This window comes from Salminus brasiliensis, chromosome 22 (genome assembly GCF_030463535.1).
Source record: "Salminus brasiliensis chromosome 22, fSalBra1.hap2, whole genome shotgun sequence".
Taxonomy (NCBI): Eukaryota; Metazoa; Chordata; class Actinopteri; order Characiformes; family Bryconidae; genus Salminus; species Salminus brasiliensis.
In genome coordinates, this window is record NC_132899.1 from 11,827,983 (window position 1) to 11,888,019 (window position 60,037).

A 60,037-nucleotide genomic window follows, 5' to 3' on the forward strand; every position below is an offset into this window, starting at 1 on the left:
AAAGCTCTAATAATTACAATAAAATTGCTGACGAACCAGAAGAGCCATGCTGAGGTGCAAAGCTGCATGTTAATGGGCAGGGCTGTAATTGGAGCCTGCTATACATGAGGAGCTTATCCTTGCCGTCCCAAAGACCGGGCCCAGCCACGGCCTCTCGGGGGGCTGCGAGGTGTCATGTTCTGATCCGCTCGCACAGGCATTCCTGCTCTTTTCACTTGACTTGACAGTGTTTTGTAGTGAATCGCATAATTAACACGAGGATCTCCAGAATTCAGTGACTAAACATAATTACTTCTCCCCTCTTCTCCTCCCTTAATTCCTTCCTGTGGCCAGGGCTTTCGGCCTGGCTGCACAAACACAAAGAGCCGTCATGTCAGGACAGCGCCGGCTGGTGGGCCAGCGGTATAGAGGGAGGGGACATTCGGCTCCACTGGACACGGCCTGCTGAGACTCAGAAACGTCTACCGACACAGAGAGGACGTCTCGGACAACACATACTCTCACACAGTAAGAAGGGAGGGAGGGAAAGAGAGAGCGGGGAAGAGATGGAAGCAATGTGGTTAGGAGATAACATGAAGAGAAAGAGGGAGAGGTATATGGGGAGTACGGGAGATTGGAGCAATGGGGGCGAGAGACAGCAATTCGGGTGAACGAAAGGAGAGAGAAAAGAGACGGAGAATGAGAAAGGCAGACAAAGAAATACGGGGAGGAACAGGGGGTAGAAATGGTAGAGAGAGAGAAAAAAATATATAGATATGAAAAAGGTACGGACAGAGATGGGAGAGAGAGAGAGATCCAGATGAAGAGAGGAAAGAGATGGGCTGAGACACACGAGTCGACAACTAGAGCTACAGAGAGCAAAAGACCAAGCTTGAGTGACCGAGTAAGAGATTGAGACAGAGAAAGAATGAGACACTCAGAGACATGGAACTGGTAGCTAACGTGGAATGAGAGAGGCCCAAGAGAGGGAAAAGGTACAGACAGAAGAGAGAAATTAGAGATGGGCTGAGAGACATAGGAGATAAAAGAGAGCACCTAAACACTGATTTTCCCGATATGTGGACACCTGCCCTGAGCAGTCTTCCCTCAGTGGTTTTGGAATGACTGCGGCAGACGAGGCCCAACTACAGACACGTCAAACCGAGACTCATTCACAGTTAACCTTTAGTTCACACAAGAAGCAGGAAGTAGAGTCCTGTAGGTCTGCAGACAACAGGAACAATAGCAGACAACAGGACACAGCTCCAGCCTACAGACAGGGCCACCCAAACCTGTTACGAAGCAAGACTGAAATTTTAAACAATGACGTTTCAGAATGCGTGGAACAACAGTGTCTCTCAACAGGTAGGAGAAAATCCTGGCGGAGGGGAGAAAAGGTAGGGAGGAAAGCACGCAATTCAGTCAATGTGTTTAATTAGAGCTGAATTACCTGACACTGGCTCCCCTGCTCTGTCCTCTCATTTCCTCTGTAATCCTGCCACTCGGGCTGGGCTTAAGCTCCGGCCCCCAGGACGCATGGCTGCGCCACCCCGTGTGCATTCTTTCAGCAGCTCATTTAATTCTGCAGTGTAACCAAGGTTTTGGAAAGGGGGGTAATCCCTACCCCCCTGGCTCACTCTACCTGCCATTCAAGCCAGCACTGCCCACTCCACATGCAGAACAAGGCAGATATTTGCTTAGCGCACTGAAAGCAGTGCATGCTTCTTGAAAAGAGCTGTAAAATGTCAAAGTTACACACAATCTATGAACCGAAGAGCTTACTGGCTTGTCAGGTTTTCCTGGCATAAGGAAATCTTCCTCATGAGGGTTTTCACTGTTGCCAAAGAAGCCAATCAGTTCTCAACAGTTTGCTGCCCAAGATTATCTCATTTGCTTTAAGTAAACAATTAGTTTCACCAAACATCTGCAGCACAGTGGTGATCTGTTTGCTTGTCTATTAAAGGCTTGTTAAAGTGAGAACCTGTGGGCAGAATACACAAACTGACACAGGGGTTCGATTACTCAATTCAAGCTCCTTTGCAAACCAGCAGCTCAGACAACACCGACCGACCCAGCAGGCCAAGGAACAAGAACCAGGCCAACAACCAAGAGGGGAAAATTTATACTTCAGCCATAATTACCAAGGCAATCAATATCCAAGCTGTAGAAACCAGAAGATCAAAAGGCATCTGTATCAAAAATGAAAGATTCTGGAGTATTACCTCACTTGGTGGCATCTAAAACCTCAGAGATCACCACACATTTTCTTCCCAATCTACCCTTAATTTACTCTCCTACTTCTCAAACCATTGTCCACTGACCACTCAATCTGCTCGGCTTAACCTTCCAATCCGCAAACCTGAGGATGTTTGCAATCTAGTCAAGTCGCCCCATACTGCTTCAGCCTGAAGAGTGTGGATTACTTTAATCCACACGTTTGGCATCCTGATCCAGGGAAAACAAGACACAACTGCCCAGAGAGGAGAGTTTAGGGGGTCGAGGGCAGGAGTTGGGGGATGGGAGGGGGGGGGGGGGGTGGGTCTTGGCCGAACCATTAAGGGGATTTGGTCTTTAGTCGGGCAGAGGCTCTGTAATGAGGAGCAGAAGTAAAAGGCCCTGCTCCAGCTTTAGGAGAGGATGTGTCGGCTCACTGAGGTGCTAGATTAGTAGAAGGGGTGAGGGGTGATGACCCTTTAGACACCACACAAATCAGGTGAGCATGGCTTTTCAGCCCAACGCAACATACCCCGTTAGCCCAGCTCTTCACATCGGGCATCTTCCACCAGATCGCACTCACACATCTCCAGCCGTGTGCAGGAGGCGAGTGCATTGTCGGAAATCCTCTTAATGAACCACAGTGTCTTTCTTTTCAGACACAACTCTCCAAATAGCGTGACTCCAACTATCGTGACTATTGCTAAATCTCAACAAAAGCAATACCCACACATCCCAGGAACTGTTAACGAGGGATGTGGATACACCAAATACATGCTGATTTGTGCACCATAAGGCCATTCAATTTGGGTACAATGGTAAAAAGAAAATACCAGAACTGATCCACAGCGCCTGATTAAGACACAGATTAACACAAGCAATTTTCTAAGATCATGCACTATATGGACACAAGTATTGGGACACCTGCTGCTAGCTATATATATTATTATTATTCATTTTTTTAATCTGCTTATGTTGAAGCAACTGTATTTACCACCAGAGAAAGCTTTCTACTAGATGTGGAGCATTGCTGTGAGAATTTGATTGCATTCAGCGACAAAAGTGTTGGTGAGGTCAGACGGTGATGTTAGATGATAACCCTAACCCCACCTCCTCCCAAAAGTATTGGATGAAGCACAATCATTCCAGAGAACACAGTGCCACAGCTCAGTGCTGGGGAGTCATACCACTCTAGCCCACATCTGGCATTAGGCATGGTGCCAGTAGGTTTGTGTTTATCTGATCCAGAGTCCTTCATATGTTCTTCGCCATAGAACTACCACCTTATTTTTTGTAAAGAAAAAAATGTGATTGTCAACTAAAATATCCTCAGTTGTGCCCTCATCATTCTACCATGTGAAAATATTCAGATATTCTGGTTTAATCAATATACTTTTGTAACAAGATTCATTGCCTCATCTGTCCAAACCTGGAGAGGCCATTTTTAAAATCCAAACCTGATGTAGTCGCCGTGGAACTTAATATTTAGTAGATTTAAAGAGCGAGGAGTCTAGTGATACGGTGATGTGTCTTAGTGCCTCAGTTTATATTGGCCTGCAGACACCCTTGCTATATAAATGGGGTGCTGAAGCGCACTTTGAGAACCATATCCCTAAAGAACCTTTCAGTGGATGATTTGTTAGAAAAACAAATTCATAAATGAGGTGTGTGAATGTAATGACTCTAAACAGTTCAAAAGGAAGAACCCTTAAACTGGTAATACTGTAAAAGTTGTATATCTCATGTAAGGTTCTCTACAATCAGAAATCTTTTTAAAATAGGAAAAAAACTTTAGTAAAGGAAAAAAACCTTACATTTGTAACATCTAACTCAAACTAGTCACTGAAGTTATGAAGACATCAAAAACCTAGACAACATAGTATCTGCAAGAGGACAATAAAACAACACCCTCAGACAGCACAGTGGTATTAGAGATTCACACCTATAGTAATTACATCTCAAATTGCTCAGTGCAGTAACCATGCCCTCTTGTGTCTCAACCCTGGCACAACAGTCTGCGTCCTTCAGTAAGTACAGACCCTACAACAGCAAAAATCTGAAGTTAGTTGCACTTTTTAGTGGTTCTGACCAAGATGTCCATTTTGGAAAGAAGGGAATGATTTCTACAAATAAGGAAGTAGTGGTATTAACATCAACCTTTAGCAATCCTTTATTGATAACAGATCAGGTTCACTGTATGCTAATGAAACATCACAACATCATACTGGGGGCTATCATTACATGGATTAGATTGAGAAGGTCAGAGAGAAAGAGAGAAAAGAGCGAGAGAGAGAGAGAGAGAGAGAGAGAGAGAGAGAGAGAGAGAGAGAGAGAGAGAGAAAGAGAGAAAAAGAGATTCATCTAAAACAGATTGGGCCAACAGTCTTCCTCTCAGCTCCCATCACAACCCCCTCCCTCTCACATAGCACATCTCATAAAGCCAAATCTTTTGAATAAATAAAATCTGTCACAAGAATCATTCTATTCATCAATAATTGTAGATGTACAAAAACGTAGGTGCTTGCCCTTTGGCACCCACAGCACAAAATATATAATCTTTAACATTTCAATTGCAAATCATTTAGTAAATTTAACTCCTATCCATAATAAAATTAAGCTTTCCAGCATATGGCTACAAGTGTGTGTGTACCAGTGGGGAAAAAAACAACTGCAAAAATATATATACATACATAAACAATCATCTAATTCAATTCAATTAACAGGCATTTTAAAGCTACACACCAGATCAGGTGAGGTCAATGAATAATCAAGCGCAAGGAGGGGAAAGGGGGAAAAAAACAAACAAACAAAAAAGCGCAATAAAAGTTTCTGTAGAGACAGAATGCATAAAATGAGTGTTTGATTCATGAATATAAGCAGAAAAATATAAAGAAACTTGCATGAGGGTGTGAGCAACACTCGTGTTATTCAGCGCATGTGTATATACAAACATATATGTATGAGTGAGTGTATGCGTAAACAAGGGTTACATTCATTCGTAGCTATCCTGCCCTGCAAGCAAACCCACTGTAATGGATCTTTCATTGATTCTTACAGGCACAGTTAAAAATCTGAAATCAACACTACTGTAAATACAATCACCCCCCCCCCCAAAAAAAACACCCCAAAAACTATCACCCAACGTTTCAAGTACCTATCAAAGGGAGAAATAATTGCACTCCCCTCGCTCATGTTTTTGCTGACTGAACATACATATACACTATTTTACTAATATATATATATAGGCAAAGATTGGGACACCCCCGGTTTGAATTTCCGGTGCAGGGAATAGTTGTTTGAGTAGGAGGTGAGCTGATCCCCTAAACGCATAAAGCTAAAGACGGACACATTCGTCAACATTTTAAACAAAATTAGTGTTTTTTTTTTTGTTTTGTTTTTTTGGTACATGCAAAAGTTTGGGCAACACAAGAGAGGTTTAAGCTTTCACCAAGTTTCATGCGACGGTGCAAATTTCAATGCTCTCGAAATACTCCTCTACCCTTCAAACCTCGTCCGAACAATCAGCCACCATGGGCTTCTCTAAGCAGCTGCCCAGCAATCTGAACATTCACTGCAAGAGACCATTATATCTTTTAAAGGGGCATCTAAACAAGCCTGGTGCACTCTGGAAACCGGTCCTGTGGACTGATGAAGTTAAAGCAGAACTTTTGGCTGCAATGAGCAAAAAAACTAAACAAAACAAAACAAAAAACCTATGGATTTCATGAAATATCAGCAAACTCTGGAAGCAACCTGGAAGCAATTATACCATTATAAAAAAAAAAAAAAATACAAAAATGCCTTTTACAGCAGGATGGTTGATAACAAACCTGTAAAGGATGAAAGAAACCCTGCATAAAATATTAAAGAAATGTGTCCTCTTTTTAATTAATGGCTTTTAGAAATCAAGTCATCTTAAACTCACTCACTCATCTGTGAACACTATTCACAGATTTGCAGTAACAAATTGTAACTAGAGTTGCCCAAACTTTTACATACCGCTGTACGTGTGCATACGCACAAAAATTATATATATAGATGCAGTTTCGTCTTAGAAATAATCAACCTTAACAATCTCAAATATTTTATTTATTTAAAGTCATGTTTTCTGTAATCAAATGTGACTGAAAATACCACCAATTACACCATATGATCATACAAAAAACACAAAAATAATATTAAATGAAAATCTTAAAAGTTCTTTTAAAAAATTAAGTTAAAATTTTAATGTTTTCATTTTTATACTTTTGTTAAAGGAAAAAGGCAGAAGGCAATTTGATGGAGAGCAACCACAGTGAGGAGCGCTAGTAGGTATGAGGGAGGAGAAAGAGAAAAGGATAAGGGATAAAAGTAGCAAAACAAAAGGACTCTAATTTTAAAGGATTTTAAAGTAGGAGAGGTTCATAATTCAGTTCTTCAGAATCCTCAATTGGTCTATATCTATGTTCTACTCCACAAAAGATTATGCCTGAGCCAATCAATTATTTAACGATGGTTGCACACAAATTTCCAAGCTGGAATGGTGGAAAAATGTAAACTTGGCTGAGAGTCCTGATAGACATAATCTGGAACCTCTGCATTGTAGTGAATGCCTTACGAAGTGGAGGTCAGCACACAAGGCCATCAGCCCCAAAACCCAAAAGCTCACCATTATTAACACTGCCTTCAGTAGTTGTCTTTCATCTCAAGCGGCAAGGTGAGCATGTCCTATTTGACTCCTGTTCTAATGAGTGCTATACTCGTTGTTTTTTTTTGTTATTTTTTGTTATTTCTTCGTTTGTTTTACTGCAAGCACCAAAAAGTAGCATAACACAGTAAGCATAACCCCAAACTGAACATAAAATGATACATAAGAACTTACAAGCAGCAGGACCAAGAACATGAGAGAATCTGTAAAGAATGGAAATGCAGGGGTTTTAAGTAGAGTTGGGGTGTTCATTGGCAGGCGGAGCAGAACGTGGTGAACACCGATAAGCAGCGTTTATCGGCCTTGTCTCTCAGAAGCTGAACATGCTTTGGGCTGGGGACGAGAGCTATGTCTGAGATACAGGTGAGGAAGCACAGGGTACACTCCTTATGCAAGAGCTCCCTGCCAGAATAGAGGTCCTAACATCTCCCCTGTCCCTTTCGAAGCACACACTGGCGCTGCCATATGTCCACCTGTAAAGTCCAGAGTCCTCTCCTACAGCTCAGCAACACGCCACAAATCCTCAAAGTCTCATCACTCTCGCTGGGCAGGGGAAATAAATCTTCAGTTTCGTCGTCACTCAGTTAGTGGGCAGGGGAAATGATTGGGGGTGGGGGGATGAAAATTAATTCTCTCTACACCATACAATGCAGCAGTTCTAAAAATCATTACTGCAGATTCCTTATCTTCGAAAGAAGTGTGTGTTGCTTTGTGTTTACTTTCCAGACACTTTAACATTTCCTATGAATTTCTTGGAATCAAAACCAAAAAAGTGTTAGTAAGGATTTTCTTCTGTGTGAACTGCGGACATTCTCAGGTGGAGACTGGGGCCGTGGGTGGCTCTGGTTACCAGGGGTCGTCCAGGTCGCCTCCATTCTGCGACAGGGAGAAAACAAGAGAGGGATAGAAATGAGCAATCTAGGGGGGAAAAATAAAAAATAAAACAAACAAAAAATGGTGGTGAACGATAATAACCAAAAAATTAAAAATAACCAAGGAGACAGCCACATGAGTATGCCCACTCATTCCTTAAAATAATAATAATAAAAAAAGCTAATGACTAATATCTTTAATATGGAAATTAAGCAAATTAACTAATTGGTATAATATGTCAAAAATAGTGATGATTCTGGGGACAACAGCAGTAAATAATTCGGGAAGGCAGTTCTATTACAACTTGAGGTGCATCACACACAAGCAATGAGATTTCTTTAGGAAACCTCATTGTGAACTTGCACATAAGTATAAAATAAAAATGAATAAACAAACGAAAACTGGAGTAGCACACAAACCGGAGTCACAGAAAAATGCTGAGCCTGCTATAATGTCAGAAAAAGAAACAGGGTTAACACTGCAGTCGTACCTTGTAACCAATAAAAGCACAGCCTGTTATATTGCAGCAACGCACACAACAGTTTGTTTTCAAAAGACACCAACTCTGCAATTTGAGACCAAAAAGCCCAACATCGTCCAAAAACGCACCTTACCTATACTCACCTAAGGACATTATACATCGATATTAAATAGAAATTCACGGATTCAAAATGACATCTTCGAATGTGTCCTTTACAGCATCAGATGTTACGACATACAACCTCCCAAATAAGTTGCTGATATGCCTACCATTCTGGTGAAAACATTTGGTGCCAAAATGGCACTTCATTACTAAGGAGGGTGCATGCAGCAAGATGCATCAAAACCAACAACCCTATAAATATAAAAAGTCCAAAAGCTTTTACCAGGTTTAAAAAAAATAAAAAGTTTTGATTGATAAGGGACTCAAATCCAAGGATGCAGTAATTTTACAAGTAACGGCATACACAACAAACGAACTGTTCAATAAGATTTATTTGGTCAAAAGAAAACAAACATCAAAGAATCAAAGAAGCTGAACACAGACATACTGTTCAGGATGGACATCAGAAGTCTTCCTAAGGCTCCAACCCAAACCATGAAAAACTGTACTAATTGCTGAATGCTGACAGAATTGCTGACAATTAATAGAAGAAAGAAAAGGATACTAAACAATACTAACCCCACAACGTCCTCAAAATTAGTAGGGTAATAAACATTAGCAAGCATTCGTTATTCAAGAAATTTGCACATGCAGTTATGCTAAATTAACGCAAAATCAAACGCCAAATGTGTATAAACAATTTTCCACATGCAAATTAAGAAAAAGAAAAAAAAGGGGGAAAAAAACAACCCAAACCCATCAAAATGAGAAGCATCAGTATCTTTGGGCATGACACTTAACCACTGTGGACCGGATGACATACCATCCTGTTCACAAGCTGAGTGTTTCTGTGCAAAATTTGCAAAATACAGACATATAAGAATGATCGTATACCAGTGGTCTGTTGGCTAACCTGAGGATGATAATGAAAGATATACACTCTAAGCCAGACAACCACCCTGAGTGAACTTGGGCAATAGGAGCACAGGAACAGGTCAACAAGTGGGGGAAAGCATGTTCATAGGGGAATTACACAACTTTCATTGTGATGTTTAGTACTCGATTAGTGCTGCAGCTTGGACATTTTTGTGCTTTTTAATGGAAACTGCCTGGTAAGTCCTGCAGCACTCAAAAAGAAGACAGCAAATATGAGACTTTATGATACTAATCATTATTAATGTAGGCTAATGAAACAAAACCAATCCATTTGTACCAATTAATCCCATTCATTAATTCAGAGATACTGTTCAATAATCATATTTCATCTCATATTTGTGCCATTACACATATTTGGTCACACACACACACACAGACACACAGACAGACAGACAGACAGACAGACAGACAGACAGACAGACAGACAGACAGACACTTCTAGCATCATTAAAGTGTCATACAATTTCAATCACTCCCTAAAACTAATTCAAAGACAACCCAAACGCAAGGTACACATGCACTGCATGACAAGCAGCATGTGCTACTGTGCACAAGAGCAAGAAATCACTGATGTCCCTGGCAAGCCCCAGATTGTATTTTCCTATATCATAGTATATTTAGCTATTTACAAGGGATAAATACTGGAATATCACATTGAAATGTGGTTGGGATATTTTTTGCACCCTTATCATAAACCGCTGCTTCCGCATAACCACTGAAATTCTATACTCAATTATGCTCTTTGAATAGCAATTGAATAGACTCTACGACTCCACAAGGTCTAGTTAGGTCAATACTAAGTGCTGCGCATCAGAAAAGTGCTGACTGCAGACAGTGCTGGGATATGCCAAGGTTGACATCACTTAAGAGTTACAGGGCAGGTTTTCAGTTACAAGATTATAGTTCCAAGTCTTCTCTTCAATTGATTTACCTGAGCCCAGGTCTGGGCCAGCGTCACAAAAACTTTTAGATATCTACACAAACAATTAACCAAAAACCTGCACTGGAACTGTTCACTGGGTTGGGAGCCGTGCCACAAGACATTCAGGGAGCTGACTAGTGCTGTGAGCAAGGGAGAGGGAAAAGAGGAAAGTTGGTGAGCAGGATAAAGAGAGGGTTTTGGAGGTTACTGGATTGGACAAAGGTCATGCAACAGGGGGATCAGAGAGCTCGTCGAGTGGCGGTGGTGTGGCTGCCTCGTCTACTCCCTCTTCAGAGTTGAGGGGCTCAGTGGCAGGGGATGGCGGGGGCGAGCGAGGTTCCTCTTGAGGGTTTGGTCTCGGGGTGCCGCCTGGCTCACAGGACAGCCGATAGCCAGACAGCGCTTGCTCCAGCACGTGGCGATACTCGCCCCGGTGGCTGAGGCGGAATTGGCGCAGCGCCTCCAGCAGATGGGCAGCAGCACTGCCTTCTTCTTCCTCACCCGCAGCGGCCGCGCCTCCCTGGTCGTCCTGGTGCAAGACGCCAGTGTCAGTGGACAGAGCAGGTTAAGAAACTGGACCTGATTAGCACAGGCCGCCTGCCCTCATCCTGGCTCATTAAGATCTTGGCATCATTAAGAAAGACTCAATAGGGTGCAGGGACAGAGACAGCTGCCCCAAATCAGAGAAGCTGACAGCTGATGAATGTGCGATGTGTAATCGTGTGAGGATAAGCACTTTAGCAAACATGTGCAGACATCTGCTCAACAATAAAAACATACTTAGCAATGCAAATTCCTTGGTGTTCAGAGATCAACCCAAATATCTGACTCACTGAAACCTCACTGAAACCTCAGTGTTGATGTACAACTGTATTTATGCAGGATCTCTCGTCCTGCACAAATACAACATGTTTTCAGGCAACACAAACACAAGACTGAAACAAAGCCAGAGATAAGACAATCTCCCTAAGAAGCAATGATTATGAATTCAAGACAGCATTTTGAATTCAGGTGCTAGTACTGGTTTAAAGAGGACATGCGCTCATCAATTTCCTCACATCACCTCCTCAAGTACCACCCCAAACCTTAAGCTGCACAAGAAAAAGATCACAACACCAAAATATCAAGAGAGGTTGTAATGAATACAGAACCTGCTTAAGTGTCTAATTGTACCTAACCTTCACAGAGGCCATCATATCTGCAAGTCATGAGACAGTGAAGTCTGAATTGGTTTAACACAAGGCAATGTGCTGTAATGATCTCCTAATAATACAATGCTTCATATCAATAACAAAGGAAAACTCACCCCATCTTCTTCTCTATGTGGGTTAAGCCTGTTGTACACTGCCTCAATTACACTGCGCCTGGGGGTTAGAGAAACAAGGTACAAGACCATTCCAATGAGCAAAGAAAGAATAGATAGAAACAGATAGAAACTGTCCTCACTGGCCAACTAGCCACTGCTAACGTGACCATTTTAGTGCCCGAATCTGAGGAAACAGCGAAAACAACTTAAGTATTTAATATAACAATAGGGACAACTATTAGAATTTAATGCTGAAGGTGAGTTTTCATACTTGCTAGCAAGACCACCTCCTGGTGGTAAATTTGAGATGCTCTCAGCAGAGAGGTTACGCATAACGTAGGCCAGGTCAGGAACACCTTCCTCCCCTGACTTCTCCATGATCTCTGCAAGGTCAGAAAAATTCTATTATACAGGCAGAACAATAAGGGCCAATGAAACATCTTAACTACAAATTTTATACTTTCTGAATGAAAGTACATAAGGATGCAAGATTTGATTAATCTCACCATTCCTGCAGACAGAGGCAATTGACTTGGCTTTCAAAAGAGTATCTAACATAGCCAAGGGTTATAGAACATTACTTACACGGGTGAAAGTAAGGAATACAATTCGTCAGGCGTTTCCCTGCTATAATTGCAAATATTTAACCATAAACTCAGAGTGAGAAGAGAGAAATTGATGGCTTGACCACAGAAGATATTTTCCTCCACAACAAAAAGACCTTGCATTTTCCCCAATTTGACCAATTTATGACCCTCAGATTAAGTGCAAGACCAAAAAAAATCATAGCTAATCATAACAGAGCTAAATACGCCACAAGAAGTATGGACAAATATTGACTTGCAATATGCTGATTTTAAAGCCACAATGATATTCTCTTACCCTCAACACGAGACTCTATAAACTTGTCCAACTCTGCCTCTTTCTTTACTGCCTCCTCTGATACTTTGGGTGCATTTGGGAAACACACCAGCACAACACTCATGTTGTCACGACTGCCCTGGATGGAAAAAAATGTAATATAATGAAGGAAGTAGAGGAAAAAAAAAAATTCAGTGTTCACATTTATAGTACCACTGCTAATGTAAACTGTAATAAATCTGTGCTCCCTTTTCCATTTGCCAGTATTTACTTTCAGTGGAAATCATGACATCTTTTCGTTCTGCTACACTAACCAGAACAAGAGCATTTTTCGAAGAGGAGAGGGGGGAAAAAAAAAAAGCATTCTGAAGTATGGTGAGATTATAAGTGAAAACTGTACTAGGAAGGCAGTTCATGCTCAAACAGGATAAGAAAGCACAGATAAACATCCATCCTTGTTCAAATGCCCATTCAAAACAAGAGTGTTAATAAAAGGCTTTGGTTTTTATTCACATATACGTACATACACTCACCGAGCACCTGTACACCTACTTAATTACATAATTACAATTACATAATCATCCATTAAATTACACAGATACACACACAGCTTTGGATGTCGTTCTTTTCAACCATCAGAATGCCAGGCTTCAATTGTGTCAGCCAAAAACAGAAAGCTGAGGACAAAATGCAGCCTGATCAGATTAATCTCAATTTCTGCTTTGAGGCACACCAATGGTAGGGTCAGAAGTTGGTGTCAAACGCATAAATCCGTGGACCCAAACGCATAAATCCGTGGACCCAACCTGTCTTGTGTCAACAGTTCAGGCTGGTAGACATGGAGTAATGGTTTGGGTAATGTTTTCATAACAAGCAATCATATTGAGACCAGAATTTCAAAAGCATGTTTCCAGCATCTTCCGGAAACCATGCCACATATCACTATGGCTAAATGGAAAATAATCCTAAAGCCTTGATGACATTTAAGCAATAATTGTTACAAAACTAGAAAGCTGTAATGTCAGTAAAATTCCACCCTACTCCACTCTTACCTTGTGTAGACATGTGTCCACCACAGAGTTGCACACTTTCTCTAGGTCATCCCACACCTCAAGCCGAGAGCGCACAAACTCACAGAGCTCCTCATTGCTCATCACATCCCAGATGCCATCACAGGCTAGTACCACGAACTCATCTTCTTCTGGAACTCTGGGGATCTCAAATACCTCTGGCTCAGGAGACACCAGCTGCTCTGTAGGTCCTTTTCCATCCACACACTTGTAGTCGTAGTCGCCCAGGGCACGTGACACAGCAAGAGAGCCGTTTACCCTCTGGATCATTACAGAGCCGCCAGCGTTCTGGATGCGTTCTCTCTCACGTGGGTTACAAGGCTTGTGGTCCTGCGTGGAGAAGCGCACCTGTCCGGCCCGGCTCAGCACAGCTCGTGAGTCTCCGCAATTGATGAAGTAGAGGTGTTCAGGTGACAGCAGCACGCCTACTGCCGTGGAGCCACTGCGGTCCATGCCATTCCGCAGGTCTGAGAAGTTGCGCATGTACTCGTCAATCTTCAGGAAGCCTGAACGAATGCCACTTTTGACACCTTCCACAGAGTCGGGGCCAGGTCGGAAGTCCTCGCTGCTGGTGATGATGTGCTCTAGCAGATGTTTAGAACAGTAGTTGGCTACTCGGGAGCCAGCATGGCCATCATACACGGCAAAAAAGGACCAGTCGTCCAGACCATGAGGAAGGCCTACCACGGCTGTGTGCGCATCCTCCATTTCCACCCGCCAACCCTGCATGCTGCTAAGGCCAAAGCGCAGGCCATTTCCTGCACCGTGGGCATTGTGCTTCTCTGTCTTCGGTTTGTCCAGAAACGCCCCCATGTCTCAGGACACCGTCTATATAAGAGACAAGGACGAGAGAGAAATTGAAATCATTGTTAGTCAGTGTACAACAAAAGGAATTGTCGTTTGGGAGTACTTTAATACTTTAAATACCGTATTCCCAAAAATAACTTTCCTAGTGCACATCCAAGTTAAACATTTGGTAAATTGCAAAATGATGGACGCTCAACTTTTTACTTGGTCTGGGTGGTAGACAAAAATTTTACATTAGGAGAAAGAAAATAGTCAATCTGAAAAAAAAAAAAAAAAAAGATCCTACAGGCTGGAGGAGAAAAAAAAAAAAAAAACTCTAAATGCAGCTTTAAATATAAACCTTTGTATTCATAACATCACCTAGTTTTCTATCAGAAAATGACGCCATCTAATGTGCTTCCACTACTGCCTGGGGGTCGCAAGTTCAGATCCAGGAGAATGCTGCATTGCCATCAGCAACAAAGTACGAGAACGCGCAATTTGCCATCTCACTTAATCTTAAACTACGCTGGCCTAGGGGGATTTACGAATGGATAGGTTAATTAGCAGAACCAAATTGGGAAAATGAAGAAAATGAGACTAGATTGTCACTCTTTCCTTAGTCACTTTGTTTGGTCTGTCTGGATGTGAGAATATCCGTAGACATGTAAAAGTCGCTTACATAATTCCCAAGATATAATTATTCAATTAAAAAATAAAGAACTAACAAAAAACAATCTACATTCCTCAAAAAACATGCAACACTTCACACAACAACTCCACTCCTGTAGTCAGCATTAAAGAGTGCAGCAGCTTTAAGCTGCTTTGAGCGAACCTCAACCCTAAGATCATTACATGCCTCCAGAAATAGCCTCTGAAATGCATTACCAACTCTAAATAAACCATTAGACAAATGGGATGCTACATAAGATATGCTCAATACCCTGGGCCTTGATGGCCAGCAAAACAATGGAGTATTCAAACTAGCTTTTTCCAACCAAGTTTTATCAACTGATCTTACTAGAGAGGTCACAGGATAGGTCAATCTGCCCCCAGCCCAGCCCACCTGACTCTCTAGATGCTTCACTATGCGCACAAGCCAGTGCGCTCTGTTGTTCCAGCAAGAGAATGGCAGCAGTCAGCAGGACCCGGTTCCAGTGGAAGCTCCAGCATACAGGAGACCCTAGTCCACATCTACTGCCAGCGCCTGTAGCCTCTGAAAGCAAGGCCAGAATTACACAGGGGCGGTGTACCAGACCAGCCCATGCTGCTGCTGCTCTCAACTCCACAAACGACAGGCATGGCAGGCATGTGCCCAAAAAAGGTCGTTGAGTGCCGGACTCCATGGTCGAGGCAGGTTCTCTGAGTGGGGGTGGATGTGGTGGCTGTTATGCATCGTCATGGCTGGATCTGCCAGGCTGTCTGCTTGACCACTCCACCCACTCAGAGCACCACACTATTTATAACCCTCCACAAGCCTAGCTTAGGTTACAAACTGCTGCAACTGGACAGGAGAAGATGGCACACTCCTCTAAACCCATTCATGCAAAGGAGATTAACCCCTTTCACAAACACTTACCAGCGATCATGTACATTTTCCAAAAAGCAGAATTTCAGGATAAAGCCTAAGAAAAGTTTACATGTTTTTGTTCATTTACTACTTCTTGTTTGTCACTGCAGATTATAGAAATATATAGCTGGCAGAAAAAGTCTAACTATACACAGCACAAAAGATGGGTACAACATATGATACAACTTAATCCATTGACGCAGGGATGGGCAATATGACTATATTTGACTGAAATTGTGACAAATCACGCTAACGGGATTTGTGGATATCAGCGCTAACAGAACTGCACATTTCAGGATAGAGTATAAGTAACGCTGCTTAATTATATAAGGTGCAGCATATTTTGAATATAAACCACTATACTTCGTATGGGAGAGTATTGGGACTGCATTTGCATCAAGAAACGTCAAGGAGAACCTGCTTAACGAAACAGAAATTCCATCAGGGATACAGGTCTGTGATCAGCACTTCAGTTATAAGATGGAAAGATATCCGGTGTACACCTCCACCTGGGAAGGGTCAAGTTCTATCCAGTTTCACAGCTGTTTTACAGAAGTACTCTTTCACACAGGCTTATACCATTAATCTCAGTGTTGATATTAATGCACAATGGTCTTGCCATACAAACTGACCTCTGTCCAATGAATCTGATCCATTGGGCAGAAAGTCCAGCATTCTTTAAGTACCACTGGCCATAAATTCACCAAAGGAATTGAAGGGCAAGGCCACGACCCCTTAGAGAAGGACAATTTGAACTCCACATTCTAGCCTACACAGAAGCACTGGATGCCTCGGGGTCAAGTGAGCGTGAGAACAAGGGCTGGACATAGAATTAGAAACAAAGAATGTAGATGAGGTCCAGACAGATGACGTACAAAAAGAACTCACTGCAGTATATTACCTTGTATGAGTTTCTGTAAGCAGTAGATTATTTTAACACTGTCATATTTAGATATTGTGGTACAGTGTTCAGATACAGGGTTTGTAATTCTTATTCCACTAGCCGATAAAATACTTCAAGCTGGCGTGGTCTTCTTTTGGTTTTTTAGAACATTGCTTAAAAGGACACAATAAACTTCATGAACCGTAACCCCCCATCCTGATTAAGCACATTTGTGACTTCTACCCCTATTTTCCTTAATCTGGCCGGCTAGTAAGCCAGCACTCTACTCTAAAAATAAAGTAAACACTGTGGCGTTGCCAAGCAACTTCAAGTGCTACACACTAAACAGGGGACTTAGCTTCATTCAATGATCCAACTACAAGCGTAGTGTTATGGCACTTAACCACACTATACTGCATTGCCTGGTAGAACTGGTACTAAGCCAAATCTGGAACTATCTATACTCTGATCAAGAAACTGTGTGCCTTGCATATCACAAGAGTGATGGAAAGGGGCAGCTAATAAATAACTGCCATTTGGTCCAACCCAGCTGTATTATAACAGACAAACAAAACAAAAAACAAACAAACAATCAATAAAACACCACCACAGAAACAGAAAACACTGTTTCTGTTCAAAACAGAATAACTGGTTTGTAATCCTTGTCTGGAATCAGAGTCCCTACGCGCTGCAACACATACTCCACTCACACGGCAGACGGGAAGAAAAAACACAAAAACAAAAAAAAAAACCTGTATTAAACAGTTTCTTTTTGCCTAGTGACTTTTGTTTTAGTGGACACTAAAAAGTGTAACTAAATATTATACTATATTATATCTGTTATTTTAACAGTAAACATAAAGCAGGAGCAACAGCTGTGCGGCTCATGCCGTACTGTCCGTGTTAGCAAATCGACTGTTCCCAACTCCACCTAGTGACTGCAAGTCGTGGCGGTATGGTTAGCACACCAGTGCAGCCAATACCGATCTCAACCGGTCTTTTAGTATAGAGGGCAAGGCAGGAAGTCATATTTACTTTTCTCATTGTACTGGACTGAGTGATAACCTCGAGAGTGGAAGCCGGTTAGTGAGGTAAAAAAGTTACCCAAAAAAAACCCCAAAAAAAACAACCAAAGAACCTAGACACAGGAGCCTAGATTTCTACGCTGTGTTTAATGGGGTTATGCAGCAAACACTGAAGCAACTCAAATGAAGAATATGATTGGCTAAATTATGGGCAATTGCATATTTGATCTGAAAATCAGCAGATACCATCTAGATGAGATAGTTATTTATTACCTGTCATGTTTGAAATAACGACAGGGTTTTTTTTTTTTACCATTCAGCAACTGTTACCAGACTCAAACAAAAAATATATATATATTTTTTAATAAAACCAAAAATCTGCCAAATTTGCAAAGTAATTTTCTCAAATATACATCACTTGAAGGGTTTAATCATTAACCAGCTTTTTATACCTCTGAGGAAAACTGCACTACATAAGTCAAGGTTTTACTAACAATTTCTCTCCAAGGCTGAAACAAACAAAAAGATCCTTCAAAATGTTAGGTAGGACAGTTATTATGAAAGTCTAGGAAAGATATCGTGAGGGAGAAAAAGCAAAAGCAGTCACGATAAAAACTGAACACTGAAACAAGGACAGAAATCCTTAAACATTTTAAAAATGGCAGGATGATGTTATTGATTGTAGATATCTCTGAATACAAATGTGTGTACGTGTGTGTGAGAATATATAAACAAATAAATAAGTTATAATATATATATATATATATACACACACACACACACACACACACACATACATACAAACACACACACATATAATCTAGTAGAACATCTTTCGGATGTGGCAGAACAGCACCTCAAAAATCTGCAAGATCACGTATTCAATCATTTCATGAAATGAAAACCCCATTTTGACAGCTCTACTGGATAAACACGTGTTCACATGCTGGCTAAAGTGGTATAGTGTGTGTGGTGAAGTTCACTGCCCTTTATCACTGCTCCACTCCCCCCAGCTAACACAGGACGTGTTGCATCACCTAGGCATCAAAACAAAAGATGAGCAACAAGGCCCTTTATGGAGTGAGGCTATATCTGTCCAGCTCCACTCAGCTGAGTAAACACGGCTCTCTGAGAGGCACAGCCCACCTTTTAAACTCATCACTGAAAGACTCTTCCTCGTGCTAGCAGACAAGCATTAGGATTACACTTCCACACTGAAACACAGAGTGAAGGGGAGTTCTCACTTCACTTACAAACAACTCCCGCCCCCATTTATTATGGTCGAAACCACAAACTCTCGACCTCTCACCCCCCCGAAACTGTCGCCGGCGACATTCCTGTCCAAACCGCAGAGTGAAACCTGAAACATAGGCTTCCCCTGTAAAAAAATGCTGCCAAGAAATACAGCATCAATGAAAAAAAGAAGTGATTGTCATCAGGCTTACAAAACACTGTAGGAATGAGTGTTGACAGACTGTGTCAATAAGGTTTTCAGTTAACAAACTGCATTATTATCAGTTTGAAACACTGAATATTAAAAGCAGTTAGTCTATGTCCAACTGTAAAGCAATAAGCAACCTTTAAGCAAAGGCATTCAACATGGTGATGTTATCAATAACATATGGCCAGATTTGTTCATATACACATATGAACACTGTGTGGAAAATGTTTTGGATTTTGCACACAAACAGAACAACTGTGGGATGTATTCCCTGTTGTCACTACACTAAGAACAAGACTATGGAAACTTCCACAAACTGAGCCTTATTGTGTCCTACATTTACACTTGTGATTTGCAGCATATCAAGCATATTTCAGCATATTTTGTTGTTCCACAATGAACAGAAAAGAAAGGCCTTGTGTTATACTGTAATTCATAACACACCACACTCCTAAACAAAGGTGCTTCAGATGGCTCTCTAATCACTGCCATTGAAGAACCACTTTTAATTCCAAAACAGAACCACAGGCCTCATTCACCAATATTATTTTCTTAAATGTATTCTTGAGAAAAGCCCTAACAAAAAGTCTACATCAGATTCATTATGTGCTTTTAAACCACAGAACGGTTTGCTGGTATGCTCTTATAATGATGAATCTCAAGTTCCTGAAAATATCCCAAATAAGAAAACATTGGGGAATGTCTGAACCTTTGTGAAAACTGTGCAAGTGTCCATTATTTTTGAGAACAGTTGGTGAACAAAGCTCAAGGTGTTGTGTAATAGATGTAGTGTGGAGTCGTGAGAGATGGAGTGTGAACATCATTTCAATTGGGAAAAGAGCCTTTACAAGTGAATATGACTGTATCCTGTTATTTACACTCATCTCGCTCTCACAAACCTGGTTCTTTGTGGAGCAAGCCGTTCCTCTATGTTATCACTAATAGTGAATGGTGCTTGATCAGACTTAACTGTGCTACTATGGATGCACTATGCACTCATATGCAAACTAAATAAGGTTAAAGATGGTCTTGCTTACACTATAATCACACTTGGCCAAAACTGTGACAACTGTCGAATGGAGCTTGGTGTGGGACAATGCAAGGAAGTAACAGTCAGTAACAATAAGAGTCATTTTCCCTCCAAAAATGTAGATCATAATGAATAATGGTCAGTTTGTAAACAAGACTAGGTACAGTTAGTTTAGTTGAACTGCAAATATAAGATCTCACTTCTCATGTGCCCAACAGAAAAATCTCTTCATGGTAGAAATTATGTACAGTGGTGTTCTATATTGAAAACTTGGCCCACATCGTCCTGTGTGATTAGTTGCAGAAAGGGTAAAAAGAAAATGATCTATGTCTCCAAAAATGACACTTACACTGTAAGGTTTCTAATGAAACTCTCATGGACATTAGTTTCAACAATAGGAAGTCACAGAGCCAGTCAATGAGTCAAGCACATTGACTATTCTTGGCCTGTCCGGTGAGTTGTACAGCAAAAATGTCATCTGTGTCACAGTGTGTAAACATGGCAAGAAAAAACAAAACACACACTGCAACCATTCACCATCTCTACACCTCCTCCCCATCATCATAATCACTGTAGAACAAGGGAACTGAATGAAGGAGCATACTGCAGACTAATGGACACACTTTTGTCTCCACCTACATTATAACCACCATCATTCTGAGATCAGATAACGGTGTACTCCGCTGTCGTAATAACCCAGCAACAAAATGTACGTGCTTGAGTATACGGAGTGAAGCTGTGCATCTCAAACATAAAACCAGCATAGCAAACATCCACGCCTTTCGCGTAGAAGCACACAGTCTGCACCAATCATCAGAGAGAAAGCAGCAATCTAACTGAAAGATCACAATAGGAAATAAAGAAACGGCGCAGTGAGACGAAAATCATGAGAAAGGCTAAAGCAACAACTTTAATCATGGTTAAATATCACTGATGCAAATTAACAGTCACTGTTTTAAGGCTGGGCAATAGGTTAAAAATTTTATCACAATTTGTATCGCAATTTTATCATGACAGTTTTCACAATATTTGTCATGCATACAAAAGTGGACCAGTAGCTGCAGATTTAAAAAATCGCTATCCACTCTCCCAATACTTGGAACAGTGTTGTAATTTTTTTCTACTCTACTCTAATTGAACAGGACCAATTACACTGTGCAGTGGTGAAATGTGCAGTTGGTCAATGATCCTAAAAAGTACTGACTATGTACTCAAAAGATTATTGTGCATCACGATAACAAAAGTTAGTGTGATACTATAAAATGTCAGCACAAAGTCGAATGAATGGTCTTAGAAGCAATTTCGACTATTTTCAGGCACATTTAGTACAGTAGGTTTGCTTGCTTTCCCTTTCAATCAAACTCAGCATTTCGCCAAAATTTACAATACTGTGGGCTTATTTGGCCATGTACTAGGTAAGACACATTTCAAAATGACAAGTGTCATTTCTGTTCTACCAGCCTCATTTTAAGATTCCTTGGACTTTTTTTAAATAACGGAGTATACAGCATTAGTGTTATACCATCCAACCCTACAGGCAATACCAATACAAATACTTTAACAATTTAATGTTCATTTTATTTAGTAAATGACTGTCTGTTGAATTAGACATATTTATTATACTGAAATAATTAATTTAAATAATTCCACTGCTTTTGGGATTAAAAAGTTACCAAAGTTCTACTAGTGGGACTACTTAACATTTAAGTAAAGTTTAAGTATTTACTATAGTTAGACGCCAAAGACAATGTACTGGCTCACAAAAGATCTTGAGGTTGTGGGTGGATTCACATCTGTAAGACTATATTTCAAAGAACAATTCACAGGGTCTAAAGTATGTCAGCTGATTAATTTTTATTAATTAACATATTCCACCCTCCTGCCAACATCGCTCTGAACGTTTTTCAGTAGCTCTGCACAACATGTTCTTGCACACAGAGTGCTAATCACAAGTGGGGAAGTGGAAGCAAAAGAGTTAAACCTGAGTCATTTCGGCCAACACCCAGTCAAACCCATAAAGCATACAACCACATAGCTTGCATGCATTCATTCTATACAGTGCATATGTTATAGTACACACTACTGTACTCTGTTGCTTTTACAGAGCCACAGTGCTTTAGTCAGTACTATTCACATCACCATTGTTTTCTTGCCTATTAAGCATGCTCTGCAAACAGGCAGTATTGTATCAATGGGGTCATTTATCACTTCATTTAAATGTAAAATGTGGCCAGATGGATACATGCAGAATACTTTCTAAACAACCACAAACCAAGGAACCAGACTGACGTACAGATCACTTAAATCCACCATACACATTTTTAGGTTAGGTTTTCACCTCTGAAGTTAACTGTTAATCTGACATTTAGCTTTATATATTTGTATGTGTTAAATGGTTCAGATCCTTTTAGCCCCCCCATCCTGATGTCTAATAATGTGTGAATAATTATATTTAAAAAAATTTACTTATTTCTAATTTTCTATTACACGCTATTACATTGCACTTCTTTTTAGATGTGCCTTATTTAGGATTGTCTTCAGCTAGAGTTCATAGAGTAAATCCAGCTACAATTAGGAAATGGCTGAATATAATCAAATATGTAAAGTTGCTTTAAGCATGAGGATTTTTAAGTATTAGACTATGCGCATATATATGTGTGAGTGTGGCGGCTGGGTGGGATGGGATGAGTGTAGGTAGAGGTTACATGGGGTAGTACAATACTACTGTTGACTGCCATTTTGTAAAAAAAAAAAAAAAAAAAAAAAAAAAAAAAAAAATAGACAAATACTAATACAATGAAAAAAGTTTCATTACAACAACAAAAAAAAAAGAATTATAAATTTTCTAATTATTTACTATACAGATTCATTATTGGTTTGGCCTTAGACTTAACTTTTCCAAGTTGTGTCAGGTTTTTCAATTTTAGACAAAGGTCTTTATGATGCTGCACATTCGTTAAGATAGTAGCTTTACATAACTCATTTCCATAACTTAACATAAGGATAGAATGGGAAAAAAGGACCGCCTGGAGGTCCAGGAATACCACAGGGTTAGTAGCTGGGGACCGTAATAGTAGTTTTTGAGATGTGCATGTGCAGCCAGTTAAGTTGTTTGCTATCACCGCAGTACAGCAGTTCACACTTGGCACTGTGAAGCACATACGATTTGTAGTGTTACGCTCCATTAATGTACTGACGTCATGCTTGCGCTGCACATGTAACGCAAGTGGATCTGTGCATTCATTGTAGTCCCTAAGGTTGTGTCCATCAGGAACACTCACACTGCAATAAAAATATGATTTATTAGCCACCCTAATTGCCAGAACCACATAGCTTGGACAAACCCTATAAATGTGTAAATTCAAGTATGTAGCACTGTGGTCAATAGCCCTCACCGATGGTATTTTCAGCCTACATGACATCACTGCAGAAATATAGCTTCTGTGACAACCCACAGGTGCTGCCCTCACTACTGCGACATGAATTTGACCGGGATGTCCCAATCCGATCCAGTGGATCTAGCCTGATTCAGGTATATTTGAATGGATTTGGTATCTGCTATTTTAGCCCCAATGCATTTCTTATTCTTTGTTTTAACCACAGTGCTTAGAGTGCCAACTGGAGCCCTCAAGGCACCGTCATTAACGGACATTATTAAAGGACAACAGTGGCTGTAATTCACTGGAAAAGGTGAACACTTCCTAGGCCTATTAAACAGACAGCACGTTCAGTGCCAACTTCTAAAAAAAACATTCAGTTTAGTTTAGTCCAGTATGCAAGACACAATGTAGTAAAGACAAATGCCAGCAACATCTTTCATAGCTATCCCGGTACTCAGCCCTCAGGTCTTTCTACTTAATTACCTAACCTTATGTTTTATTCACCAACCCTTGAGTGCTTTTACACTGTAAAATTAATTGTTGTCTAGGCTTAAAGGACAATAGTGAAAAGGAAATTCCACTATTTTTCAATTTCAGCACAATCCTTAGTATATATAAAAAAATAAAAAATGCTCCTTTGTAGAAAAACTTACCAAGTCAGAACTGCTCACACTGGTGGTTACAGGAAACAGATGTCTGAAGCGTTTAACGCCTTTAAAAGCAACATCACAGAAAAAACGTTACACAAAATGATCACAATATGCTGCCTGATGCCTGAGACAGTGTTTTACAATAGTTTAGTGATGAAGTGCTGGTCCTGTTTTAAAAGCTATTCTTTGGGTTTTATTTTATGTAGGTCACTGTAGGTGTCCTAAAAAATATTATTCTTCCAGATTTAACAGTATTTAATCATAATCAACATTATATATAAAGACGGTTCCCCGATTCCAATCATCACCACTAAGAAAATATGATGTGATGGGTCTCTCTGCAATCAACCACCTCATAACTGATTCATAATTGAATTATGTCAAAATACAGGGGGGAATAAATCAGTAGCTTTCCCATCTAACGTTTTTTGAACCTCTGCACAGGTTTAACTAAGCAAGTCAGAAGGTTCGAAGCTGTGCTTTTGTATGACTAAAGCCAGAGTGAACGCCGGCGCACTGCCACTGTTTAGGCCAATTCTACAAGCCAGTGAATTTAAACAGAAGTTAATAAGAGAGTTCAGCTTACAAAGCAGGTTACAAAGTCCAGCTAATACAAACAAACAGAAGGTCAACTGCTTAGCGGTCATCTGAATCATGTTTTAGCTAAGCAACAGCACTCCTGAAAAGCTTTACCCATCAGACCCATTTAAAAGCTAACTTTATTTAAAAGGCTGCATTCACCATCACAGAAAACTCTTGTTGTGCACCACTCTGTACAGCGGCAGGATTTTACCGGAGCTTGCCCAAGCACTGACCCTACAATCGGTGATGCCAAACAAGGCAATGCCAGTCATCTAGTTCCAGAGAGCACAACTGGCCTCCCTTGTTCACTGGGTGGGTAAAACAATCATCTAGTCAGTGTTGCGTCAAATAAATGAAAGAAAAATGAGGCTCCTTTATTTGTTTGTTTGACAGTGAAAGTTAACAGAAATGAAATGTTTTAGTTCATATATTCATATACGGACAAAGTAAGCAACTGATAGAAAAAACAAGATGCCAAGAAACCACTCAAAGTATTTAGAAGTGCTCAAATGTGAATTTTCCCTTTAAAGTGGAAGGCTGGACTTTATGGTCTTAAGCAATATTCTGTACAAAGAAAAAAAGTTACTTTTGTTTTCCATTAAAGTAAAGCCTAAGGCAAAGGCATAGCCCAAATGGAAAATCAATTCATGTGCGATTCTTTTATCTATCATCATTAACCCTTAGTTAAGGGCTACAGGCTGGCCTGCTGAACTATTAGTTGCTTGTTAGGTATGCAAAACTAAAGGTAGCAGTCTTGATGCCCGTAGTGTAGTAATGAACACCTCTGAAACAATCATAAAACCAACAATACGTCCTGACATTGCCATGGTATCAACAGTTCCCTACTGGGTGTTACTTATATTCGGGCATGACTGGGAGCCTTTTCGCACCAGAAAACTGTCCAAGTAGAGCTTGTTATATATTTTACATGCAGTCCGTGTCAAATATGAAATAGTCCAATAACCTAGACAGCTGATATTCAGTAAATGTCACCAATATATTCCCCAAAAATGGACTTTTACTTGGCCTTACAACATTACCTTTACTTCCATCTCACATCAGAGAGGACAAATCAAACAGTCAAAATGTCACAGTACAAAAGGGGGTTTATCATTTTGCACAATAAACAGACTAAACACTAAATTACTAAACATTTGCATTTCTCACTGTTGTAGAAACCTGATGCTTCAGCAGCCCCCATCCCTTTCCATACAGCATCAGATGCACATTGGCTGCATGGTCAGCACACTCTGGAGCAGTGCCGCTGCCTGGGTCAAAGTTTAATAGATTAGTCAGTGACAGACATGAGAATGACACTGAGACTTACACCAAGCCTATGTGCTCATCCACCTGCTGCTTCAATCTTCTGAAAAAGATAAAATCCTAAAATCTCTCATTTATGCATTTATTACAAGCATACAATTTAGCTGGAAACAGCCATATAATAATTGTGATTAACAACTTCTAGCCTTATTTGGATAAGATTAGTTCATCAGGGAGAACATTTTACACAGCATTAAAATTACAGAAGTATGAGTGAGCATTTGGAAACTAATGTTTGCATCACATGATCATGTAGTTGAAAAGGCAATGGAGTACAGAAGACTGGCTTTTAGTTAGCTTATTTTCATTTTGTTCAGAGACTAAATACATCATGTTGCAGGGTCCTTTTTTCAATACGAGGCAACACCTGCCTGAAAAAAAAAGGTATCTGGATGGAAAATTAGGATTAGTATTTCAATCTGTATTTTTTTCAGAGGAGGTGGGGAGGGGAAGAAAAAACATATTTCCAATCTGGGCATAAAATAAAGAAATAAATCACAGAGGAGATCCTGTGAAACCCATTCACATTTACATCCACATCCCTCCAAAAAAGGGCTTTTCATTGTTGATTTTAGGCAATTGAAGCCTCAAGTGCCCAAACCGGCTGATTAGCTATCTTGCTGCTAAGTTGTCAATAGTCAGTAGTTCAAAACTGATAAACAACTCAAGCTCAAATCAACAAGTTACACATGGCTGATTCTAAACCTGTTATACAGAGGTCACATTTTCCACTTCTATAGTTTTTGGAAAGTCTGAAAAAAAGCATGTTCTGCTTGTTTGTTTAGATATACTCATCCCAACTAATTAAAATGCGCTCCTATCAGAGGTAACATCAACCTCAAGATGCCATGGTATAGAACTAACAATATTTTACTGTTATTATTAAAAAGCTTTTTTGAGTATACTTTAATATTATTAGGGCCCAAGTACTATAAAACAATAGCTGGCCTGTTTAACTGAATGTACCACATCAAATGTTGAATAAAAATCAGTATACCAAGAGTTATTTTTAAAACCTGGTTCAACAAGTGCATTTCATCTGTGTTGGTTAAAAAAAAAAAAAAAAAAAAAAAAAAGGAAGTCATCATTTTACCCACATAGAAAGCCCTATGGTATGACAACAGTAGTCAAACCTTTAGAGAATTTCCAAACAAATGTGGTTGGCACCCAGCAGGCCCATGTTATAGTATGGACTGGAATACAAACTCTTCTCATATAAACTGATCAATGCACAGGCTGACTTTAGCTGCAGAAAGACTACAACAACCTAGACTTAAATATCTCCAAACATTTACTAACACAACCTATAATATTAATACATCGAAAACACTTTTGCATCAAAGGCATTTTCAACATCTTATATCCATTTAATGTGTTTAATGACCTTCAAAAAGTTTCCCCCTCACATTTCAGTAAGAACAAGTCGAGAACTCACATACTTTAAACTTCTCAAGACAGTCTGAATCCATTCACAACACCACAAACAGGCCAGAAAGAGCTCTGTAGAGGTTGGAATGAATGCTTCCAAGAAACGTATCTTGCATTACAAGTTATAAATTAAGATTAATATATTTAAGTCTGATGCAAGTTACAGAACAAGTGTGTAAACCAGTCAATGCACAGGCTGACTATTTAGCTGCAGAAAGACCATCACCACCCTAGACTTAAATCTCTCCAAACATTTACTGCCACAGTCTACAATATTAATACATCTGAAATACTTTCACATAAGCGCATTTTTAACATTTCATATCCATTTTACGTGTTCAATGACCTTCAAAATTTCATATTTCACTAAGAACAAGTCTGCAGCAGAAGAACTCACATACTTCTATCTTTTCTAGACACGTTTCAGCCTGAACCGATTCACAAAACCACAAACAAGTCAGAAAGAGCTCTGTCGAGGTTGGAATGTATGCTTACAAGAAACATACCTTGTATTACAAGTTATAACGACAGATTAGTATATTCAAGTTTGAAGCAAGTTACAGATCAAGTGTGGTCTATATTTTTCTAAACTACAAATTAGCATGCTGGAAATATGGAGACAAAGGTCACTAATGAACGGTCCCCACCAATCACATCAGTTAAGATAAGAGCAAGCTGGTGAAGTTAAAGCATGGGTCAAATGACTCAAGACAGGACTCAGAATAGCAGAGCTACAGCTTAAACAAATGTCAAGTATAACAAATTTAAAAACCTCTGACTTGCCAAAATACCAAATACCCAGTTCTGCCCATCTGCCTACAGGCCTCAAAGGTCTCCCACCCCCAGCCATGCTCTTCCTACCTCAATAAAATGCTTTTGAGAAGTTCAGGTCAAAAAAAAACAAAACAAACACTGCAGAGCAAAGCAATGCAAAAGTAACCAAACAGGGAGCTCAAGTCAGCATGCCAGCAAGAGCAAATACACTATATGGACAAAAGTATTGGGACACCTGCTCATTCTATGTTTCTCCCAAGGGTAATAAAGAAAAAACAATCTTTTTGAAAAGAGGGAGTTTATTCTGCTTTTGTTGGACTAGCTGCCTTTACTGTCCAGCAAAGGCTTTCTTCTAGATTGTGGAGCATTGCTGTAAGGATTTGAATGCATCCAGCAACAAATGTCTTATGGATGATCATCACCCAACCAAAAATTCCACTGCTCAATGTTTGAGGACTTTATACCCCTCTAGCCCACCCAAGGCATGGTACCACTAAGTTTATATACACCTGCTTTAGCAGAGAGTCCTATTCTGTTGGCAATACTTACCTACAGGAACTACACAAGTCGTTTGTGTTTGTGTGTGTGTGTGTGTGTGTGCTATGCATATCTGTCTCTGCAACTTAAAGTAGCTGTATGCATTCATTAGAAGGGGTGTCCACAAACATTTGGACATATTGTATAAACCATTGGTGAGTGTAGCTGAACTAAAAACCAGGTCACCAGAAATGTGTCACTTAATGAGAGACAATAAATAAATTGGACATAAATGAGATATAGGCTGTGCTGAGCCTGACTAAAAGGTGTATTATAAGTGACACAGGGGTTGTTGGTTGTTGGTTGTTGGCGATAAAACAGATCAAAATCCAAGCAAAACGACATTAACTGTAAATTGGATTTAGCTACTGTACCTGATCAGCTACCAAAGGTGGCAAATCCAGAACGTACAACTCCAGCCCAGGATTTTGTTTCAACTGCCTGGGCGACTCGACTCCAGCAGAGCTGCCCAGGCAGTTGAAGCTAAAATCCGGGCTGGATTTATACTACTTTCTAGAGCTGGATTTACCACCTCTGTCAAACTACACGACAAGTCAGGCAGCAATTAAACAACTAAACCAGTAAACGGCTCTGTCCTGGTCCGTCGTTACACAACACGCAAGGCACACTCACCTCCTACAGCTAGCCTATCCTAGCTAGCTAACGGTGGCTAACACGGGTCACACACACCACCAGCTAGCGTGTGTGTGTGTATGTGTGTGTGGGTGGGTGTATGTGTGTGTATGTATAGACGGGTTAGCTCATTAGCTAGCAGGCTAACCTGTTTAGCCAGCTTAGCTAGGTAGCACAACACCACCCTCCCCTGAAAACCGAGGCCATGCTAGCGACCTAGCTAGCTAACTGACTCACACACACAGCGAGCTCGCTAGCAAGCAAGCTAGCTAGCTAGCTACTTACCTTTTTAAGATATACCACGAATGTCGAAGGTGTCCCGTTTCAACGTCTGTTTCTAATATCTGTAGCTATATTTTCCCCGAAGCGTTTTTAATCTTGTAAAGGATTTCCTTCCTTAAAAAAACAAACAAACAAACGGACAGATATGACTTCACATCAGAGCCGATAATTCCGTTTTCGGTGTTTCACTGCTTTGATAGCGTGAATTCTTGGGCATTTTTAAAGCCAACTCTGCCCCCCTAAACGATCTCACGACCAGTACAATAAAGTATTGACAGCCTAGTGTCAAAATAGGATCATGGTCTGAAATAAACGCTTCTACAGATCCTAAAAATATAAATTTCTTCCACACAGAGGCCAAGATCTTCTTCGGGTCAGAGTCTTGATGAAGGGGAGGGATACTTCGCTCCAAAGTGCGATGATTGGCCAAACCCCTGAGAAACGCGCTCGCTAATTGGCTTACAGTGCTGACAAACACCGCCACCGATGGCCAATCCGGCGATTTTATTGGTTACCCGCATGTCATTCATCGCGGTCACTGAATTACATCTATTACGTGCACAGCGTGAAAATAAATAATAGTAATAAAAATAATAATAACCTTTTTTTGTAGATCACCTTTTTATACAAAAGACGTGAAATTAGGAATGAAAGTATGGTCAAATTAAACAAAACAAAATACAAATACAACATAACATAACGGCATTTTAATGCATTTTAAATAATGAAAGTGGCATGGAAAAGCTATAATAGAAGCAATAAAAGTTACAATTGGAAATTAAACATTTTCCAATTTTCCAACTGAGATCTCACGACTGGCTTAATAAAGTAGACTAGTCTTTGACTAGTAGTCTAGTCAAATAAGATCATTTCCAGAAATAACAGCTTCTACAGACCCTACAAATATAAATTTCTACTGAGAGACCAAGATATTAATGAAGGGGATGACTGCTCCCCTGATTGGCCAAACCCATGTGAAACGTGCTCGTTAATTGGATTACAGTGCTGACAAACACCGACGCCAAAGGCCAACCCTGCGATTTTATTGGTTATCCGCATGTCACTTATCTCGGTCACACGAATTAATGCTATTACGTGCACAGTGTAATCTGTAAACCGTAGCTGCAGACTGTGCAGAGAAGGAGATATGCTGAAGTCAGTTTCCATATGCATTAAGGCAGTGTTTACCAGTTGTGCTGTTGGAGTTAACCTGCACTGCATCAGTGTTGTCCCTGCTCTAACGTGCCAATTTTTACCACATGAAGGATTTAAGAATGGGCTAATAGTTGTGATTCAAGTGTTGGATTAGACAAAACACTAAAATTGGGTCTGAACTTTGCTGTTTTGGTTTTACACTGATAAACGCCTGGGTCACCTAAAAAGATTTACATTAGACAATATCTACATTAGCCTCAGAAGCTCCAGTGCACAATTAACAAGCAAACCTAAGACACCTAACAAGTATTGACTGACTGAGGGAAATGGGTCTGAGTAAACTAATCTAAATTTGATTCAGCAGTGAACCATTCCTAAGAATTTGGATAAGCAAAATGAAAACACATAAACGAGGCCTCAGGCTTATTACCATGTCCTTGAAATAAATCACTCTTTTCCTATGTATCTTTTCCTCTGTATTAAACTGTAGACTGCATAGAGGATTTCAAAATGGTATGCACCACAAATGTGTCCAATATGTGATTGATAGACTAAATATGATGAGAGCATTACACCATGTCTAGATAGACCTTAAGATAATGTATTATGTAGATATACTGGGTACAGTATATGCCTGAGATGGCAAGTCTGAGTCACTGAATGGATCTAACTGATTAGAGTGCTTAATAATAACCGCAGGTTCAGTGTGCTTTACTAATCAAATGCTCTGAGACAGTTGACTGCTTGACAGCACCATCAAGTGGTCACCATCAGCAAAGAGCAGTTCTGTCTCTGACTGATCAAATCTATGTGAATGTATCCAGCATATTCACAGTGTGCTGATACAGCTACATCACTGCCATTGATTATTTCATATTCAATAACTTTGACAACTGTTATAGATATACAGTGCAGTGAATCACAGGCAATTTTATTTGTAATAACAGCTTATTTAATGAACAGATTACCCTTTAACAGTATCATTTTTCATCAGTAGATTCATTTTAACATACAGTCATTTAGTATCTCCAGTCTGTCACTGTAGAGCTGATTATACACGACAAGCCTGTCCTTAAAGGTGCTAATATAATAAGACCAAACTAGTCTATATATAAGGCAGCATCACTGAGCGTTTCAGAGTTTCTCTTAGATTGGGTCTAAATTTTCTCACTGTAAATATACATAGATATCACTGCTGTCCAGTGACAAAACATCTCCATTATTATCAGTTTTCTCCATGGTGTAAACCCTGCAGCTACTCTGTACACCATGTAAACAATTTTGGATGAATGAACCAATAGAAATGCTTTAAATATCATGGAATAAAATCTTATTTTACATCAGAGTTAAGAACATTGATAGAGCCTGAATTTTTGAGATTCATATTTCTCACTGGACAGCGACGATATACCTGTGACTATCTAAACAAGAAGCTAAAACGTGATCAGAAAACCTACTTGTGATTGAATGCACCTTTGCTGATTGTGACTTCATCAGTCCACAGCACTTGTTCCCAACCCACATCTGGAGTTTCTCAGTGTTCTGCAGCATACTCTAAATGTTTTGTGACAAGGTCGCAAGTAAGGTTTTCGAACAGTGGAACAGCACATCACCTCTTGACTCAGCTAAACCTTAATGCAGGTTCTTGGCAGGCCTATGGGTTTTTGATTGGCCTGCCTTACCAGCATATGCACAGTTCTCGCCAGGACATTCCTTGATCCTCCAGATCTTGCCCATAACTGACATTTTCTAACATTCTGCAGTGCTGTAAAAACTACTACTTTCATTTTCAGATCTTTAGAAACTTGCTTAGAGGAACCATTTAGTGCTAGGTTTGAAGAGTCAGAGAAACTTGATTCAGCTGACAGTTCCTAATTACTGTTGGTGACATGCTTCAGGTCTGATTTACTAATTGCAAGATCTACCTTGTCCCAAAGAAAGTTAGCTTATGCAGCATCTAGTGAGCCCAAATGTTTTTATTTTTATTTATTATTATTTTTATAGAGTAGCTGAGCATTAGGATTTGCTGAAAATGTTGTGTAGGCTTAGGCTCAACTAGCTACAGAGACTGTGTTTACTACTTCATAATAAACAACTAAAAACAACATACAGTATTGGGACACCTGCTCATTCATTGTTGCCTTGTAAACCAAAAGTATTAAAAACAAAGAGTTGATCCTGCTTTTGATTTTGGAGTAACTGTATCTACTGTCCAGGGAAGGCTTTCTATCAAATATGTGTTTATTAGTACTACTATATTTTGTTTGTTCATTTCAATATCACTGATTTATACTTTAAAGGTTTGTTTATAACATATTCTATTGCTATTTGTATTATTATTATAAACTAGGTTTATTTGATATATCATTGGATATATGTCCCATATTTCCCCAAATTTATCAAAGTTTGCTGTAAATGGTTGTGCACACTTCCATTCCAGCCATGCCTGTTCCAGATGAAGAGCTGCTTCCAGGCACAGTGAGATCATTATTGCTGGTGACACCACACAGCTGCTGCTGACTGGCCGGCTTTCCCCCGGAGCAAAATCAGCTTGAAATATTTGTGAATGTCTGCATAAATCCATATAGGACCCTTCATTAATCTCCATGGATGAATGTGTGTGTTTTCACAAGGTTGCATCATCAGTGTAAAATTAGACACTAAATGTCTTCTGACTCTGTATTCCTCTCGGTTGTCAAACGTCAGCTTCTACTGTCTTCTTTTAACACACTACTTTTGCTGGTTGAAAATACAGACATTTTCTCTGTCTCGCTCTTTCTGTGCTCTGCCTTGATGGATGAGGAATGACGCAATGGCATGTAAATGTGAGCGCTTTGAGGGGATTCACTTCAAATCAAGCACGCTGGCCTACACAGCATTAAATATTAAGTGGTGGAGCCGTTTTGTTTTCATAATTTTCCCCCCACAGGTGGTGTTGGCAGCCAGAGCATGGCGGCTCAGAGAGGAAGCTGCATTTTGATGAGTCTAGGAATGAGTGAGCAGAGGAGACTGGAGGCTCTTCAGTGCAGCGGCCTGTTAGGCCACTTGTTTGTTTTATAGCTTTTGACATGGAGCAAGCACAAAGACACACTTTACAGCCAGGCCTGGCTTTTGTTGGGACCATATCTGGATGTTCTGTGAAGAAGAAACCAGTATTGGAGCAGGAAGGATGTCATCTTTCTGGTGCTCCTTTGTGCCTATCCTTGCTGAAGCCTCCTTCAACAGCACGGCTCAATTCAGCCATGTTCCATATTCCCATCTGCTGTCTAGAACAAGGAGAGTGATTGATAATTCAGCAGGAAACTGTGCTATAACTCCGAATGAGTGCCTGCACCTCACCCTTCCATATCCTCTCATAGGTGAATGTGAGGCTGAACGGATATAAAATTAGACACTTACTGTGCCTTTGATTAAAGCTTACTCCATATTTTTTGATGCACCAGCTTTGCTGACTCCTTCCAAAGTTTCCTATTTTAAACATTTAGTGGCGGCAAACAGTATAAAAGCAAGTTTATCTTTCATTCAGCATACTGTGTCATTCAGACCGGCATAAACTGAGGACTTGGAGGGCAGCGATGAGCAGGTTTCATTCTCCATAAAGCACTGAGCCAGAATAAACCACCATCATCTCCGATGGGGTAGTTTATGTCAGAGTTGTGAAAGGTCAAGGCACTCGTTCTTTAGCATCAGCGGTCAGTAGTAACAAGTTCCATTTACCCAGTTATTGATATGTAGCCCTTTTAAAGGGGCTATACTCTTGATTGCAAACATTAAAACTATACAATATGGACAAAAGTATTTGGACACCTGCTCATTCAGTGTTTCTTCCAAAATCAGGTTTATTAGATTTTTTTCTACTTACTGTCTCTATTGTCCAAAGAAGGCTTTATACTAGATACTGCTCCACTGCTCCACTGCTCCACAGCTCAATCCTGGGGGGGCTCTAGCCCACACCTGGCATTAGGCATGGTGCCAAAAGGTTCATGTTTATCTGCTCCAGGAAGTCCTATTGCCAATACTTCTCTAGAGGGACTAGACAAGCTGTGGATGCAACTTTAAGTAGCAGAATGTATTCATTAGACAGGGTGTCCACAAACATATGGACATATAGTGTATCTCAGTGATACTAAAGATTTTGACCTGATGATCATAAGCCATTAAAAACAAATTGAAAAAAAAAACTACCTGATCAGACCTGTGTGGGCCGTGACAGAGGAACATGGCGTGTTGTTTAAAATGCCAGTGCACTCAGTGTTCTTAAGCCAACTGAACAGAGAGCAATTAACTAGTACGTTGCTGTAGTACATTTTACAGTATGCATACTTTGTATATGCATACTTAATCAGAGTACCTATAAAATATTGTCATTTTTATTACAGTAGTAATCAGTACTGTAACTGTTATTACAGCAATAATCACAGCACCATAATTGCTGTCACATTTTTATCACAGCAAATATTAGACTATAATTTTAACTGTAAATTAAAGAACAGTTAAATGATTCTATACTGTAAAATAAAGACACTGTGTTATGTCATTTTTTAATAAAACAAGTGATGAGCCTCACCAAATGGAGTCAGCTAGCTATATACACAAGTCCACACCGAAATGTGTATCCAGTAATGTTACTCTTACACCAAACTGATGATCTCATCCGCTGTGACACAAATAACAAAATCTATCAAAATGTCATGGACAAGTTGTTTATTTTGGTAATGCTATGCACACTGGCTTGCTAGACACATTTCTCTCTCCCAGTGCAGTGTAGCTAGTGTAATGTAAAAAAATACAGTTCTATAGATTGGCGGCAGGGAGTCAAGTTCAGGTTCCTTATCACTCTCTACCCGTATAAATTAAAGGAGATGCTTTAAGCAACACTTTTCACGCTTGGTATTAGCTGAAAGATACAGGCTGAAAAAGGCTCGGCTAGTAACGTTAGCAAGCTGAGGTAATCGACCACTAGCACTAGTCTGTTTATCTAAAAGACTGGCTGTCTTTCTCTGTGTACATTTCAGCTACATATCATCTCACTTGCTGTAGCATTTCGGGGTTATAAACAGTTATGGAGGACATAAAGACGTCCTTCTGTCTGTGTGACAATAAAAACTAGCATCTCCAAAGAGTGGAAAGTGTACCATTAGCAAAGATGATCGTTGTTCAAACTGCTGAAAAGGGAAATGACCGTAATGTGATTATGAGATAAAATAGATTTATTGTAGAATTTACCTACCAACAAATGTGACTATGGTGCTTTACAGATCTACAGTAACACGCTGTATTCAGGTATACAGTAAGAATGTGTTTATTTTACAGTAGTAATGACAGTAACAGATATTTGTTACAGTGTGTGACAAGGAACTGCTGAGCATCAGGATTTTTTTTAGCACAGTTCTCCAAGCTCTGATAATGGAAACACAATAGAGTAAAAATCTCTCAATCTCTAAATCTAAATGACCAAATTGACAAAATCCTCCCATAACAAGTGTATATCAAAAACTGTGCAAACTGACTGAGCTGTTCTTGAAAAGCCAGCGTGTTGTCGAGAACTAGACAATTTAAATAAAAAAAGTTGATGGATGCTTAGCTTTTGGAATGATAATATACATAATTTGGTTAAATATGATTACTCATTGTAAATTTATTTTAGGAAAATGATTTTTTTTATTTAAAATAAATATTTTCTTGGTAGGGATGGTTTAACTCAAGTTTAGGTCATCTACTGTAAGTAATAATAGTAATACATGAGTATGAGAGTGTTCTATCCAAAGCCTGTGGCACCTCCTCCATATGCATAAGGACTATCTACTGTGGGCATCCATTCTGCGGGGCCTGAGTCGGGGGTGGCCATAGGTGAGACCCTAGTGCTATGAGTGCCTGTGGCCACAGGGGGCTTAATGGAGTGAATCAGTGAGCGAGTGTTTTAATAAGAACATGGCTGATCTCACTTCTGAGCCTCTGAGCTTATTCCACCCACCCTAAGGCTTATATGGTAAACATGTTTCACGCGTGGCTACAAACAGACCAATTAGGATTCAAGCCTGCCAGCTTTGCAGTGATTCATTTAACAATGTGAGGAAATGATGAGGTTTCAAGGATTGGTTCTGGTTTGGATCAGAGAACATTCATGTAAATAAAACCCAATAAAGGAGGGCTAAACAGTGAGTGAGAACAATCATAATGTTTGTAAAGTGTTATAAACAGCAATTGAAAGAATTTCCAACACCTTTTAATTTGCAATATGCGGTATGAGATGTTTACGGTATGATAACCGTCTCCGAAAATATCACGATTTTATGGTAGCACAGTCTTTTTATTAAGAATTCACCCTTAAAGTTATGAAAATGAAAGTTTTTCTTTTCTTAAAACTTTAAACATTCTTAAACTTAAAAAATTATTAATAGAAGTAGATGTAAAATCTATCCCTTTTATACATACGTCAGAAAGCTGCATGTGAGATGAGAACTTCTTTCGAACTATTTTGTTTCCAGCTAGTGATCCTTTTCATTATGGATTTAATCTGCTGATTATTTTCTCTATTAATTAACTGATTGTTTGGTTTTTACATCTCTGGAAATAGTAAGAAATGGTGGGATTCTCTGTCAGGTTACATTTGTTTTTTTCAATAATAGTATTAATCAAATGTACACTGTATGATAACCATCAATTTTCATACCTAACAACAGCATACCACCCCAGCCCTGCTCATACTTACAGATTATAATTGTTGTAACTTGTACTGACTTGAAAATTCAGTCAGTAAAAATACTTTTAAATGAAGCATAATCACAGTTGCAAAATGCAGTGATAGGATTTGGCAAGACTGTGACTTTATGTAATATTTTTCTCAGAGAGGATTTCTTCCATCCTGTAGGTCAGGTTTTCCTCTTTTAATGTTAATGTAAGTTAATACAGTTGATACAGTAAGTTAGTTGGGCTCACTGTAAGAAATGCTGCAAATTTGCAGAGGTCTGCAGTTTGTTTTCCTAGAATATCTGGCTGTAAAAGGGTGAATTCAGCAAGATTCAGGTGAAGCTTGTTGTCCTTCTTGTCACTTGAGTTTAAAATGTTATAGTTGCACCATAATTAGCCATTAACTGCAACGCATGCTGGGAAGGAGACTATTAAATCGATCTGTTAATTATTAATTAACTATTATTATTATATTACTATATTTTATATAATATTATTTTTTATTCTTTTTTTTTCTATACATGTTGTGTGTTTCATCTGGAAAGCAGCTTATTCATTTAGTTTAGTCCTTATGAGTGAGATTTGAAGCACTCACAGCACTGATGTAGCACAGTGTGAACTTTCACTTGAGAACCTCAGTGTTCTGTCTTGATGGATGAGGTGTTGGAAAAGAAGCTGAGTTCTGGAATTAACCTGAAATCTTAACAAAGTGCAACAGCAGTGGTTTTCCTAGCACATTAAAGAATGTAAATGAACCTGTATCTGTTATGTCCTGCCCATCAAAAAAACAAACGTCTATCCCTCTTAATCTCCCTCTTACACTCTCTCTCTGGTTCTGTCAGTGCCAGACAGTAATGGGGGAGCATTCTGAACGTTTCACACACTCTGCATATGAGCTGAAGCGTTTCATTCTCAGGCGGCACAGCCATTAGCTTGGCCTCCTTCCAGCATTCTGTCACCCCTGTTTAACGTGCCTCACTGGGCGCGTGTTGTGTTTGTGTGTGTGTGTGTGTGTGTGTGTGTGCATATATATATGAGAGTGTGGACGGGTGTGCTGAAGCACAGAGATGGGCATTTTCAGGGACTGCTGGGTACAGTGGCATGTGATTGCCCACAGGCCGAGGGTTAATGGTCTCAGTGTATCTTCTCTTTCCACCAACATTTTTGCCACCTCCAGATGTCAGACCCGCACACTGTCAAATGCTACAGATCAACTGTATGATGCAGCTCCCTTTGATGGCGTCTGTGTCGATTTCAGTGAAATGCCGAATGCTCCAGCTGAACGTTTTCGGACAGCCACCTGGGCCGTGGTCCAGCAGGCCTGATCCCACCAGGGCCAAGGGATGGCCTACTTTACTGTATAATGACCCTTCTGGGAGAGCTAAACTGTGCCTAGATCTAAACAAAGGGAGGGTCCTTGAAAAGCCAGAATGACCCAGATGATGCCCCCCTCTGTGCCCTCGCTCATTGTTCTGACAAGGCAAAGAGCTTGCGCCTCATTTGCATAATAGCCGGGAGTACAACAACAAGAGAGTGCCGCTTGTCACAGCTTTAAACAGTGCCTATTATAGCACCATGCAAATGATCTTCATGATAATCTCATGATCATTTATAGATTGGCTTGGGTTCACCGGAGCCTCTCATTCCCTCGAATACAAACACACACAAGCATAAACATGTGAGTTATGTACTCACATAAATTGTCTTAGAACAAGCATATGCACTCATTAATAACGGTCTGCTACTTAACGGAGGATCTCTGCATATTTGCATGCCTCCTTTAATGTAGATATAACCATATGCATGGACGTACACTACCACTGACTTTCTTCAGCAGTACAAGTGCTCAGTCAATTCTGCTTTCTTTTAAAAGAGAGCATCATGGTCTTGGCAGGCAGACAACAATCTGTTCTTGCAAGTAGAGTTCAAGGCAGCAAAGTAAAACTTCTTAATGATGCATGTTGTGGCCAGGACATTTCTTAATCCTGTTCCCTGGGACCAACAGCCCTTCACATTTTTTTTAAACTATTTCCTACATTAAAGGCAGCCTAGAAAGTCAAACTGTATTTTCATTGGCATACATAAATTATGAGAGAACTGACACACCATTAAAATAAAAAGAGAGCTTTGTGTCCCCCTTTAAAATAAAATCCAGCATAACCTAAACAGTGCAGGCAAACCGATCAATTCCAAAGTCGTAACGGTCTTGACTCGTTATATTTATGCCTGCAAAACTGACGTAAACATAACCTACTTGTGAAAGCCCAATTCTAAGCCAAAGTGGTAAAATGTGATGGCAACAGGGGTGTTGTTTCGTGAAAGCCGCAGGGGCCAACTAAGAATTCATGCTAGGCTAAAAGCTATTGCTCACTGTTTTGAATCTCTTCTCGTCATTGACCAATTCTTCAAAAAAGATGGACTATCTCAGTGGACTACCAAACTGGAGCTGAACGCACATCAGAAGGGACAGAGCTGTAAGACTTGAAAAAAACAAACCCAGGAAAGTGAAAGGGGGCTAAATGCTAACCTGGCTACAATCATGCACTAACAGCACATTGCGCATGACAGCAACACTATCTGGTAAGACTCTGGAATAATGAATAAATAATTGTGTTTTACAGTGTTAACAATTTCTGTCAGCCTGTTGTAGTCCCAGAAACCAGCCAATAAAAGCAGAGATTAACGTTTCTTTTCCTCTGTAAAAGCAAAGTCAGCATGTTTTTTTTTATTCTGAGGCAGAATAACAGGGTTGTAAATAGTCTTGTAACAACATTAAATGCTACATACATTTAAGTACATGCATTGTTTAGGCCCCCTGGATGAAAATAGTGAGCAAGAGCAATGTGACATCAAGCTATAAATTATGAGACTGCGAGTGAATGTACAACACATGCTCTGTGTTAATGTGAAAGTCCATGCAGGTTAAACGGTCATATGCACGACCATGTAGTAAAGCATGAGTGAAACAATGCAAAGATCCAGAGCAGAACAGCATTACAGGGGTAGCAGCAGGGTGGTGCAGAACCAGGTCAGGTAAGCCTGGGTAGAACAGTACGAACAGAGCATCTTGATACATGGGAAAGAGATTGAAAGAAAACAGAAGGGAAGGAAAAACAGGAGGATTGTTGCAAACAGTTGGTGAGGTGATTCATTATTTGAAATTAAATTAATTACATAAGTAATTAAAATGTTCTTTTAGGAATCCAACACTAAAATAAGTCATGGTTGTCCTACAGTCTTTTGAACTTATTAATTTTAGGTGAATCTAGGCCATTTCTATAGCTCCATACATCATCAGATGTTCACACACTGTGAAAGGCAGCTAGAATTTCTACATAGTGTATAAAACATGAATATATGAATGAATGTATCTTAAAAATATGTCATGAGGTTATGGTAGCGATGATCTTTGTGAATCTTTGTGTACTTTTCCTCATACAAACTGTTACTAGCTCAAAGTGTGTGTGTGTATGTGTGTGAAGGCCTTATGCTCTCACCCACTATGGGTTACTTCTAGGATTACATCCGCCTCAGGTCGAGATTACTGTACCCCTCTTATCCTTATCGCAATATGATTATTATTGTCATTGTCATGTTTTTTGTATTCCTGTTTACCGTCCGATTAAGTCTGGTCTTATTAATGAAAAACTCATCAGATTTCAGTTCCGGCTCACTCAGGATAAGAGATGTTTATGAGACAGAGGGTAAAGCTGGGCGAATGTCCCCTGTGAGATTTGCCGCATTTAAGTACATTCCAGACCAGAATAATTCTGTCTGCATGGATCACAGATTCTAGTTACAAGATAAGCTATCATGGTTGTCTCAGGACAGGGCGACACAGACTTAAAGCTCACTCTTACAGATCAAAGGGATTTGACAGCATTCCACTCATAGTGCGCAGTTTAGCTCTCCCAGGCTGAACAGCACAGCCCGCAGGAGGCAGGACATGTCCGATCTGGGTGCTCGGGAGTGTGAGCGGTTTACTTGCCTTGTAAAAAGATGGATTGAAGCGACTAAAATTTCATCACTCCTTACTGATCTGAGGATTTCATGCGAGCACCAGGCAATCACAGAGCTGCTTTAAGCTTTCTTAATTCTCACCGCTTTAATTTGTAAAGTGCCAGCGATTCCCATGATCCTTATCTCTCATGATTCTCATCCTTCTGATTGCTCAAACCCTGATTCGGTCACTCCTCGTAAGAATATCCGAGCCCCCTTGCTAAAAAAAGACAGTGGAGGTATTATCGTCTTATAAAACAGATTCGGAGACAAATTAAAAATTGTCATGCCTAATCTTCTTTGACCAAAAGTACCAAGTGCAAGTGGTACATGTTCTTAAATCTACGCCCTGATCCCAGTTGTTTACAGTGCTAAGCCCCGAGAGGGATCTGGATGCTCATAAATCCGGGGTTTCTGATTGTGTCACGGCGAGAACGGGACACAAAGACACACTCTCATTTTCACTTCCTTCACATCAGGACAGCCACATCTAGGTCAGATAATTACTGCCTGTTCTCCTCCAGCTTACATACAACATACTGTCCCTGTACACCCCCCCCACACACACACACACACATGACAGAGTATGATTACCAAATTCACAGTACATATAATATATACAATGATGTACAATACATGATGAGGATGAGGAGACTTAGACATAAATGCGGAGGTGATCTGGATCTGGCAGCATCCCTTCAATCCCATCCAACCTAAAACAATCGTAACACAAAGTCAACATCCAAAACTGAATAATGTTTCTAAACACTGCTCTCTATAATACTTTAAACAACTGTGTAGGCCAAACTGCTCAGCTTGCTATTTTATATAACCATTAAATATGTTGCTTCAGAAACAGAACCTCGTATCTCCAAACAGTCACAAGAGGAAGAAATATTTTGAATATAACTTTGAATAGAAATGGTATTTGGAACATTTCTATTGCTCTTTCATATTTCATTATGAACTATTCACAGAAATTCCCTCAAAAATGTACAAACCTGATGGAGATACAGATTGTTTGGACAATGACATCATACATTTATTAACTGGGTCAGGTAGTTTTAATCAAATAGTAAGTAGAAGAAGGTAGGGAGTAAAACATACAGCTTAAGGTTGACAGTGGCCACTTTTGATGTAAGTGCTATAATGCTTACATTATAATTGTGCTTTAGAAACATGGTGGGGAAAAGTACAGTAAAACTATAGTCAATAAATGAAATTTACTGGTGCTAAAGCAAAATTTACTCAATTAGCCAAAAAAAGATTTTCGGTAAAAGAAAATAGATTTACATTTAAACAAAACGCTGAGTATATATTGTATATCTTGTATCTAAACCTTGTATCTACATGTCTGCAACGTTTTACATAATTTAAATCTGGCACTTGTTCTTGACCTGGAATAAAATCATTTTATATTGACTTCCGTTGAAAGTAAAGCTTTTGTCCTTCTCCTGTAAAGCTTATTTTGGAGATACATTTTTTGTGTGTGATGGCATTTGTTTTATCAAAAGAAAACACTTTAGAAAAGAAATGACAAGTTGTCTTTCTTTGTTGGTGTGTGACGCAGTAGTGTGTATAATCGATTAAAATACAAGTAATTCATTTCAGCACTACAAATAAATATCTTACTAAAAGTCTGAAAAAAACATGAAAAAAGAACATTTGTATGTTTAAATGGTTTTTGCCTGGTTTAAAGGTTCTCTGCATTAGCAGACCAAAAAGTGTCCCACTATGTGTACAAGACAAAGAAGCTTCTTTTTTTGCTTAGAGTGTCTATCAGGTACAATGTATTTCTACCCTTGTTTATATAACCTGTCATTTATGACTTACAGTCTAATGCAAATCCCCTGGTCAAATTACATGTTGTTGATGTTCGAAGTGTACATAAGCTCACATCCTCTACAAAGACACACTACTTCATATTCCACAGGACAGGAACTTTTCAGTAGCTTAATTTAACTTAAAATAAAACACAACAAAGTGTATTAATGGAGCTTGTGCAAAATAAGTGCCTTATTTATTTTCTTTAACATGTAAAATTCAGATAATTCGTGTGGAACTGTGCTCTAAAATGTGCAGAACAAATACTTTTAAATTCTGGCAAAGGGTTTATTCTCATATTCACTCTTAGAAAATCAACTAAATGTATCATACATTTGACCAGGGGTGACCAAACCTTTGCATATTTTTCTTATTTCCTTTATGTGTTTCTTTATGTAGTGTTTATAACACTATTATAATAACTTACAGTGAATAATTTCATTATTGCCACCATCCAGTTTGATCCATTTTGAGACCAGGTCCCAACACCAATATGTGTGTGCGTGTGTGTGTGTGTGTGTGTGTGTGATGTAAAGAACATCACTTTCTAATTACAGGCCAGGATAATCATGCTGTTGATATTATGTGGCTCTGTTTTCTATTCATTTGTGCAGATTCTCTGAGGATGCAGTTGAACTGAGCAGCGCTGAGGCTTATGGCCTGATTAAAGAGATTTGTGATTCCTGCCACAAGCCCAGTGGACCAGCACAGGCAAGTGGCCCGGCTGCACAACAAGATTTTCTTGGGATTGGTGGGAATTATTCGGAGTATTAATTCAGGTCTCTGTGGCAATCTGCAAGCGGCGGCTGGCCGGTCACTGCGCCGATGCTGAGGATAAGGAGCAGCTGCTGATGCTCAGTTCAGCAGGGAGATTAATCCGACGAGACTGTGTATTAAAAAAATAAGAGACAGAGCAAGTTTGATTGAGACTTAGAGCTGGAGAAAATGAGGTGCGCTGCTGAAGGCGAGGACAAAGCGACTTGTTCTGCTTGCTGCTGGGATGAGATGAGATGTTCACATTCCACACGACCATGTTTCTACTTGTAGTATTCAGGAGCCTCTAAACATTGTCTGAGATGCAGTGTATCTTTTTCTCTAAAGCTTTATCTTTTTCTGGATACAGCATGTGATTTAACAAATCATGTATTTCCAAAAGCAGTAACTTTACAGGAGAAGGAAAAAACCTTCTTAACTTTCATTAGAAGTTGATGTAAAAAGATTTCAGTCCAAGTCAATTTGGATCATTTCTATTGGTCCGTTAATTTATCCAAAATCATTTACACAGGGTATGGGGCAGCTACAGGCTTCAAATGACATGAATGTATATAGGTGTCAATCTATATACATACATCTGCAAATCTGAACCCAGTGGATTTTATGTATGGTGAATCCAAAAATGGGTGCCAAGACAGTGGACATTGCCATGGTAGGTGTAGATGAATAATCTGATCTATTGCAAGCCACCAATAATGACACAGATGTGCAAATGCACACACACACACACACACACACACATACACACACAGTTTGTTTAGTCCCTTTAGAGAAGTACTGTCAATAGAATAGGACTCTCTGGAATGATGGTTGGTGCTCCGTTCAATACTTTTGGGATGAGCTGGGGCGTTGGGGATGAGGTGGGGTGGTAATCATCCAACATCTCAACCTCACTAATGCTCTTGATGCTGAATGCAATCAAATCCTCACTGCAATGCTCCAAAATCTAGCAGAAGGCCTTCCTTGAACAGTAGAGACAGTTACTCCTGATGTGCTGCACCTGATTCTAATTTTAGTAGTAAAAAAAAGTAGTAATAAATGTGGGGGTGTCCTAACTTTTTCACAATTTACTAGTTCTAATAATTATTATTTCCAAATTAGTTTAAACAGACATTTCTTCAGTTGCATGTGGATGTTAGTTATATGACCTCTATCCATTAATATTTTTCAAATGAAGATTCATAGGTTTAAATATGTTTTAAAAAACAAAGGTTTTCATTGGGTGACTTGGGGTGACCTTGATGACTGTACTCACACATGGCTTGATGCAATGTCAGGACATGAAACGGTCTCAAATTATATATAAAAGTTATATCTGTCTGTAACAAGGTCTTAACCTTAATCTTAGCAATTAAAATAAGTGTTTTTGCTCATTTATTCTCCAGAATTATGCATGTAGTTTCTGATTAAAGCACACCGTAAGTTATCCCTGCTGTTCTCTTGTTTTCCTACATAGTCAAGGCCTTTTTGCCCTAAAATTGCGTGAAAACACCCAGACACACACACACACTCACACACCGCTCACTTCCTCTCGCGTCTCCCTTCCACTGCCTTCCTCGCTCACAGTCATGAATATTTACAAGCAGAAATAATAATAACATGTTTGCATTGTTGCGACTGCTCGGCCTAAATTATTTACTGGTGGCCTCTCCTAATGCGGGGGCCGTGCAGCACAGCCCTCCGCTTTCCCTTTCTTCCAGTCAGCTCCACTCTGCCGCGCCACGTCGCCTGTGTCACTGCAGCTTAGGCCCAGACGGGGGTCAGAGTTCGCTCTGCCAGGCCGTGTGAGTTTGCAGGGTGCTGGGGGTCAATCAAGCATGAGACAGCTTTTCACTTCCAGTGTCCGTTTCTGCGCACCAGCCAACAACCGCACACACACGCCTCCTGCATTAACCCACTCAGCAGCCATAATGCTGCAAATAAAAGTTTCATGCACTTCTCTTCGCTTTAGCTTGGCGGCTTTTCTGACTACTCGGGTAAGGCTTAGGTCAGCAAGACACCTCTCAGGCTTCAACTCCATTTCATCCATTGTATACAGTAGAGTCCTGCTGCTAAGTACTGAATTAGTCAAGAGGGGCTGTGACAAACCATAGATTTGTACTTCTACAGCTGGTATGCTCTTTACATATGCACATTTTACACACACATAGCTACATGAGGTTATAGGTTTTGGGTCACCTTGCCACTGACATGTAGAAGCAACTGGAGGAAAAACAAGGCACTGAATACATACATGTGACAATGTCTCCCTCTGCTGTTAAAAATGTAAATGGCCACTTGTAACAACACTATGTTAAACTGTCTAAGTGTTTTTATTCCTCTGAGACCCCTAGCTTTGACTCATTTCTAAACAGACATGGTTTAACCATTCAACCAAGCCACAGATGTGTAATGACACTGGGCCTTGTTCATCAACCGTACTTAAGACATTCACCAATTCTTTCTTTGTTGGGATTGGTTCAATTGACGAGGACAGTGGTATCCATTATTTTAAGAGAATATATGTTATTAATTCAGATTTTTTAAAACACATCAGGAATTTAATGCAGACTTTTTGTTAGGACTTTTCTCAAGAACAAATTTAAGGCAAGTCTTGGGGCATTTTTTACACTTTTGCACTTATACACGAGTCCGCACCCAGGACCAGTTCTAGGCTCATTTGGGGAAGGGACTCATTATCACTAGTTTGCTTTTACCCAGAATAATCCCATACGAACCGTGGATCGATTGCAATTTTCTGCATGCATTTTTGCCAAATTCTAGGGCCTAGGTTTCTTCATTTATCACTTTTGTCGAATTCAAGCCAATAAACGGCAAAGAACTGCTCTCTTCTGCAGTCAAGGCATTTCACCAAGCATGAATACCTGCAAACGAGGAACCGTTCATGTAGGAGAAGCCATGCTGGCGATAAGGCGAAGCAGTCACCAATGACCCAACGAACCAATCACGCAACCCCGGAAGCGGATAGCTTCCACACCTGCAGCACACCAGGCCAGAGTCTGCTAGAAGCAATACCTAGACCACCAATTTCAGCAGATCAGTGCTCTGGATCGCTCCAAAAAAAACCCTCTTTGTACCCACTTCTTAACACACAGGCAGCACTAATTAAGCTGAAGGTAAAGTGGAGATCAGGTTCTAAACGCTGCTGCTTATTTACAGCAATGTCGCAGTAAAGCTTCCTTCAGTTTGTTCTCAGATAGAGAAACAGCTGAACTGAACACAGCCATGCATTTTAAAGTGTCACACGTTTAGATTTACAGTAGTCTACAGTGTCCATCAGATGACTAACTGTAGTAAGACCTTGAACTTGGTCACCTCTTCTTTCATTATACTAAATTACTGATTACAAAATCCGAGTAATTAGAAAAACTGGAAAAGTCTGTACAAAATAATTTTAAAAAATGATCAGTATTCAAAACATTTAATAATTGGATGCAGAGTTGCTCTCAAACACAGGTCAAACTTGATTAAATCAGCGCAATAGTATTCCTGGCATGATGTCTGTGAATTTTACAGATGATTACTCAACTGCTGTTTCTTCTGAAATTGTATGAAATGTATTAACAGGGCTTTTTGAACCATCTTTGCCTCTGGGAAGGCTTTACAATATATGTTGGAACACTGCTGTGAGGATTTGATTGCATTCCACCACAGAAGAGGTCTGGTACTGGTGGTGGTTGACTAGTTCTGGATCACAAACGCCACTCCAGATTATTCTAAAAGAATTGGATGGAGCTCAATCACGCAATTACGCATATTATTGTAATTAATAGTTTCCCATAACCTAATTACATTTCCAAGAAAAAAGCACACTTTTAACTCCTGTCTAACTCTGTTAATTCGTCTGTAACACAGGTCTGTAACTACGGTTCAAACATAAGTCGCTCTGGATAACATTGTCAGCCAAATGCAGCAGATTTGCTTGTTTCACAGCTATTATTATTGGCAGTTTGGTTGTCCTGTTAGGAGTTTTGGTTGGACGGATGCATTTACACTCCTATAACGTGGCTCAAATGTGTCTCAGACCACCTCCTGAAGTTGTCTGAGCGATCCCATTTGTATCTTTTAAATTCATCTTGGGTATGTTCACACTTGCATTTGTGTGTGGCTTGGCCCTATCCAGACATAATCTTGACATAGTCATAGGTGTATGGTTTTATGTTACTATAATGTAAAAAATATGAACACATTCACTTTTTAATTTGACTTAATTGATTACTGTATGCTCCAATATGGACATTGTGAAATACATTTTGGCCTTTGGATAGGAATTTGACACAGTACCAATATTTCCACTTGGCTGCAGTCTTTCTGTAGGCTACATGTTCCACCCCGCCTCTTGCCAAATGCTTGGGAATACTCCAGAGCATTTTTTTCTATAGGCAATGTTTTTCTATGATCATACAAGCTATGCATATGCACAGGTGAACAGCTGTGTCAGCATTGGGTGCAGCTTAAATGAGCTAAATTCATTAAAAAGAACAGGTGTTTGGGTGCTGGGTGAAAATATATGGAAAAGGAATTAACTTGCCAGTGATTTTCAGCAGTTTCCTCTGTACATTTAATGTCTATGCAAATGTAGAAAGATTTTGACTCAAACTCTGAAAGGGAAAATAATACTTTTTCAGCAGCAGAGGGCAGTGTGTTTCCACTGAGTACTGCTGCTGAAGGTATTTTGACCCCTTACCTTAGAGTTACATTCTTTCATAATACACAAGTAATCAAAGTGTCTGTGTGCTTTTTTTACACGTTAGAATTGTAAACATGGAAAACTGTCCCTGTCGCATGAATTACACAGATTGCCATTCCCATGTTGCATTTGCAAGCAATCGCACCTTCAACTTAAAATGTAACCAATCGACAAACACTTCTTTGGAGTTACATTTGGTACATAGTTATTCCTGTGTGTTTATTTACTTTGTGCCACACACCGAGCTCCGCTTTGCAGAGTGCTGCCGAGCAGGACACACTCAGGGGTGTGGCGGCGTCCTCGATGGGGGTGTTGGGGCACCTCCCTCGCTTGCTTTAATGAAAGGCTTCCTGGCTGTGGCTAGGCCAGCAGGGCATTCTGCAGCTCAGAATACCCAGCCTGTGACCCAGCTCTGTGGCACTGAGGACAGGGAGGAGAACACCACTGGCTTCAGAGATCAGTCTTTACTGAGAACTGTGTGTGTGTGTAAACTATAAACAGGCAGAACAGGCTCACACTGCATAAGCACGAGTTACATACACTGTTTAGTTTTTGGAGGATACACTTCCTAAGTGCCTTGTGTGACAGCGACTGACCGAATGTTAGCACTCTGTGAGCTCGCTATTTTTTTGAAGACTACCTTACCTTGTAACTATTTAATTCTGGCTATAATTACTTTAATAGTTGTCTACTACAATGATTTCACTGTAGCACTGAGCACCTCAGTTGACCCTGAGGTCACAATATCTGGAGAAAGAAAAGCCCGAAAGCCTGGCTAAAAAAGAAAATCCCCACAGAGGAGACGCCTCTGACGATAATAACCCAGAGTGGCGAGCCTGGTTCTGTAGCCGGCGAGCAGTGCAAACCGACCCAAACCAGTCTACATTGCAGGGCAGAGGCCTGGGTGCTGCAGCAGATGGAAGCTGGGGTTAAATTCAGCTCTGGGTGTAACCATACATAAACAAGCACAGCAGACCTCAAACAGAGCTTCTGGACGCATTGCTGCCTTCTGCTTAGGAAGATGGCTCTGAGCATAAATTGTCCTTTCACTCTGATTTACAACCAGCTGCCCCTGTATCTAAACCGTCCTAATATAGCCTTCAGCACTATAAAGGAAGCTGAGATGTTTGGAGGAACAGCAGTGGAAGATGCTGTGTGCAGGGCCTTGGAGGACGGAGCGCTCAGGGAAGATCTACAGTGTTCTCCAGAATTATTGCCATCTTTGTCTGATTGTTTGAGATGAAGTTTGGCCTGATTCCATTCTTTTAGAGCCACCACGACCGTGACCCTGAGAAATGGATAGGAAGATAGATGGATGGATGGATGGATGAATGGACGGTTCATGCATTACCCTCTGTTATTGCCTTTCCCAGTGTAAACACACTACCTGTAGTAGTAGTGGCTAGTATATTACAGTGTGGCTTGAAGAGTTTTGGAGTCCATGTGTTTTAAGAACCCATGAGTAAATTTGTTTCACAATACTAGGTTCACAATTTGATATTCTCACGCTATTTTGACTGTACTCATGTTGTTGCATAATCTACTAATGAGACTAATGAGTTGGGAGACTGGAGTAGTGTGGTGCATGACATGAATGTGCTGGAGTGTGTTGTTGGTTGGCGCTAGCTGTTTGAATACTACGTTTCAATAATAAGAATAATAAGTTTGCAGTCAATCCAATTGCATCAGAGGTCATAATTAATAGGATGCCTAGTTTCTTTCACATCTCTGTGCACATCACATTTTCACTCTGTTGCACTGCACCATCATCACAATGTACTTTTTATACCCCAGTTAAACGAGGAGATGCCTATTTTAGAGTTCTTAAGGTCTGTCAGTAAGATTTTGTTCTTGAGGAACATCATCCAACATTTAAATGAGTTAAAATGTTTAAAAGTTTAAAAGCCCCCCTCTTTACTGCAGTAACAGGCTCTACTCATCTGGTACTAGATGTTTGAAAATTGCTGTGAGGTCGGGTACTGATTTGGACGTGTGGTTCTGACTCACAAACACCACTCCAGTAAAAGATATTGAATGGAGAACCAGTAGGAACAGTGCGGTTCTTGGCAGTGGGCATGGTGACTGGACAGCTCTTAAGCATCTTTCTCAGATGTGTCCTGTTCTACTGGCAATACTTTTCCATTGAGATTTGATGATTAAGCTGTGTCAGCGATGGGTACACCTTCTAAGGGGAATTCCACCTGCATTTCCCAATTTTTGCCGACAGTTGATAAGATGTAAAAAAGGGTTTCATGTGAACTATGCCATTCTAGAGAAACACAGAGTCAGACTTGTTCAGAATGGTGGTGATAGGAATCAGAACGAAACATTTAATGCCACTAAAGGCTTCCTCATAGACGGTTGACTAACGCACGAATCACTGTTTTACGGTATTTGTATGATGATGACCTCTTTCATCTCTTTCAATCCAATCACGGCAGAGTGGCATATGCAGGGCTTTGTGAGGGACAGTAGTAGTAGACAGTAGACAGTACATCAGTATTTTACCACTATCAATGTTAGATAGACCACTGTGACCTAAACCTTAACAACATTTGAATGTAAGACCACCTTGACTGGCGCCCTGTCCAGGGGTATTGCTGCCTTGCGCCCAATGATTCCGAACCCACCGTGACCCTGACAAGGAAGAAGCATATATGGATGAATATGGATGGATGTAAGATCCCATTAACAAACCATGAAATGAAACTGTAAGTGGCTCTTTTGCAATCTGCAGATTCCCATCACTGTAGTCAGGAGATTACCAGCAGATAAATTAGGAATTCAGATAACAAAGGAAAGGTGTGTTACACGGAAACAACTGTTTCTAAATATACAGCAGCACAACATAACGCAACATACCGGAACATACATTAGAACTTTATTAGGGCAACATTAGGGCCCACTTCTTCAGAGGAATTATGCCGTGGACATGCACCTGTGTGAGAGTGTATGCTTCGGCTCTTCCACAGAAGGCAGAGTGGAAGTGTGCTGAGCATTAGCATGCGCCAGTGTGAGAAAGGGAAAAATCCCTTTCTTTGTGGGATGCCCTCTATACCAAGTGGTCGCCTTGGAAACTTTCTGTGGACATCACAAAGAAGCCAGTGTGCAGCACTGCACAGACAGCTTGGCAGCCACGCTGGCCATAGTAGCGATGTTCCCTCTCTGAGCAGTGATGTAATGTTTTGGAATGATCAGAGTGCCTCGGCGAGAAGCGCAGTGTGTAATGGATGAGTGGTTGCTGTGGATGAAGTTTTGTTTGAGAGTTTTCTTGTTTTGAAGGGGGGCGGTTTCAATATGGCTGTCTACGGACCATGCCAGGCCAGCGGCTCGCACATTTTTTTTTTCTCTCTCTCTTTCTTTCTTCTGACAGTGTAATTTAAAACACCAAATTGAAGGTTTGCAGCCAATCCCTGCATCCTCTGTGATTTGTGTTCTGTCACGTTCCGCTCTGCTGTGAAACTATTTATTTGCCTATCCACTCATTTGCTTGTTGTTTTTCCCCATCTGTTCAGGAGCTAATCCCTGGCTCATGACAGCAGTTGAATCATACAACACAAGACACCCCTTGTATCTCATGCAACACACATTACATAACCTCGGAGCCCAATCATTGGCCATATGGGATGCAAATGCGGTTGCCAGCAGTAACACAAACTGCCAATTTATGGCGATGGGAATTTCGCGAAATTGTAACATGGGCTAAATTTAAATAGCCTCTGTGCCTGCAGGCCGCAAATAGAGCTTGTGCTGGACAACTTAAGCTACTTCAACTTAAGCTATGAACCACACTGTTTACATTCACAACATCACACTGCTGCATGGCTGACTACCAGCAGCACTGGGACCAAGGTGGGCAGTAATGATCATGTTAAGCATCTGTACTTGACTTGATTATTTAAAACCACCAGGCAAGCAAGCATTGACCTTGCACTCTACCAACATTACAGGAGACGTTTCCTGCTTTGGACCTCACTAGGCCTGTATTTATCTAACACGTTGGCACTTTTGGGGAATGACTAAAGAATGGGTAAATTGCAGAAGAGACCAGTTATGTAACTAGTTGGCTAAATATCTGAATAGGAACCTACAAAGAAAACTAATTGGTTTCATAAACTAACCCCTGTGCCAACGTGCAGGGTTTAGGATTGCTATTCATATGAAATTGCATGGGGTGGCGCTGTTAAGCTATAATGCCTGTTTTATGTAAATAAGACAGTTAAGCAGTTCAACAGTCTTTCACAGGCATACAGACAGGCTGCAAAATAGGTGACACGAGGCACAGAGTAGAAGTAAGACACCATGCTGTGGTTCTAGCAGCGTAGAACCCACACTCTACTCCACGTGGCTCTAGAATGAGGGCAAAGGAAGCGTTACTGAGCCCGGCGCCCAGTTCTTACGCACTTTACGTACAAGAGCGCCTCGCCTGATGTTTCGCTAGCCTAAAAGTAATCAGAATCCCAAGCTGCTCAGATTTGTTTGTCAGTGGGTGACTGACGGGGCTGAGCCGTACACACGGGGCTGCTGTGATGACGTATGCACGGCGGGGTGGGGCTTCCAGCGCCTGAGGGAGTTTCACAGCGCGCTGTAAAAACTTTGTAGGCTCCTCCCCTCCAGCAGCTGCACAGCATTTATACACATGTGCAAAAGCTCGCCCTTACACGACACTCCCCACAGCCGAGGCTCACCTTTGCACTACTAAACGGCTTTAAACACGGAGGAGTAGTACGGCGAAGTATCAGCGAGTGCCCGAAGAAACGCAGCTACAGCAGCACGAAGAAACTGAGAGCGAAAGCGCGCGACCCGACCTGGAAATTCTGTCACGCACAAGGATCCTACTCGATCCATCAACAGTTTTTGAGCTGGAAACTCAACGGAGAAAATGTCTGCTTCTGTACTGTCTTCTATTTACGACTTCGACCTGTTGTACAGGGTAAGGAAATCGCTCTGAAACAAGAGCTAAATTATACATAATAATATATATATATATATACATACATACACACACACACACACACACACACATATATATATATATATATATATATATATATATATATATATATATGTGTGTGTGTGTGTGTGTATATATGTGTATTAGGAGCAACGTGTTTCCAACTGCGCTCAGAGGAGGGAGGTGTGTGCGTAAAAGCCATTCCTCAAGTAGAGGTTGCTGGTTATGGTTATGGAGGGCAATCAAGTTAATCAGGTAGAAGGAAACGTAGCATAACTTCCAGAAACTAACTTGAGTTAAACAGTATCAGCTCAAAAAAGACGCACCTTTGCACTGGGCTCCTGTACAGAACTGCAGGGGGATTCCTTAGTACATCCAGAATCTATGGGAATACTCTCTTACTTACAAAAATGGTTCTATAGAGTACTGAAAATAGTTGTTTTGATTCGTAGCAATGTTGTAATGCAAAGCAATGTTGCTTTTAGTAGTTTAATAGCTCAACAGGTTTGCCATCACAGGAACAAATAATAATTTACACCAGCAAATGGTTAAACCTTTATATAGTTCAGAATAGAAAACTAAACTAAGGGTTGTAAGGACTTGTTTAGTTCTATTTTTCTCTTTTTGTGACCCTTTAGCCCTGAATTAAAGTCGAGCTGCTGAGCTGTTCCCAGCAGAACAGTTTACTTAAGTGCAGTAACTGTGTGCATGCCACCAGCTGCCACCCACCTCTAAGTTTGGCAGCAGTGTACATAATCATATCATAAACAATAAGAAAGCAGCACAGAGCAGCAAGCTTAACCCAACTTTCTTGTTTTGTGCAGCAGGAGAAAACCCAAAGCTCTAATGCAATCCACCTGAACAGCATGCTGGACAGGAGGACAGTAGTCGGGCTCCCGCTGGCCACCTCCAATGCGAATAGCAACAGGTCCAACTACTTCAGGAGCAACTCTGTTGGCCACGTGGACTCAAGCTGTGGGAAGGAGAGCCCCACGGCCACGTGCACCAACAAGGAGAACCGCTACCGTGATCGTGCCTTCAGCGAGAGTGGCCAGCAGCTCCAGGAGGTGCTCATGCAGCCCAGAGGTGGCTCTCAGATTAACTCCACCCGCTACAAGACCGAGCTGTGCAGGCCATTCGAGGAGAACGGCTCCTGCAAGTATGGCGAGAAGTGCCAGTTTGCTCACGGCTATCATGAACTGCGAAACCTTTCACGACACCCCAAGTACAAGACGGAGCCCTGTCGCACGTTCCACACCATTGGCTTCTGCCCATACGGTCCGCGCTGCCACTTTATCCACAACGTAGATGAGCGCCGGCCAGTGGGGCCAATGAGGCTCAAACGGGAGCTTGGCGAGAGGGAGATGGAACGAGATGAGCAGGTCCCTTTTCTGCTATCCAGGGACAACAGGCCCAAACTGCACCACAGCTTGAGCTTCTCTGGCTTCTCCAGCCCTCGTGGGGTGGAGAGTGCCCCCTCGCGCACACCACCACCCCCTATGGCATCCACCTCGTGCCTCAGTGCCTTCTCTTGCCCCGAGCAGGATCTCAAGGCTTTCCTTGCCCCCCTCATCCCCCATGCTTTAGGGACTTTCAGTGCTTCCTCTTCTTATGGCAGCAGCGCCCAGGCTGGTCCGGGCTGCCCGCCGCATTCCCCTCCTTTCAGACTAAGCCACACAACCTTAAGGCCCTTGTCCCAGTCGCCCGTATTCGATTCGCCCCCGAGCCCGCTGGAGTCTCTGTCTGACCCGGAGAGCTTCCTGAGCGGCTCCTGCTGCTCCTCTGGCACCATAAGTGGCTCTGAGTCACCAAGCCTGGATGCTAACAGGCGCTTGCCTATCTTCAGCAGGCTGTCGATTTCAGACGATTAAATTATTATTATTATTATTATTAGCTTACAATTATTACTATCAGCCTTACTATTACTGTTATTATTCCGAATGTTATTTGGTTAAGCAGGTCACATTAAGCTCTCTTCTGTTTTTTCAAACCAACAAATTAACTAGAAGGTGCCTTTATACAGTCCTAATCAAGGACTGTTGTTTTGTTTGTGGCAGATAAAGTAGCGTAGCTATCTCGGGACAAACTTGTATTCCAACTTCTGTAACTTTTTCACAGCGCCACCGTGTGGTGTGAGTGAGTAAGAGCAGTTGCTGTGATGGGCCCACAAGTCGCTGACGAAACGTCACTGCGGATGATCTTTTTTTCCTATTCTTTTTAAACTATTAAGTGGTATCATTGCGATTTGCAACATGCTATGAAATCTATTTAACTTATTTATTGTCGTGAAAAGTATAGCCTTCGTGGATAAATCAAGTCCATATGGTATTTATCAAGTCTAAAGCAATACAGCTATATTCCTTTTTAAATTATGATCTCCATTGTTAAATCTGGAAACACTTGTTTTTTCGTTATCTTGTATTTTCGTTATGTTTTGGGTATTTTGCTGTAAATAAGTAAATAATTTATAAATTGTATGCTATTTATTTCAGTTTTGTTTACTACGTGTTCATGGGAGCGCCAGACGAGGCCTTGTTTCTTTATTTGGGTTGGGGGGAGGTCAGAGGATCTCTGGGCATTTGGTTTGTATAGAATGTAGAGTTGTTTTATTGAGTAATGTATGAACTAGCCTTACACAATTCAAACCATCACTTGTGTTTTAAGAATAGCGACAATAAGGACAACCAAAAAACAAACAAACAAACAAACATATTTGCACATAGTTGCACTATTTCAGTCAAGTGCCAGAGAATGTAGCAGTCCCTTTTTATCTCAACCTTAACTTTCTAATATGTGCCTATGGTGTAAACGATCTCACATACTGTAGATCAACCTAACTAAGGATTTTGCTTTAGTACATATGTCAAGCAAATTCAACTGAATGTAGCTTTTCTTTAGGTAGATTAAAATACATTGATTTAGACTATTTAAGTGCTTTTTTTCAGTTATGCTCAGCTATTATTTTTTTTTTTGTTTAGATTATTTCTGAATACACCATTCCTTATAATAAAATAAAGAATACTGCTTGTCTTTTTGACTTCATGTAGATCTCTAAACTTGCTGGTCGGGGAAGAACTTTGAAACTATGTTGTGTAATGTATTTAGACAATAACTCTTAACGATCAGTTGGACTACTTAGATTGGAAGTAAAAACCGTTGAATGTACTGAAACGTCAGCTTGAGTTATGAGTTACGAGGGATTGTGTATGCAGCCTTTTGTGTGAGGCATAAATTTGTATTTTGGAATATTTTACATGGATATTTGAATAAAGATACACTTTCAATGAGCAGAATCAGAGTTGAAACTTTCTTTTAATGACACCAAAGACCTTTGTCGTCTTTGGATGGAGCTCGTTCAAACCCTGCTCAGCAGAGCTGTCTTTGGTGTGGAACTGCAAATGATTGACCCTTCTCTTTTCTCAGTCTTATAACCCTTGTTCTTGCCTTTCATTGAGGAGAATGGCTGACACAATGTCATAGGGTTTGGAGAGAGGGCAGTACTGTTCTGTTTGAATGGCAGGTGGTGAAGTGCTGAGGGGGGGGGAGGAGGAGGGGTTTGCACTCTTATGTGTGAGAGACAGCTTCTAAGCAGTGTCTTGTGGAGTGTTGCAAAGTTCGCTTACCCGCAGGAATCACATCACCAATTGTTTTAGGGCCTAATGGCTAATGATGGTGTAGCTCTGGAAATGAAGTTCTCAGAGTCAATCCATCACAAAGGAGAGCAATTAGGAAAGCAGCCAGTGTATCAGCACCAAGGGTTTGCTCAAAGATAAGGAGGTCTGCAAATATTTACATCCTCAGAACTTCAGACAAAGCTGTTTAACCTTGTGCAAGCCTGAGGGTTTACAATGAAGCTCTCTGGCCTGTGTCTATGTGTGTGTGTAGATGTGTATTTGCTCAAATGTTTGCTTTAGCTTGTGTAAGACTGTGTCTGAATGTATATGGAGAGTGTGTGTGTGTGTGTGTGTGTGTTTACTTACAAGTGCAGAAGTGTATGTAAGGAAAAAGTAGCTGCCGGCCCTTAATGGACCGAGCATTACAATAGGAGGAAACCTACCCTGTTCTTTGATTAGGGCCTCTTGGGAACCATGTTGTTCCCTTCTTTTTTTCCCCCACCACTTCCCCACACAAGTGTTTCGTCTAGTGTGTGCTTTAACTCGGGGGGCCTTATTTTGGTTCTGGTTGATGGAGAAGTTTTTTTGTTAGTTATGGTGAAATGTTATAGTAGTACACTAATAGTAGTAGATATGTAATTATATAGGAATGCTACACAGAAGACGTTAAGACTTATAGTAGCCATTTATAAAGCTTTTCTGTTTACTTTAAACCCTAAAATTAAAATCTATTGAGTAAAGAATATTTAAAATGTCAAATAATACAATACAATACAGTAAAAACATATCCACTGTGATTTCAACAACTCCTTCTTCTTAGCAGGTTTGTTGGTGAAATGGCTTGTGCATGTGTCACGCAAAGAAGGTAACTTAACTGGTTTCAGAAGAAGAATCATTGCTTAATTGATAAATAACTGTACTTAATTAGAGTCAATCAATCTAACAAAGCAACAATCCATAAGGAACTATTGGACAGGTGTGTGAACACAGGTGTGTCAATGTCGGCATTCAAAAAGTGTTCATATACATGATCAGTCATAACATTAATACCACTGAAGTGAAACATTTTGATTATCTTCATCTACACTGGCATCTGTTAAGCATTGAGATATACAGATTAGGCAGCAAGTCAACAATCAGTTCTTTAGGGTAATGTGTTAACAACTGGTGAACCGGCGACAGGGTCATGGGCACCTAAGGCTTATTGATGCGAACCGTGAAGGCGCCACATCACAGCTTACAGGACTTAAAGGATCTGCTGTTACCACAGATACCACGGGACACCTTCAGAGGTCAGATCTGTTGTGCTGGCACAAGGGAGGCCTATTCAAAATTAGGCAGGTGGTATTAATGTTATGGCTGGTCGATGCATATAGTAAAGAATAACTGTGCTGATCATGGACGCTGCAACATACCATTTCATTATTTGGGGTTATGTCAATATCTATTTGTTATATGTATCTAAGTGTCATAATTAATTAAGCTAATAAGTAAAATTAATTAAACTAATATTTATTTGTGATCTTTGAACGACTTCAGATTCAGACTGGCACACATTCATAAAACTGATGAAATCTTCTGAAGTGGGTTATTCTGGTCATTTTAAATCCCACTGTATTGTCCTTGTGGAGTAGCCTATTAATCAGTAACCACAAAAATGTATTCATTAAGTGATGTAATTAAGTAGTGTAATTATTTTAACAGGTTTAATTACATTGACCTAATTACACTGAGTGATAGAGATAAACGTTAATCAGTGGGTAGTGAGAATGTGAGTGGAACTTCAACTCAACTGTGGCTGCCACAGAGCTCCGTATGGGCATATCATATATCATACAAGCTTGTTTATGCTAAAAGACCAAATACAGTCATGTATCATAAGCATGAGCCAGCTGAACATGTCATTACACAGTAATCTGTAACACAGAAACACTGTAATTTGCTTTGAAAGTTACATATTTGCCCAGTTAAGGCAATGCTAATTTCCAATAGCTTGTCAATAGGGATTTGCTGGTTGTTTTAGCATCAAGCTAACTAAATAACCTTTGGCATTGGTCAGCTCTCCATATTAACTGCAGGCATTTGAAGCTCTTAGCAGACATTTAAGTTTGATATTCTCTATATAGTCTATATTCTATACATAGTCTGTTAGCATAGCTAAATGCTTTGTGGTCCAGTTAGCCCACTGATATCAACCAAAATGTCACTGTTCTGCATTGTTCTCTTTTAATTATTCTCAGATTATTTAGTGCTTATATTTTATAGTGTAATAGTCAATCAGCTATGTGGGCAGCTATACAATCAACAGTGAGCTAGTTACACTAAATGGACAAAATTATTAGGACATCTGCTCATTCATTGCTTCTTTCAAAATCAGGGGTATTAAAAAATTCTGTTATTCTGTTTTTGTTGGAATTACTGTCTCTACCGTCCAGGGAAGGCTTTCTACTAGATGTTAAAGCATTGCTGTAAGGATTTGATGGTATTCACTGATATGAGTGTGCTAGATGATCACTACTCCACCTCATCCCCAACTCTCAAAAGTATTGGATGAAGTATGACCAGTCGAGAGAACACTATAG

The 60,037-nt window shown here is 40.3% G+C and overlaps 2 protein-coding genes across 4 annotated transcripts; one reads left to right on the top strand and one right to left on the bottom strand.

Moving 5' to 3' along the window:
- Window positions 1–4,334: 4,334 nt before the first annotated feature.
- Window positions 4,335–30,141, bottom strand: ppm1bb (protein phosphatase, Mg2+/Mn2+ dependent, 1Bb). Of its 2 annotated transcripts, none has more exons than XM_072666871.1 (6): window positions 29,759–30,141; window positions 13,414–14,259; window positions 12,383–12,500; window positions 11,772–11,883; window positions 11,501–11,558; window positions 4,335–7,756 (listed from the first exon to the last, which is right to left on the bottom strand). In XM_072666871.1, the coding sequence occupies exons 2-6, from the start codon at window positions 14,242–14,244 to the stop codon at window positions 7,727–7,729; spliced, it is 1,149 nt and encodes a 382-aa protein (XP_072522972.1). In that variant the 5' UTR covers window positions 14,245–14,259; window positions 29,759–30,141; the 3' UTR covers window positions 4,335–7,726. The 2 variants fall into 2 exon arrangements, with proteins under 2 accessions (XP_072522972.1, XP_072522971.1); XM_072666870.1 differs by having other exon boundaries at window positions 4,335–10,723.
- A 23,390-nt stretch (window positions 30,142–53,531) lies between these two features.
- Window positions 53,532–57,134, top strand: zfp36l2 (zinc finger protein 36, C3H type-like 2). 2 transcript variants are annotated; one of them, XM_072667053.1, is made up of 2 exons: window positions 53,532–53,820; window positions 54,666–57,134. In XM_072667053.1, exons 1-2 carry the CDS (start codon window positions 53,770–53,772, stop codon window positions 55,710–55,712), a joined length of 1,098 nt encoding a protein of 365 aa, XP_072523154.1. In that variant the 5' UTR covers window positions 53,532–53,769; the 3' UTR covers window positions 55,713–57,134. The 2 variants fall into 2 exon arrangements, with proteins under 2 accessions (XP_072523154.1, XP_072523155.1); XM_072667054.1 differs by having other exon boundaries at window positions 54,669–57,134.
- Window positions 57,135–60,037: the final 2,903 nt, after the last annotated feature.

Coding starts and splice junctions, on each gene's coding strand:
- ppm1bb (XM_072666870.1), bottom strand. CDS start 14,244: ATGGGGGCGTTTCTGGACAAACCGAAGACAGAGAAGCACAATGCCCAC. Junction 12,501..13,413: donor TGGACACATGTCTACACAAG/GTAAGAGTGGAG, acceptor TTTTCCATCCAG/GGCAGTCGTGACAACATGAG. Junction 11,884..12,382: donor TATAGAGTCTCGTGTTGAGG/GTAAGAGAATAT, acceptor CTGACCTTGCAG/AGATCATGGAGAAGTCAGGG.
- zfp36l2 (XM_072667053.1), top strand. CDS start 53,770: ATGTCTGCTTCTGTACTGTCTTCTATTTACGACTTCGACCTGTTGTAC. Junction 53,821..54,665: donor ACTTCGACCTGTTGTACAGG/GTAAGGAAATCG, acceptor TGTTTTGTGCAG/CAGGAGAAAACCCAAAGCTC.